Below are 70,226 nucleotides of genomic sequence, written 5' to 3' on the forward strand. Positions count from 1 at the left end.
CAGCAATTGATGACTGGCAGGATGCTCGGCCAATCATCTCATGTGTTTTTCTTTTACCACAATTAAAACAGTTAGTATGCATGTGATGGTTGTATGTACCATAGAAAACATACCTTTAAGAGCCTTTATGGTCTCCATGTCAAGACAACAGCTGGCACTTTGGGTTGTACTTGGTTTGATGTAGCCGTCATCCTCTTCATCCTCTGAATCACTTACCAACTAAAAGAAAAAGAAAAGAAAGCATTAAGTTCTTACCTTTCTCAGTCGACAGACGAGTGCGGGTATCCACTAATGTGCAGAGCCATAGAACTCTGGAAGCATGTTTGGGAAACCCTGGGAAGAAGGCTGCACACTGCATTATATTATGTGCTGTAAAGTTAGTTTATAAATGCAAATTTATAATTTACTGGCAAATAAACTTGTATTTGTATTGAACAGCTTTAATTTATAATTTAAATATATTCTTACCAGGCGTTTCGACATACTCACACGGGCACAGTCACTTTCTTCAGAATCATAACACACCTCTGTGGGAATTACTGACCTTTTTTCCGAATTTCTTTCTTTAGCCTTTCTGCCATTGCAATGGCAGCATCCTTGTTTAGGGTGGGGTTCTTTTCCTATATTCAAATTAAAATGGTCAGCGTTAAAAATGGTAAAAAAAATAATAACATTAATATAATAATAAAATATGGTACTGGTAATTTGATTACACTTCCAGTAAATAACATTGTTTTACAACTACCAGATAATTTGCATTTACCATGCCTTCAATGGTTGGAAACATTTCAGAGATTCACATTTCTGACAAATCTAACAATAGTGATTGTTTGCTTACCTTCTTTTCATTGACATTTTCAACAAGAAATCTGCTATTTACTTTTCTCTGTCTCTTCACATTCACAGTATTCCAAATATCCTCTCCACGAATGAACTTGTCTCTTTTTTCAGCCATGGTTTTCCAGTCATCTGTAAATAACGACATTAAAGAAGGATATGCACACTATTTAGCATATGCACCTTCACTGGACAGTTGTACCGATTGCAATTTTCTTGGCCATTCTGTTGTTTGACCTGCCAATGTGTTTCGATTGTGTTGTTCGTTTTCTAATTTATTAAAATGAAATAAAAAATTCTGCAGTTTAGCACACTCCATGCACCCCGAGAGTAAAAAAATAATTACTTTTATCTCAAAGCAATGAGCTAACGTAGACTCGGTGGCATATTTAGGCATGCACAACAGACATGCTAACTGCATCTACTAGTTACTAAACCAGACTAATGTTAATTAATCTTAATTAACATGTGTGTGTGTGTGTGTGTGTGTGTGTGTGTATATATATATATATATATATATATATATATATATATATATATATACACACACACACACACACACACTACATACAATAAGTTAGGGATATTGTGAGAGACTCAGTGGATAACATGCATACGGCGTTTGCGACACTTCAGACACTTTTGGGATAGGGAGGCAATTGTATTGGGGTGATAGACACACCTCATTTTGTGTTTACCATGTAATGGTCTCATTGTGTACTGGTGTGCCTTATTGGGGCCAATACTACAAGACAACCTTTTTCAATTTGGCATCAATTTCAACAGTCTGTGGGGATAAAAAGCTGGTGTTGTCAGCAAGTCATTCCAAGTTCATCAGTCAAACAGCCATGAACACACGACAACACTTCATGGACGACCAGCGCCACCTGGCCATGGCGCCTTCGGGTCGGTGGCAGGCAGTCAGATGTTGCCCGTGAACTTGGTGTGTCTCAAAGTGTCATCAGCAGACTTGTATCAAGACACAGAACTACTGGCAGAGGTCAGGACAGACCCAGGAGTGGAGCCCCACGAGTGACAGACTGCAACGATGACCAGTACCTAAGGACCACTGCACTCAGACATCGTTATGCAACTGCCTCACAGATGCAGCCCCATTTACAAGATGCGCGGGGTACTACGGTTTCCAGACAAACCATTTGCAACCGACTCCACTGCTTTGGCCATTGCAGGTGACTCGACTGACACCAAGACACCGCCGTCAACGTTTGCAGTGGGCACAAGACCATGTGACCTGGACAATGCAGCAGTGGTCTACTGTCCTGTTCACTGATGAGTGTCGGGTCACCTTTCACAGAAATGATGGCCGTCAGCGTTGCTGGAGACGGTGAGCGATACACTGATGTCAACATGGTCCCCAGGGTTTGCTTTGGTAGAGGAGGTGCAACAGTCTGGGCAGGCATCACCAGTCAACGCAAAACAGATTTGGTTATTGTCCATGGCTCAGTCACTGCACGTTCTTACCTCAGAGACATCATTGAACCCATCATCATCCCCCAATTCCGCCAGCACACCCCCAACTTTCTGTTCATGGATGATAATGCTCCGCCACATCATGGCAGATTTGTCACAGCTCGACTTCAGGAAGTTGGAGTGCCTCATATGTGGCCATCAATGTCCCCTGACCTGAAACCCATAGAGCACGTCTGGGACCAGTTGAAGCAGAGACTGGATGATCGTACCCCACCCCCACGTGACCTGGCAGAACTGCGAATAGGACTTGTGGAAGAGTGGAATGCTTTGCCTCAGGACAACATCATGAGGCTAGTGAGGAGCATGAGACGTCGCTGTCAAACTGTCATTGTGGCAAATGGTGGAAACACCCGCTACTGACATTGTCAGTTTTTGTTATTTGGGGCTGTCCCTGTTATTGTCTAAATTCTTTGGGGTAATAAATATTAAGCTAATGACAATGCTGTTTCTTCTCTACATTATTAGTAATATCAGAGGGAACTTTTACATATTTCATTAATATTCAGAGCAAATTGGAGAACCACTCATGTACATTACAATATCCCTAACTTATTGTGAGTAGTGTATATCTATATATCTTAAATGGATCTTCAGATTAGCTTACCTCCAAGAAGCAATATCTTTGCAGCAATACTGAGTTCTTTCTTCCCGCCTTTTTTTGATGGCCAAAGAACTTCCACCCAACCATCTTCAAACTCTAAATCGGGGCATTTTGTAACCTGGGTTATGTCCTTCTTGTCTGATTTGTCTACAATATCTAAGCGTTCCACCTCTACAGACCTATCCTGAAAATAAAATAATGCTAAATTGTATTTTGCAGACATCCATGCCGCTCTGCGTTGCTAATTAATTAGTAGGGCACAATCTGGTAAATCAAGGAACTATTTGCATTTGTGCTTCATATAAAACACAGTACACACCTTTTTACCGATTATCAGTTTGAAAAATTGCATTGTCGCGCTGTCATTGGTCACACTTGGCGCGCAAGTTCAGCCAATTGAAAAGACGTTTGCTGGTTTAATATTCTATTACCATCGTGACATATAATATGTAAGGAATAATTGACGACGGGCCGTTGAATTATTAGAAAATAATGCACACCCGAGGTGGTAATGCATTATTTTCTAATAATTCAACGGTCCGGAGTCAATTATTCCGCTTATACTACGGTTGCCACACCTCAAGACATCGATCAGATGATATATTTCAAGGGATTCGTCCGGTTTTTCTACTTAAATCACTATTGTGAGTAGGAATATTTCTTCCGCGTCTTATCCAACGACTCTTTTGCTAGTTCCAAAACATCATTTTAAAGCTGGCAATGGAGGCTTGAGCCGTTGATAGCAGACTAATGCAGTTAATAATGAAGTTATTAGAAAGAGAGCGAGAGAGACAGACACAGAGAAAGAGAAACAGAGAGAGAGAGCTTGTATGAATTAGGCTACCTCTGTGTGTCCCTCAACAGTGTTCTGAAGCACCGTCTCTAAACTGTAAGTCTGCTTTAAGATGCAGCGCTGTTATTACCTCGCTAGCGAGAAATGTCATGTGTAGCCTTTAAGTTGGTACACTAGGCTAACTAATACTGCTGCAGCCCAGTTGTTGAAAGTTTCATATTCACCGTAATTATTAAAATTTACTTTCGGAAAATCGTCTGTCATGTTGTTGTTTTTGTTAGTCCTGTGTGCTGTATAGGTACTGTATGCTAATTTCCGTTATTACAGTTAACTATGCGAAGTGATATGGAACTGTAATGCGGTCAAGAGAGCTGCCTGGAACTACGTTCGCCGTGCGGTTATCTGAAAATAATTGCACACCTCAGAACGTTCGTCAGCCAATCAGATTCAAGCATTCAACGGTCCCGTAGTATAATTAGTGTTAATATCAAGTTGCCTGAACCTCAAAATATATGATATGTCATATATGAATAATATTATATAATAAATATATAATATGCAATATATAATATATGAAGTGTTACGATACAGATAATCAAATTTAACTTGCAGATTCTCATTTTTATTGAATTTTTATATTCATAAACATCCATATCTGAGGATAGATGAATGGTGTGAGAATGACAAAAAAAGGAAGATAAGTGTGCGTCTAGAAATGAGTGGAAAAGTGTTACTTAACTGCTAACATACTTACAATGTATTTTGTAATATTTTAAATACTGTGCTATTTTTGTTTGTTTTCACAAATTTTGGTTAGCAACTTTGAAGAATAAAATAAATATAATTGAAGTATATATGACTTTCTGGATTTATTTTATGGGTAACACTTTATAATAACAGTACATGAATTAGCATGTACTAATACGTGAATTAGTAATTTCTTGACTATGAACTAATGATGAGCTAAGACATGTATTAATCAAGAACTAATGAAGAACTAACGTAACTACGACATGAGTCATATGAATTAAGGCATGAATAGCACCGCCTTAATTCATGTTAGTTCCTGCATGTTATTTAATGTATTAATTAACACTTTGCGGTAAACTAAATCAAACATGTTCTAAAAGAAAGATGGCACAATGCAAAATCGTTTAGAAATTTGTCACCTGCAGCTGTCACAGACATCAGTGAATGCATCAATGTATGTTGGATGAGCTGTTGTGAGATGATACAGTGATGCATTCACTGATGTCTGTGACAGCTGCAGGTGACAAATTTCTAAACGAATTTCTAAACGATAGCCTCAGCATGTTTTTGGACTGTGGGGGGAAACCGGAGTACCCAGAGGAAACCCCACGATGACATGGGGAGAACATGCAAACTCCACACACATGTAACCCAGGCGGGTCCCAGAGAACCCGGGTCCCAGAGGTGTGAGGCAACAGTGCTAACCACTGCACCACCATGCCACCCCCACCCCCGAGACCATGTATTTATGTATTTATGTATTTCACATAAAGTCCATCTTTGTCTTTACATGCAGATATAAAATATGCAGCCTCTTGTTTCGGAGAAAGCTTTCTACTTCTCAGCTTCGAAGAAGCCATCTCCTCCTGTGAAAAATCATCGATGTTTATTCATATATTCAGTTTATATTGTTTAGTTTACATTTTAAGCAGATATTTAATGCCTGGCATCCCTTTTATTCTTCTGTCCCCATAGTGTTGGTACATAATCAGGTGAAAGGTCCTGATAAATCATAAAAACCAACGCACATGCATGCACAAAACTATTCAGACCTTAGACAGACTGTTTCTTTGTTGCCATGGTGTTGCCGTTGGTTTGTGTTTTTGTGTGTATTTGGGTTTTGTAATTCAGATGCAGCAGTTGGTGCGATGCTGTCCTTTACTACAGATACAACCGCTGTTCTTTAGATATTTTTTTCGTTTCTTTTTCTTTCTTTTTTCTATTATTAAAAACAAAAAAATAAAGAAAAATGATAAAACAAGAAAATAAAAATAATGAAAGGTCAGCTGAGTGCCTGATTCTGCTGAATGTACATCACACCTCCATCCATCATCAATGGATTTTTTTCTTCCCTGTTGGTGTCACGCCTCAGTGGGCAGGCCGCACAACCAAGCCTCGTTCTAATCGCCTATTTAACTGGCACTACGGCGAAACAACAGTTGTGAAGTATTGTTGCTCTCATGCGCCCTACTAAGCATTCTCTCTCTCTTGTCCTTTGTGCCACATCCTAATCCTTCAGCCTGCCTTGCCTGCCCTGCTTGCCTTGCCTGTCCTGCCTGCCTGGTCTTCCTGATTCCTGCCCTGCTTGCCTTGCCTGTCCTGCCTGTCCACCCCGTCTTCCTGATTCCTGCCCTGCCTCCCTTGCCTGTCCTGCCTGCCCGCCTCGTCTTCCTGATTCCTGCCCTGCCTCCCTTGCCTGTCCTGCCTGCCTGGTCTTCCTGATTCCTGCCCTGCTTGCCTTGCCTGTCCTGCCTGTCCACCCCGTCTTCCCGATTCCTGCCCTGCTTGCCTTGCCTGTCCTGCCTGTCCACCCCGTCTTCCCGATTCCTGCCCTGCTTGTCTTGCCTGTCCTGCCTGTCCACCCCGTCTTCCCGATTCCTGCCCTGCTTGCCTTGCCTGTCCTGCCTGCCCCCCTCGTCTTCCCGATTCCTGCCCTGCCTCCCTTGCCTGTCCTGCCTGCCCGCCTCGTCTTCCCGATTCCTGCCCTGCCTCCCTTGCCTGTCCTGCCTGTCCGCCTCGTCTTCCTGATTCCTGCCCTGCTTGCCTTGCCTGTCCTGCCTGCCCGCCTCGTCTTCCTGATTCCTGCCCTGCTTGCCTTGCCTGTCCTGCCTGTCCACCTCGTCTTCCTGATTCCTGCCCTGCTTGCCTTGCCTGTCCTGCCTGTCCACCTCGTCTTCCTGATTCCTGCCCTGCCTGCCTTGCCTGTCCGCCTCATCTTCCTGATTCCTGCCCTACTTGCCTTGCCTGTCCTGCCTGTCCGCCTCGTCTTCCTGATTCCTGCCCTGCTTGCCTTGCCTGTCCTGCCTGTCCACCTCGTCTTCCTGATTCCTGCCCTGCCTGCCTTGCCTGTCCTGCCTGCCCGCCTCGTCTTCCTGATTCCTGCCCTGCTTGCCTTGCCTGTCCTGCCTGTCCACCTCGTCTTCCTGATTCCTGCCCTGCCTGCCTTGCCTGTCCTGCCTGTCCACCTCATCTTCCTGATTTCTGTCCTGCTTCATCTGTGTGCCCTGGTGTTCCTGTCTTCCCTTCTTCTGCCTCCTCGTAGGATTGATCTCTCTTGCTCCCGACCCTCTGCCTGCCTTATCGACCACTGCTCATTGCCTGCCCCTTTGGATTTGACTGTTCAGTGTCCCAATAAACATCTGGGTCTCTTCCATCTGGGTCCAGCTTACTCTGTTCCTCCTGGGCATGACAGTTGGCCTGGCTATATATAAATGAACTTGAACAGGCAACTTCAAGCATGGAAAAATCCCTTCGCAGCACTCTAGATCTTGTGGCTCCACTTAGGAGTATAAAGCATAGCAATAACAAACCTGCCCCCTGGTACTCTGATAATACACGTGAACTCAAACAGGCATCACGCAAGCTAGAGCGAAAATGGCGCTCAACTAAACTGGAAGTTTTCAAATCTGCCTGGAAAGAGAGCCTCTCTAAATACAGACAAGCACTAGTAACTGCTCGGTCTGTGTATCTCTCCAGATTAATAGACATGAACAAAACCAATCCTAAATTCCTATTTGAATCCGTGGCTAGGATAACACAGAATTCCTCATTAAACTTGCAAATCCCACAAGCTCTTAAGAGTGATGACTTTCTTACATTTTTTAATGGTAAGATAACTACAATTAGACAGACTATACAGTGCACACCTTTACCTACTTACGGCTGCCTGCCTCCTGCTAGTCTTATGCCTACCAATAATGAGACCTTTGAATCATTCATTCCTATTACACACTCAGAACTTTTGAGCTTAATTTTCTCCTGTAAATCCTCTACTAGCCTTGTAGACCCAATTCCTACAAAATTCTTCAAGGAAATTGCACCACAGATTGGCACTACCGTGTTAAATGTGTTAAACTCTTCTCTTAGGCTTGGATATGTTCCAAAACCTTTTAAAATGGCTGTTATCAGACCCGTCCTAAAGAAACCAAATCTTGAACCCAGTGTTTTAGGAAACTATAGACCTATCTCAAATCTTCCTTTCATTTCAAAGATCATGGAAAAGGTTGTAGTTCGTCAGTTGTCCTCTTTCCTACAAAAAACTAATGCCAATGAATTATATCAGTCTGGCTTTAGACCAAACCATAGCACAGAAACTGCTCTAGTCAAAGTAATGAATGATCTACTTGTGGCTTCTGACCGTGGCTGTGTATCTCTGTTGGTATTGCTAGATTTAACTGCAGCGTTCGATACTGTGGACCATAATATCCTCTTGGACCGGTTAGAAGGTGTAGTTGGCATTACAGGGACAGCGCTCTCTTGGTTCCGCTCATATTTGTCTGATCGCTATCAGTATGCCCATGTGAACAATGAATCATCCAAGGCCACTAAAGTTGAATATGGTGTCCCACAGGGATCAGTCCTGGGCCCGCTACTGTTTACCCTATACATGCTACCTCTTGGTAACATTATTAGAAATCATGGTATTGGGTTTCATTGTTATGCAGATGATACACAGTTGTACATATCTGTTAACCCTGATGATATATCACTGCTATCTCGGTTAGAAGACTGTCTATTAGATATCCAGTGCTGGATGGCAAAAAATTTCCTTATGTTAAACACAGAAAAAACAGAAGTTCTGGTAATTGGTCCCAAGGCTGCTAGAAATAAGTTCCACCACCTCAACGTTGGTAACCTTCCTACACAACCTAACATGGTAGTTAGAAATCTTGGCGTTCTTGTCGATTCAGATCTATGCTTTGATGCTCACATAAGAAGTATTACTAGAACTGCATTTTATCATCTACGGAACATAGCCAAGCTTCGTAAGATGCTCTCACTTAATGATGCAGAAAAACTAATACATGCCTTCGTAAGTTCCAGACTGGATTACTGTAATGCCCTCCTATCGGGTTGCCCGTCTGGATCCTTGCATAAACTTCAGATGGTACAGAATGCTGCAGCCAGAGTTCTAACAAACACTAAAAAATTTGATCATATTACACCGGTCTTATCCTCTCTTCATTGGCTGCCAGTTAAGTCTCGAATTGACTATAAAATACTGCTATTAACTTATAAAGCACTAAATGGCCTTGCACCAGAATACCTTAGTGAACTGCTGACCACATACAACCCTCCACGCTTGCTTCGCTCTCAAGCCATGGGATATCTGTTAGTGCCTAGGGTAGAAAGAGCTACGGCAGGCTGCAGAGCTTTCTCCTACAAAGCTCCTCTGCTGTGGAATGGTCTTCCACCGGATGTGCGGGTTTCAGGTTCACTCTCAATATTCAAGTCCAGACTAAAAACACACCTGTTTAGTTTAGCGTATAGGGACACTAGTTCTAGCCCTAGCTAACTCTTCACTCCCAGGCAGACCTGTAGTGTGAGGTGTAGAGCTGGGTGGGGATCGGTGCCATTGGCTTTGGATGAACTGGATTGTCAGTGCTGTCACTCTAGCTTTGCAATCTCTTGTGGAACTGGAGTGCTGACATTTCAGGGACTCCCCATGCTGGCATTCCCACTTGCCTCTCCCTCCTACTGATGCTGCCATAGCCATATCTGCCGGAGCTTGCAGATTGCACTTCATATTGTACTCACCTAGCTTTTAGCACTGCCAATAGCCTCCTCTACTATGCCTAATTGTACATTTTATTTCCCCTACTCCTCCTGGGGGTGATGCCTGGAGACCTCAATCTATCAAGATATCCAGCACACCCGACCACCACCAGTGACGTCCCTGCATCCAGCTCGCCGTTCTGATCTTCCATGTATGACCCGCTGCCTTACCTCTGGTTGCCTGGCAATTGGAAGAAGACTCGGCTTCGGCATTGGCTTATCTTCCTTGCTCTCCTCTCTCTATTTGACTATCCCTGCCGGCCCCTGGAGGATGGGCTTCCCCTTTGAGTCTGGTCCCTCTCAAGGTTTCTTCCTTCTAGGGAGTTTTTCCTTGCCACTGTCGCCTATGGCTTACTCACTGGGGGCTTTGGGTGAGGATACTGTAAAGCGCTTTGAGACAATGTAATGTTGTGATAATGCGCTATATAAAAATAAATTTGTTGTTGTTGTTGTTGCTATATTCCAGGGCAAGAATGCCAAGATGCATTGGGCTCGAATTGCCAAAGTGGTTCAGGGAGCATGAAGAATCATTTTCACGTATGACTTGGTCACCACAGAGTTGTGACCTTAACCTGACTTAAGGTCTTTGGGATGTGCTGAAAGAGGCTTTACGGAGTGGTTCAACTTACTTATCAATACAGGATCTCGGTGTAAAATTAATGCAAATCTGGATGAAAAGAAAGGGTGAGATGTTGCATAAGCTTTTGGAAACAGTGCACCATAATCAAAGCTAAAGGTGGTCCAACGAAAAATTCAACACGTTAAATTAACACTGCATTCAACAATTCGACAGTTCCCGTACCCTCTTCTTCTGGAGCCATGCATTTGTAATACGTGCAGAATGTGGTTTTGCATTGTTCTGTTAAATAATGCATGGATATCCCTGGAAAAGATCTTGTCTAGATGGCAACATACTGTATGTTGTTCTAAAATCTCAATGTATTTTCCTGGTGCCATCACAGAAGTATAAATGACCTTTGCCAGGGGCGCTGACATGACCCCAGACCACGACAGACCCTGGCTTTTGGACTTGCTAATAACAATCTAGATGGTCCTTTTTGTCTTTGGTCCAGAGCTCACAGCGTCCATTTCTTACAAAAAAGATCTGGAATACTGATTTGTCTGATTGCAATACACGTTTCCACTGTGAGATGGCCTATCAGAAATGTCTCCGAGCACAGAGAAGCTGATGCTGCTTCTGGACTTGCCTTACATAGGGCTTATTTTTTGCACAGCAGAGTTTTAACTGGCATTTATGAATGTAACTCCATATTGTAGTGCTTGACAAAGGGATCACCCTCCCAAATTACAGGCATTTATGAATGTAACTCCATATTGTAGTGCTTGACAAAGGGATCACCCTCCCAAATTACAAGCATTTATGAATGTAACTCCATATTGTAGTGCTTGACAAAGGGATCACCCTCCCAAATTACAGGCATTTATGAATGTAACTCCATATTGTAGTGCTTGACAAAGACTTGCCAAAGTAACCCTTACCCACGTGGTTATATCAGCTATTGATGAACAGCCTTTAGTGGATACTGCTATCATACTAAATCATGATTACAATCATCCGTTGACATCATATGTTTGAATTCACAGCATTATTGTAATTTTTTTACGTCAGTTCTAGCGCTAAATTACCCCCATGTCAACTTTTTCTGGAACGTGCTGCAGGCCTGAAATGCAGGAACGGATGTAAATTAACAAATGAAATAAAGTTGACCAGACAAAACATGAAATATCTTTAGTTAAAAGTGTCTGCAATAAATAAAAGTCCAAGCAAATTTAAGACTCCCTGCATTTTTTAATAGCATTTTCCATACTGAAGGTGGTGCACATGTGTCTGCTCTCACTGCGCGGTGTGGGATTGTCATTTATTTCATGTTTATTGCTTTTTCATGTGTGCATTAGCTTTATATTGATTGTTAATGCTTTTTATCATTAGTTATGTAGGTAGATATGCTTAAATAGACAATCATTTGGGGGTCTGGAACGGATTAAAGTCATTTACATTATTTCATATGGGAAAATTGAACTTGGCCCTCGAAAAAATTGCAAATCAACCAGCCTTCTGGAACGAATTAAGTTTGTGTTCCAAGGCACCACTGTATATAGCATGTTTGTTACGCTCGCCGAACCTAGTCATTTATTTTTGTCAAACATTCATCACATTTTGTTGCAAAAAGGTTTATACAGGTTAAAAAGCAGAAGTATATCTTGGACATCCAGCAACATCTTACTGATGAAGTAAAAATGATTCCTCCAACAAAACAGTGAGCTATTACAGCATTCAAAAGGACACTGATGAGTACTGATTAACATAAAAGGCTGGATGCAGGGCCTCCGTGAATGTGGAGGTGAAGCTGTACAGGAGGGTCAGTCCATCAAAGGAGACTCTGTAGAAGGACAGAGTACCAGCCACCCAGTCCAGATACACTCCTACTCTGCGGGAGCCTGAGGGCTCTATGGGTATGAGAGTCCGTTTATTATCGTGCAGGACGGAGTAACTGTGAGTTTCACAGCACAGACTCCATGACTTGTCATTGTTTCCAAGCACACAGTCTGCACTTCCTCCTTTTCTCCTAATTCCTTTATAAGTCACTCCTATCCGGGCTCCATCTCCATCCCACTCAGCCTCCCAGTAACGGCGGCCAGTCAGACTCTCTCTGCACAGAACTTGGGGCCAGCAATCAAATCTCTCTACATGATCAGGATATTGTTGCTCCTTTGCCCAATTTGTCACCTTCCTGTTCCCTTCTGACATAGACAGGTCTCTGTGTGCTGTGTTGGGGTCCAGCGTCAGCTGGCAGGAGTCTGTAGGCAAGAATAAGAGGAGATAATACCATCAGGCAGGGCAGAATCTCAATAATATTATTACGGTAACACCTCACACACTCACTGACACAGAATTCACTCCAATGCACTTATTTTACTCCCAATATACTCTTCCAGTCACCTGACTCTGTGGCGCTCCGGCTGCCCCTGCACTGTATGTGAGATAGACCACACTGAGACACTTGCTTGGGACAGAACTCCACTTAAGCCTGTACAGATGCTCCTCACTTAATGATCTACCTGTTCAATGACGACCCGTAAGGCGGGTCAAACAATTCATAAGCCTGGCCATGAGACACCACCCCTCCAGCTGCCATTCGCTATCCATTGCACAGCTGCCCGACTCAGTTGAGGTTGTGCTAAATTAATACATAAGTAATAACATAGTACTATATTATTTGTGCCCCATCAAGTAAAGTGTTACCTATGTAAGGTTACTTTAAATACCTTGGTTCACTTTTAAACAGTTGGATTCATTTCACCGTAAGTTTCTCTAAGCAATGTGCCATGTCATTGGCAGTGCAGTACACCAGTAAAAGTAAACAAATTAATTCAAAAGCCTTTCATGTTTTTCAGATGTCAGTGCTCATGCCTTTTGGTGTCTCTTGTTCTGCTACGTGCCTATGCTGGGCAAAGGATACATTTGGTGTAAAGTGGACATGACATAAGGTCTGACAGCACTACTTACATTTTTTTTTAAGAGCTCAATATCAGCAGGTGTACAACCAGAGAGCTGGGTCACAGCCTACACTGAGCTAGAAAGCAGTGCACTGTCCAGTGGGTCATGTGCTATGTCCAGCCGTACAGTGCTGTGTTGCCCAGTGGGCTTTCCACTGCGTCCAGCTGCATAGGTGGTGTCACAGCCTACACTCAGCTAGAAAGCAGTGCACTGTCCAGTGGGTCATATGCTATGTCCAGCCAGACAGTGCTGCGTTGCCCAGTGGGCTTTCCACTACATCCAGCTGCATAGGTGGTGTCACAGCCTACACTCAGCTAGAAAGCAGTGCACTGTCCAGTGGGTCATGTGCTATGTCCAGCCGTACAGTGCTGCGTTGCCCAGTGGGCTTTCCACTACGTCCAGCTGCATAGGTGGTGTCGTTTTCAGATAAGCAGCCTCCGATATGTCCAGACTTACGATTCTCTCTCTGACCAATCGATATTGTTCACTGCACAAGAACTTGGGTTCTGGAAACAGAAGTGTCTAGTATTTTTAAATGTTTGTTCTGCTCTCAGTCGGAGAAGGATTGTTTGCAGTAATCAACCTTTATTTTTCTATACCACATCAGTTTACACTGAACATGCAACTGAATTTTATTTTGATATGTTGCCTTTAGTTTCATGCATATGTTTTGTATTGTGTGGCAGGGAACCGAATAGAATAATCTAGTAATAGTGAATTTGCCATAAATATAGTCCCTATAACAACAGAATGTCTGGTCAGGCAACTCGCTGGAAGTCGATTAAGTTACCATAGAAACCGTGCAGAAAAAACAGATGGTGCTTGTGTTTTCAAAACCAAGGAAGATTATGCTGATAAGAATCACTGCTTATTATGAGTAAAACATCACCTTTAAAATGCATTAATGTAGAACTTTTATTAGGCTACTGGAACTACCTGCATGTTTACGTGAAACTAATCAACAGCCACGTGACACTTCTGCTCCAGTAAGAAAACTGCATTCACCAAAACCATAATACTGATGCTCCTCAACTTATAATGAGGTGACATTCTGATGAACCCATCGTAAATTGAAAATACAAGTCAAAAATAAATAACGTGAATATAAATAATATTAAGATGGCAACGTGTCACGGTGCAGTGGCTTCTCCAGCTCTCAGAATTAAGCCCGATTTAACTGGTATTTCTGTTTCTGAGGCGAACAAGCACCTGACTTACAGTTCAGTCAAACTCATGGATATCAGGGCTGGATATACCATGACTGTTCCCCCTGTAGTCATGTCTATGTTAGGCAGATTACCGCTTCTGAGAACATCGGACTGGCGAGGTAGAGCACAGCGGCTAGGAGCCAAGCGGAAGCAGTGCGCTCGGAAACAGAAGAGGGGTAAACAGGGCGGCCTGCTAGCTAAGCTAAAGGCTAGCAGACCACCGATCCCGTCACTCTTCTTAGCCAACGTCCGTTCTCTGGATAACAAGGTGGATCTAATTTGTCTGAGGCTGGGAGCTTCCCGTGAGATGAGGAACTGTGTAGTACTCTGCCTTATGGAAACGTGGCTAAAAGACGAGATGCCGGACTCAGCTTTCCAGATCGACAGACTCCAACTCTTCCGAGCAGATCGCACTCACCGGTCAGGGAAAACTCGCGGGGTGGACTATGTGTTTACATAAATGAAGGTTGGTGCATTAACTGTACTATGGGAGCAAACACTGCTCCGAGTCAATCGAACATCTCACTGTGAAATACCGGCCACATTATTTACCTCGCGAGCTTACTGCAGAATTCGTCACAGCAGTTTACATCCCGCAGGACACTAACGAGGATTTGAGCGAGCTTCATGACATCATACTTTATACTTCGCTCCAAAACAAGCATCTAGAGACATTCTATATGGTAGTGGGCGACCTCGACCATGTCGATTTAACAGTTACTCTGCCGAACTTCTATCAACATGTCACCATACCAACACGGGGTAATAACATCTTGGACCGTGTTTACACAAACAAATGAGGTGGATACAGATCCATCCCCCGCCCCCATCTTGGGCTTTCTGACCATATTTCCATCATGAGGGTTCCAGCCTATTGTCCCCTGGTCAAGCACAGAAAAACCTTACAGAGAACTGTGACTGTGACTATGCCTGCGGCCGTGTGACGCTGACTCCATGATGCAAGACTGGCAGGTCTTCAAACATGCAGCTACAGGTGGAGGAGAGGTAGACCTGGAGGAACATACCCTGACTGTCCTCAGCTACATCTCTAAGTGTGTTCATGATGTCACCACCACAAAGAAGGTCACCATCTATAACAACCAGAAACCCTGGCTGAATGCACAGGTTCGTTCTCTGCTGCAAGCCAGGAATGTGGCATTCAGGTCTGGTGACACAGATGTGCTGAGAGCGGACAGGAGGGACCTGACGGGGGGCATAAAGAGGGCAAAGGCTGCATATGCCCAGAAGGTACGGAGTCAGGTTTCCTCCAGCGACCCATGGAGCATGTGAGGCACAGTGCCCCAGAGATCCTTCCATGCCTGATGCCCTAAACACCTTTTACGCACGTCGAGGACACCAAGACCATCCCTTCCTCCAGTACCAGGCTCCCTCCATCACCTGGAGAAGTGCCCCTCAGCGTGACCACAGCGGAGATCTGTAGGGCCCTGTAGAGGATTAACCCACGCAAGGCTGCAGGCCCAGATAACATCCATGGGCAGGTACTTACAAGCTGTGCACATCAGCCCTCTGAGGTGCTGACGGACATCTTCAATGCCTCACTCACGCAGGCAGCTGCTCTAAGCTGCCTGAAGACAGCCATCATGTGTAACAGCTTCTTTCCAGATGTTGTAAGACTGCTGAACTCTGCCCCCCCCCCCTTAAGCCCCCACACGGATTCTCCCCCCATCTAAATAACCAAAGGACAAATAGACTATAACCCTCCAGTAGTCCAAAGAGACATATAACATATGCAATAAAATCATATACAATCACATGTGCAATGTTCCCCATTACATAGTACTTAAATTATTAAATTAAATTATTATCACCACCTACAGTAGTGATATTTAACATGTGCAAAAAGCCCATATGTGCGATGCTTGTTATAACACAGTAACTAAGTTATTGCTATTAAATCATACATCACTGTCACACAATTATAAAGGTGAAATATTGTAAGTCGAACCACCATGAAGAGACCTGTATATAAACCTGTAACCAATATAAACCTGTATAAAGAGAGTTAAGACTTTGCTGTGGATGTAGGTAGACCAGGTATAAAATTAAAGCTAAAGGACATGAATTCTGCATGTTAGTCACTGAAACATACCATGATGGCTAGCAGACCCAGAACCAAGAGGAAAGCCAGCATATTCTCAACATGTGCTCTTTCGTTACCAGCCCTCAAAAAGACTCTTGTCCAATTGACATGCTACAGCAGAACTCTAAATACACTGAAACACCACAATGAACCCTGAAACCAAACACACAAGGGAAACATGTGATATTCTCATTACAACAGTGGGGGGATTTTCTGTATGTCGCTTAAATCATCCGAGATCAGATGCCTCATCTTGGATGAGTTAATGCCAGTGAGACTCATCCGGATAAGGCGGCTTTTCAAACGCATCTCTGTAGTAGATTAGTCGAGCTGGATCCAATCATCCGAGATGACTGCGGGTGCCCGCGCTGCTTGGAAAGTCCATATATATAGAGTCTAGAAAACATGATCGGCAAGTCTTTGATAAGTTGGCAGAAAATGACAAAAGAACAGGCGCATTTTTTCACACCAGCGGAGCAGGACCTTTTACACGAGGGATACGATGAATTTCAAGATTTAATACGCACAAGGGGTAACACGGCGAAACAGCCCAAACCAGAAAAGACGGCTGGCAAAAAGTGGCCGACTAATTAAACGCGGAAGTCGCGTTCATTGTACTTATTGAATGCAGCCTTTCATTTCCTATGTGTCAGATTAATTATCACACAATACAGTACAATCCAGTTATAAAGGAATTCAAGGGACCTGGCAAAACAGTCCGTTATATCTAGAGTTGCTGTCTGTCCAGAACACAACTACAGGACACCATTTACTCATGCCACACCCCTGCAGACACTTACTTGGTATAGATTATTATATTGTACAAGCAGTAATCCAACTTTACCTGACCAGATGTGTGACAATTAATAATCCCGACTACGTATCTGCGCTGGATATCACTGACACGCCACGCACCTTGTAGGCGGAGCCTGCATGTCCGTTATAGCTGAACAAAACTACAGCTAAAAACGGCCCCAGGGACTAAATTGTCTGTTATAAACGAAATTCCATTATATGCGAGTCCGCTATATCCGATGCTGTTTCTGCATGTTCTTAAAGGCGCACGGCCAGCGGCCCTCATCCGTTATAGACGATATTCCGTTATAAGCGAGTCCATTATAATGAGATTTTACTGTATGTCATAATTCCAGATCAAACATGAGCCCAATGAGAACATGGGAGCAGGTTAAGGTAAAGTACAAGAATATACTTCAAACTGGTAAATATATAACCAGTATATAACTATTTAAACAATTGTTGATATAAAAAATCATTATATATATATATATATATATATATATATATATATATATATATATATATATATATATATATACACACACACACACACACACACACAAACCTCTGAGGTACAATATTCCCCCTCGGCTAAGGCGGTATCTTTCGAAAAGAATTTACTCCGGGATCAATTAGGGATCTTGCCGATCATGCAAACCCTCTCTGTATGAAATTCCCTTCTTATTATTTATGCACCGATTGCAATTGGTTGCTCATCCACGAATGGCGAGGCCATGACTGAACGGATTTCCATGCACGGACACTGATTAAGTCTGTGAGCTAATCCTTGTTTACGCAGAACAAACCTGCTCTGAGCAGGTTTGAGCATTTGGATGTGCCGCTATCACAACACATCCAGCAAGAGTTTCGAAAAACCGGCAGATCCAGGATCATGCCAAACTGTCAACAATTACATCCGGCTAAATGAGTAAATCCATGTATGGAAAACACCCCCAGTATGTCACACACATGCCGAGTAACTACAAAGTGGATAGTGACACGTAAAGATCAGTTATGTATCTGATACTGTATATATTCACAAGGCTCTGACAGCAATGAACAATATTTCAATAAAAACTTAGTTTTAATTAAAATTTTAATGAATTTTAATCCACATACAGTTACAAATAATGGTAACGGACTGATTTGCAGCAGCATTCATTTTAACCCTCTGGGGTCTAGGGGTAGGGAACACACTTTCACTGACTGGGGCATGATCACACATTTCATTCAATATCATAAACTTAGTTCATGGCAAATAAATTATTTCTTATATATTTGATTTGCCATTGCACTCATGTTTATTTTAAAGTACTTTGTAAATATGTCAGATTTAAATGAAGTTTGTAATTTGACATCAAAGTATAGACATTGCAAAATGCAGTTCGGAACACCTGCAGAAACATTATATAAGTACATAGTAAGCAATGGCGGCAGTTTGTTTGATCCCAGATATCTGATCACCAAAGTCTTGGCTACATGAAGATGATTAAATGGTGTAGTTGCAACATTCAGTTGGATAAATAAATAAGAAAAACCTAAGTCATGTCACTATTTCTGGGCTCCTTTCATTGAATATGTAGCAACTATCTTGTGTATGCATGAGCCATTCACACCTGGCCACATCCTCCTCCCCTTTTATAGCAGGATGTATCTGGATCACAATTCAACGTTGTTCATCTAATTACCAATGCGAATGCGATTTGAATACGCGGAAATGTGGCTATTTATAATGCGAATAGCGATCTTCAGGGGGTGGCACTACACGCCCCCGATGCAGGTAAAACAAAGAAAGGTGACATGCTTTACTTTTTTGCTGATTTAACCTAATTTTCAAAACTTTAATATTTCCAACAATTTCCGTTTTGAAAAGAAGAGATATAGATTTAATCAGCATGTTTTCATGTTTCTACAATAAGATTTCAGTGAGTTATGAATTGAATTACACGAGAAATCAGTACATCACCGACGATGCCGTCGACTGCAGATGGTTAAGTGAACAGTTTAATAGAATCTGTTCTGTAACGTGATCTGGAACCAGTTTGAGGAAGGCTACGGGTGCTGTCTTAGGACAATACTAAAATCTCTAAAAAGCAGACTTGCCGGTTTTTTAAAAATTAAAAAACAAATGTGAAGCATTTTTTTGTGTTTGAATTCAAAGATGCAACTACACCAGAATATATATATATAATATATATATATAATCTCAGATAAATTTTATGTGCAGCTATAAAGTATTTGTCTGCCCAGAAGTCCCCAAACTACCATTTTTATGTAAGATCCAGTCATTTGGTTGTTAAAAAAAAGTATTTTTTCTAACTTTGGATGGTGTCTAAAATCACAGATGCAAACTGTAACAAAAACACAGAAATCCATCTACATGCAGGCCAAAACACACACACACACACATGTAGACACACACACACGCATGTACACACACACACACAAACACACGCATGTAGACACACATCACCGTAACTGCATGAATACAATCATAAAATAGTATTAATGGTATTATTAATACAATAATTTGTATAATGTTTAATATTAATAAAAAACATGCAAAGACACTTACATTTCTGTAAGCCTGGTCTGGTCCTGCACTCTCCACCGAGATCCACACTATAGGAGAAGCAGAATGACATAGTACTGCTGTATCCATTTATTTATTGGTGCCTCTTCTTCACATACATGCATAAGTATCTGTAGCGTGTCAGACACACACTCTGTACTCACTTCAGCTTCCCCAGTTTACAGCTGGGATCCTCCAGTACAGCAGAGAGCAGCTTCACTCCTGAGTCTCCTGGGTGATTGTAGCTCAAATTCAGCTTGCTCATGTGTGAGGGGTTTGACCTCAGAGCTGCAGCCAGGGAAGAACAGCCTCTCTCTGTGACTCTACAGCCTGACAGCCTGCAGAGAGATGGGAAATAAATCCAGTAATAAGATCACCTCAGGTATAACTTTTAAGTAAATGTGACTACTTTAATAAAGATTTCAATAATAATAAGTTTACAGTGAGGAGTACCCATAATACGATCTCAGAACCCCCATTTTACAGTGTAGAATAATGGAGGTGATCTATGAATGCTGTTATCAGAGTATAACCACACTTGGGCATTTCACATCAGGTGCATTACTCCACTTTACTGGTGTGTCTAAAAACCATTACTTAAACTTAACCCTGTGAGTAGGCGAACCTCCCCCCCTCTCCCCCCCCCCCCCAGGATCAAGCAGAAATCTCGCCAAACCACAAAAAACACTCCAAAGACGACCCCAGAACTGTCAGTGGTCTATGTTTAAATATATGTAGGAAGAATCTAAATCTGTATTTTAAAGCTTTGTAAGGAGAGTAAAAAGAACAAGAGTCACAAAGCAGTATTGATTGCCCACCCATTTTCAAAGAGCAGTGTTTATGCAATAAAGATACCATGATCTGACATTATTGGGTGAAGAAACGCTAGTGAAAACGGCCTATTTAACTCACATAAACAAGAGCGTGTATGGGGTCTGTTTATATTGACTTAGGAGCTCCAATCAATTTATTTATTCAATTTATTAGCATTGTTTGATATGAGAGAGTTTTCATTGAGGAAATACAATAGAAATGCATCTCTTTAATTCATGCTAACTGTGAATTCTGATAAGCAATAACTCTTTATATTACAAAATATCACTTGTTTTCTAATTTTGATCGCAACTGTAAAAATTTGACTCTATAAATATATACAAAGAGTTGGAAACTAGGTTGTTCTCAAGATTTTGTCAGTACCTTTATGAGACTTTTTTACAAGCATAAGACTACAAAGCAATCATTTTATTTATTACATTTCTCAAAATAAGTGTCATAAAATACCTTAAAATAGTATGGATTGTATTTCCTGAAAATAAGATATTTTACGTAAAATATTAACTTTAGCACTAAAAATACTTCCATAATTCACATAAATAATGCAAAAATGTAAGGAGTGAAGTTGAGTGTCAGGTTCGTGGGGGGACAAGCGAGCAGGAAGCGGGGAAGGACCAGGCAGGAAGCGGGGAAGGACCAGGCAGGAAGCGGGGAAGGACCAGGCAGGAAGCGGGGAAGGACCAGGCAGGAAGCGGGGAAGGACCAGGCAGGAAGCGGGGAAGGACCAGGCAGGCAGGCGAAGGTCGGGGAAAATGGGGATTTATTAAAGCTACGGGTAGTACGGGACATAACAACAGAACTAACATTAATGACGGACAAAAAGCGGGGCAAGGCGTGGACTGAAATAGGCAAGACATGGCAAAACAACAGGGTACAATTAGGGAAGCACACATGGATAATCAGGGGGGCGTGGCACACACGAGGATCGTACGAGCCGGGCATGACATTGTGAAGCAAAATGCAAAAATTGTGCATTATATATGAGCGCTTCATATGGCAATCATAATGCTTGATAAACATCGCTATACTGTGTTATTATTATTATTATTATTATTATTATTATTATTATTATTATTATAATTACACCCATCTACAGCCACCCAGCGACCACTGACTGCAAGCCACCAGCTAGTACATCCTGAAAACTAATTCTCATGTATGATGTTTTTTAATTCTGCGTTGAAACTGATCCAGAATTCAGCTGCCCGACTCCTCTTCAACCTTCCCAAGGTCTCCCACACCACACCATTGTTATGCTCGCTCCACTGGCTTCCTGTAGCCACCCGCATCAGATTCAAAACACTGATGCTTGCCTACAAAGCCAAAAATGGACCAGCACCCTTCTACCTAAAAGAACTTCTCACCCCTCACTGCGCCCTCTCCGATCCCCATGCGCCGCTCGATTAGTCCCACCATCTCTCAAGGTGCAAGGAAGACATGCATCGAGACTCTTATCTGTTTTGACAACTATGCGGTGGAATGAACTTCTCTCAGATGTCCAAACAGTCATTGGGTGCCTTCAAACAACGACTAAAAACCAACCTCTTTCAGAAATACTTGGATTAGCACTTCCAGGACTACTAGGATGCAACAATTTACTGCTGGGGTGTTTCTAAGATGCTGCTATGGTTAACTACATTTACATTTAAGGCATTTGGCAGATGGCCTTAGCCAGATTAACTTACAGCGCTTAGAGGTCTCATCGGTGAATATATCTTAATACTGATTCAGTAGAACCCGGCAATGAATACTTTCACTCAAAAAACCCTGTTGGCAAGTAATACGTTTTTTAATGTAACCGGGTGGGAAAGTAGTTTTTGTTTTGTGTGTTGCCACTGGTTTGAGGGGAGGGAGAGGACAGACTTTGTTTTGGTTTTGTAAAAGGTGTACTCTCTCCCTTTAAGGTGGTAGTCTTGCCCGGGTTGGGAACCGCCCCGGAGGTCGTGTGTTTGTTATTCCCCTGCCCCGCTCTTTTTGGAGAAAGCATGGCCATGGAGCACGTGGGGAACGAGGCCGGAGTGATCCGCGCAGAATAAATGTACATTTCCCTCTATTATCTAAATGTAATGTTAAAAATTATGTTTTATGTGTCTTAGAGGGGATTAGTGATAGTCGGGTTTGCATTTGTGTATTAGTAAAGCGGAATGCAATGCAATGTAAATGTTTTATTAATTTACATTCATGCATAGTTTTTTGTTTCATTGCGTGTATGTCATCCATGAACGGGGTATGAATAGCCTGGGGCTTTCGTGTAAGCCATTCTGAAGGGAGCGGACCGTACGAGGGGAGACGCGCGATACTGAAATGTGAGTTTAAAAGAGCACTATTGTTCATTTTTGTGTTAAATGACTGTATGTCTTAGTATTCACAACCAACGGTTGTATATATTTTTGTATTTCCTTGTGCAGTTACAGTCCACTGCTGTATTTATTTTATTTTGAGTATTTGCTGCTGGGGAAAGCTGATTTGCACCCGTGTGTTGTAGTCATTGTACCGCACGGTAAAACTTATAAAGGAAAGAACGGGAAAACTCCGCTCAGTTGCCTTTCCATTTTCTTTTGGGCATCTAGCAAATAAAGAACCCCAAATTATTTGTGTTTGTCTGTGTGATGTTAATTGCACTGGCTACATTAATAATCAGCGTAATCTGGCAGAAGAGTTGAATCCTCTGTAACCTGGAAAGGAATCTAAATTTTGAGATGTAGAACAATATCAGCTGTATTGTCTTTTATTTGAGCATTTTAAAACACCTTAAAAACTGTAGGTTGTGTGTTTTAACACAGATTGCACTTTTATTTACAATTTGAACTGGATACCCAAAATTAAAATAGAAAAAACACTCCAGCATAATTACGTCTCCGTTCGCAGCGGCTGCTCTCATTCAGCAGCAATCTTCTGTTCCCTGTGCTCTATGATCATTACACCACTATAGCCACTGCACGGATAATCCAGTGATGCTAGAAAACGAAGACACACTGCGATCTCATCTGTTATCGGTATTTAGCTTAAAGCAGAATTCAATTCTTAACAGCTTACAGTTCTTTTATGTTTGCCACAATTTTTCTTTTGACATAATGTGCGCCATTCTTTAAGGAGCAGCCTAATATGAAATAAAGTTACTGCTGGAGTATTTCTCAGAAAAAAAATTGTCAAAATATGGGTCCATATTCACAAAGCAAATTAAGGCTAAAAGCAGCTCCTGACTCCTAAAAAATAATGGGCATGTCAGTTCTAAATGTAGGACTCCTCATTTTTTTGACTAAGAGCAATTCACAAAGCCCCTTAGCGCTAAAAGTAGCACCTAAGTCTGGCAGAAATAAAAAGCAGAGGAGAGGAATCCTAAGTCACTAAGACCAATTCACACACAGTCGCAGAATGGCTGCTGTCAGTCCATGTTGCGATGTCTTAGAAACATTTAACAAACGCTGAATTACTTAAGGGACACCACCTCAGTCGGGAGGGATTAATGATTGTTTTGGAGCCTGTAAGGGATGCAAGAACATCGGCAACAAACTGAAACAACCCAATCATATACAGTGGAAACTACTTATAGTGAACATTATAACCAACTTTATATTCTTTTTCTTTATGTCTCAGGCAGATTATCATTTAATCAACATTTGTATATTCATGACACGAGTATAAGGCAATAAAACGGATAGTATCGCTATGTACTGAATTTTATTGACTCGTTGACAGAACCCCTCCCCCCAAAGGAGCGCTCTCCAGGCGCGCCTCAGGGGAGGCGACGGACGGGACAAGGGATACGGGACCCGGAAAACAAAACATTGACGGGGCACAGGGAACAGAACAGAAAGACAAAACTGGCACAGGGGCAAAAGCCACGACAAGACCTGACATAGAACAGGGAAGGCAGACAGATTAGGAACGGGGACATGGAGGGAACAGGAGGGACGAAAGGGCCAGGGGTGAATGGAGGGAACACTGGGGGACGAGGAGCAGAGACGGGAGGAACAAAGGGACGAGGAACAAAGAGAGGAGGGACGGAGACAGGAGACCAGGGAGAGATGGAGGGGGAATAAAGGGGAGGCCGAGGGAGCCAGAGCAGGCGACGGGGGAGGACTGGAGAGGGGTCAGGAACAGGAGTCACAGGGGTTATAGTCATGGGCAGAGGAAAGGGAGCGCCTCGGGCCGAGCGGCTGCAGCAGGCGGAGGCGAAGGGAGCGCCTCGGGCCGAGCGGCTGCAGCAGGCGGAGGCGAAGGGAGCGCCTCGGGCCGAGCGGCTGCAGCAGGCGGAGGCGAAGGGAGCGCCTCGGGCCGAGCGGCTGCAGCAGGCGGAGGCGAAGGGAGCGCCTCGGGCCGAGCGGCTGCAGCAGGCGGAGGCGAAGGGAGAGCCTCGGGCCGAGCGGCTGCAGCAGGCACAGGCGAAGGGAGCGCCTCGGGCCGAGCGGCTGCAGCAGGCGGAGGCGAAGGGAGAGCCTCGGGCCGAGCGGCTGCAGCAGGCACAGGTGAAGGGAGAGCCTCGGGCCGAGCGGCTGCAGCAGGCGGAGGCGAAGGGAGCGCCTCGGGCCGAGCGGCTGCAGCAGGCACAGGTGAAGGGAGCGCCTCGGGCCGAGCGGCTGCAGCAGGCGGAGGCGAAGGGAGAGCCTCGGGCCGAGCGGCTGCAGCAGGCACAGGTGAAGGGAGAGCCTCGGGCCGAGCGGCTGCAGCAGGCGGAGGCGAAGGGAGAGCCTCGGGCCGAGCGGCTGCAGCAGGCGGAGGCGAAGGGAGAGCCTCGGGCCGAGCGGCTGCAGCAGGCGGAGGCGAAGGGAGAGCCTCGGGCCGAGCGGCTGCAGCAGGCGGAGGTGAAAGGAGCGCCTCGGGCCGAGCGGCTGCAGCAGGTGGAGGTGAAGGGAGAGCCTCGGGCCGAGTGGCTGCAGCAGGTGGAGGCGAAGGGAGCACCTCGGGCCGAGTGGCTGCAGCAGGTGGAGGCGAAGGGAGCGCCTCGGGCCGGGCGGCTGCAGCAGGCACAGGCGAAGGGAGCGCCTCGGGCTGAGCGGCTGCAGCAGGCGGAGGCGAAGGGAGAGCCTCGGGCCGAGTGGCTGCAGCAGGTGGAGGCGAAGGGAGCGCCTCGGGCTGGGCGGCTGCAGCAGGCACAGGCGAAGGGAGCGCCTCGGGCCGAGCGGCTGCAGCAGGCACAGGTGAAGGGAGAGCCTCGGGCCGAGCGGCTGCAGCAGGCGGAGGTGAAGGGAGCGCCTCGGGCCGAGCGGCTGCAGCAGGCGGAGGCGAAGGGAGAGCCTCGGGCCGAGCGGCTGCAGCAGGCACAGGTGAAGGGAGAGCCTCGGGCCGAGCGGCTGCAGCAGGCGGAGGTGAAAGGAGCGCCTCGGGCTGAGCGGCTGCAGCAGGTGGAGGTGAAAGGTGCGCCTCGGGCTGAGTGGCTGCAGCAGGTGGAGGCGAAGGGAGAGCCTCGGGCCGGGCGGCTGCAGCAGGCGGAGGCGAAAGGAGTGCCTCGGGCCGGGCGGCTGCAGCAGGTGGAGGCGAAGGGAGAGCCTCGGGCCGAGCGGCTGCAGCAGGCGGAGGCGAAAGGAGCGCCTCGGGCCGGGCGGCTGCAGCAGGCGGAGGCGAAGGGAGCGCCTCGGGCCGAGCGGCTGCAGCAGGCGGAGGCGAAGGGAGCGCCTCGGGCCGAGCGGCTGCAGCAGGCGGAGGCGAAGGGAGCGCCTCGGGCCGAGCGGCTGCAGCAGGCGGAGGCGAAGGGAGAGCCTCGGGCCGAGCGGCTGCAGCAGGCACAGGTGAAGGGAGAGCCTCGGGCCGAGCGGCTGCAGCAGGCGGAGGTGAAAGGAGCGCCTCGGGCCGAGCGGCTGCAGCAGGTGGAGGCGAAGGGAGAGCCTCGGGCCGAGCGGCTGCAGCAGGCGGAGGCGAAGGGAGCGCCTCGGGCCGAGCGGCTGCAGCAGGCGGAGGCGAAGGGAGCGCCTCGGGCCGGGCGGCTGCAGCAGGCGGAGGCGAAGGGAGCGCCTCGGGCCGAGCGGCTGCAGCAGGCGGAGGCGAAGGGAGAGCCTCGGGCCGAGCGGCTGCAGCAGGCACAGGTGAAGGGAGAGCCTCGGGCCGAGCGGCTGCAGCAGGCGGAGGTGAAGGGAGCGCCTCGGGCCGAGCGGCTGCAGCAGGCGGAGGCGAAGGGAGCGCCTCGGGCCGAGCGGCTGCAGCAGGCACAGGCGAAGGGAGAGCCTCGGGCCGAGCGGCTGCAGCAGGCGGAGGTGAAAGGAGCGCCTCGGGCCGAGCGGCTGCAGCAGGCACAGGTGAAGGGAGAGCCTCGGGCCGAGCGGCTGCAGCAGGCGGAGGCGAAGGGAGCGCCTCGGGCCGAGCGGCTGCAGCAGGCACAGGTGAAGGGAGCGCCTCGGGCCGAGCGGCTGCAGCAGGCGGAGGCGAAGGGAGAGCCTCGGGCCGAGCGGCTGCAGCAGGCACAGGTGAAGGGAGAGCCTCGGGCCGAGCGGCTGCAGCAGGCGGAGGCGAAGGGAGAGCCTCGGGCCGAGCGGCTGCAGCAGGCGGAGGCGAAGGGAGAGCCTCGGGCCGAGCGGCTGCAGCAGGCGGAGGTGAAAGGAGCGCCTCGGGCCGAGCGGCTGCAGCAGGCGGAGGTGAAGGGAGCACCTCGGGCCGAGTGGCTGCAGCAGGTGGAGGCGAAGGGAGCGCCTCGGGCCGGGCGGCTGCAGCAGGCACAGGCGAAGGGAGCGCCTCGGGCCGAGCGGCTGCAGCAGGTGGAGGCGAAGGGAGAGCCTCGGGCCGAGCGGCTGCAGCAGGCACAGGTGAAGGGAGAGCCTCGGGCCGAGTGGCTGCAGCAGGCGGAGGTGAAGGGAGCGCCTCGGGCCGAGCGGCTGCAGCAGGCGGAGGCGAAGGGAGCGCCTCGGGCCGAGCGGCTGCAGCAGGCACAGGTGAAGGGAGAGCCTCGGGCCGAGCGGCTGCAGCAGGCGGAGGTGAAAGGAGCGCCTCGGGCCGAGCGGCTGCAGCAGGTGGAGGCGAAGGGAGAGCCTCGGGCCGAGTGGCTGCAGCAGGCGGAGGCGAAGGGAGCGCCTCGGGCCGAGCGGCTGCAGCAGGCGGAGGCGAAGGGAGCGCCTCGGGCTGGGCGGCTGCAGCAGGCACAGGTGAAGGGAGAGCCTCGGGCCGGGCGGCTGCAGCAGGTGGAGGCGAAGGGAGCGCCTCGGGCCGAGCGGCTGCAGCAGGCGGAGGTGAAAGGAGCGCCTCGGGCCGGGCGGCTGCAGCAGGCGGAGGCGAAGGGAGCGCCTCGGGCCCGGCGGCTGCAGCAGGCGGAGGCGAAGGGAGCGCCTCGGGCCGAGCGGCTGCAGCAGGCGGAGGCGAAGGGAGCGCCTCGGGCCGAGCGGCTGCAGCAGGCGGAGGCGAAGGGAGAGCCTCGGGCCAAGCGGCTGCAGCAGGCGGCAGGACTGGCAGGTCCCGTGCAGGCGAGACGGGCATGGCCTCTTTAAGAGTCCTGGGTACTCTAGGGATGGCGTCCCAAACTGCGCTGGCTCCCTTGTTGGTCAGCCGTGCTCAAGTGGCGGCGGTAGCTCCGCAGCGGTCAGGCGTTTTCCCAGGACTGGGGAAGCTGCCTGTGAAGGCAGCTTAGCAGCGGTGTTGACGTCAGGCTCGGCCGGGGAGCCCTCCAGCTCACCAACAGGGAGGGAAGTGGGGACGAGCGCGCATGCCCCCAGGACGAGCGCGCATGCCCCCAGGACGAGCGCGCATGCCCCCAGGACGAGTGCGCATGCCCCTGCTTTCCCCTCCTTCTCCGCCTTCAGATCACGGTGGTCGCTGGACGCTGCGTTATGTCCGACAGGGCGGACGGTGGGCGGATAGTCCCTGCAACGTGCGGTGCGGCGTGACCCACCGCTCCGTCCTGAGCTCGGCCAGCTGTCGAAAGTTCTTGTGTACCTCCTCCGTGAGATGCGCGTCCTCCTCGAGAGACAGCCGGTCCAAGATATCCCAGCTCTGGCTTACGAGATCCGATGCCAGGGGATCTTCCCGGATGCCGGGCTGGGCAATCCAAATTAGCACCTGATCGACGAGATCGAGGTAATCCTCCCTGGTCATGGAAGATGCTTTCTTTCTTGGGTCCGTCATTCTGTCAGGTTCACTGGTAAGCGGGTTAAGCACACGGGCAGGCAAGTTGGCAGGAAGCAGGCAAGGAGGCAAAATATGGGGTATGAGATTTAATAAGGGAAGGAAGATTACGGGACTGACAACAACTAACATCAATGACGGACAAAAACTAAGGCAAGACATGGACTGAAATAGACGAGACTGGCCGACAATAATTGGACACAGCTGGGCAAGATCAGGGAAGCACATATGGATATTCAGGGGGCGTGGCACACACAAGGATCAGACGAGCCGTGCATGACAGTGAACTGTGTATAATTCAAGTATGCTATGATACAGTACTATACATAAAGTATACTTCATTGTAGTTTTGCTGCTGCATCTATTTGGCTTGGTTTTGGCAATTTATCATATTCTTTTAGGAGTCTATTTATCACTGAGAGAAAATGACTTTATTATTTTTTTTTCCCCACATGTCATGTTAAAAAAGAAATTTAAGAATGAACACTGTAAGCGATCTACTTGATTACTATAAGCAAATTATTTAAACAGTGTTTGTACAGGAATGATTCTGTCCCAAGTATTTTGATTCATATAAGTGGTTCATAACAATAACCAGGAGAAATTTAAGCAGTATCCACTGTATTTCTGTTCATGAGATGTTGTGCATACATTTTCACCAACACATACTAGCCTCTCAAACACCATTCCCCAGGGTTATTGCAGGCAGCTCATGCATGAGATCGGACATCAGCATGGGTTTTACGTGAATAGGTTTTAGGAAAAAAAAAACTCTTAATTAAAACCTTTTAGTGCCATTTAGGCGTATTTTTAGCGGCAAGATAAAATGCTTTGTGAATACGGGCCATGATCTGTCCTGGATTTATGCTTCTGGGAATAATTGCATTATGGGAATGTCCTACAAGGATTAACTGGGACAGTAGTGGTAATAACATAGGACCCAATTCCATTCAGATGCTTTGTCTCGTAAGAAACATTCCTTTGCTTTTTGGGGACATTGTGCCAGAAGGAAACCAAAACTGGCTGCTTTTACTGCATAAAATCAACATCATATTTCATCCATGTCTTACAGTAAGCATGACTGCAGATTTGAAGCATTTAATAATGGAACATCCTGACTTTTTCAAACAGTGCTATCTAAATAAAATTCTGCGCAACCCTGTGAAAGAGAGTTGGGGACACGAATGTAACCCAGTCACTACTTTTTATAGAGCCTTGACCTCACATCTTGCGTGCTTTTATTGGCTGGGGGCTACACACCTGCTGCCCAATGGCTGATAATGAAAATTTTCAAACAGAGCAAAATAAGAAAATACAGGCAGAGTGTCACGGGAAACATCGGACGTGCTGGACGGGAGATCGCTCAGGCAGCGAGGGCGACCAAGAATAGGCAGGCAGACGGATAACGGGGCAAAATGAGGGTTTAATAGGAATCACGGGTCGACAAACACCAGGTAACATCAATGACAGACACAGGACTCAGGTAAGACACGGACTGAAATACACAGGACTGATTGAAAATAATCCGACACAGCTGGGTACGATCGGGAAAGAACATGTGGGTAAGCAGGGGGCGTGGCACACATGAGGAGCCGACGAGCAGGTCATGACACAGAGGCACTACAGACACTGGCAGACACTTCCAGTGGGTTACAAGTGATGATTGCGAATGACTGTATTTGTATACATTGGCTATATCTAATACTGCTCTGTTCTGTAGTCAGTCATTGTGTTATGTTATTGTCTGTTGTTACTCTGCCTATGTTCCAGTTCTTTGCCTGGTTCCCTTAATATTTTAGTGTCCTGACCATTTTATTCTCCTGTTTAGTTCACATCCTTTGCGGTCCCTTTATTTCCTGTTTGAGTTTCTTCTCAGTTATTTAATAAACCTTTGTTATCTTGGAGCTGCATTAAAATAAGAATTTAAGCAAAAATATATCTTTAAAAATGTAAACAATAAAAAGATAATAAACCAGCAATGAAAACTAAGCTAAGACAGATTTTAAATATAGCGCTTTTCTACTCCTACGAGTACTCAAAGCGCTTTACATTTTATGTCTCACATTCACCCATTCACACACTCATTCACACATCGGTGGCAGAGGCTGCCATGCAAGGTGCCAATCTGCTCACCGGGAGCAATTTGGGGTTCAGTGTCTTGCTCAAAGACACTTTCATGGGGTCAGGAGGAACCAGGGCTTGAACCTACAACCCTCCAGTTGCTGAACGATAGCACTACCTCCTGCGCAACCATCTTGAAATAAAGAAAATTTAAAAAATTAAATGCATAACAGCATTCTGTACTCACATCAGCTTCTCCAGTTTGCAGTTGGGATCCTCCAGTACATCAGAGAGCAGATTCACACCAGAATCTCCTGGGTGATTGTAGCTCAGATCCAGCTCTCTCAGGTGTGAAGGGTTTGATCTCAGAGCTGAAGCCAGGGAGAAACAGCCATCTCCTCTGACTCTGCAACTTTCCATCCTGCAGAAAGGAAATCAAAACATTGTTTTCTAGGGACATTTATTTTCTTGAAAACTGGTTGTATAAATCAAAGAGAGACCAGCAGTAATGGTCGACTCTCAGCAATAAGAGTATACTGTTAGATCACTGCATAACATTTGAGTGAGGTTATCCATGACAGTATGATATTAGATCAGTGGGTAACGCTTGAGGGAGGATATCCATGACAGTATGATATTAGATCAGTGGGTAACGCTTGAGGGAGGATATCCATGACTGTATGGTATTAGATCAGTGGGTAACGCTTGAGGGAGGATATCCATGACAGTATGGTGTTAGGTCAGTGGGTAATACTGACCTCAGTATCTCCAGTTTAGTGTGAATTACCTAGTAATACTGACCTCAGTATCTCCAGTTTTCAGTTTGGAATAGCAGTAATACTGACCTCAGTATCTCCAGTTTACAGTTTGGAATAGCAGTAATACTGACCTCAGTATCTCCAGTTTACAGTTTGGAATACCCAGTAATACTGACCTCAGTATCTCCAGTTTAGTGTGAATTACCTAGTAATACTGACCTCAGTATCTCCAGTTTACAGTTTGGAATACCCAGTAATACTGACCTCAGTATCTCCAGTTTAGTGTGAATTACCTAGTAATACTGACCTCAGTATCTCCAGTTTTCAGTTTGGAATAGCAGTAATACTGACCTCCCAATCTGTAGTTTATAGTGTGGAACAGCCAGTAATACTGTAGCCAGTAATACCTCTAGGGCTGTGTGATGTCGCCAAAATCTGTCATCTTATATCCCGATAAGGATAAATATCACTGCTGCACTTCATATTTACGGATTTTATTCTACAGATCAGCTGTGGTAGGACAAAATCCACAGATCAATAGGAGGGAAGTTACAATTGTAACGTGACCCACAAATATGACATGATCCACAAGTGTGCAAAATACGTTTCATGGGTAGAAACTGCTCTCTTTTTTGTGGATATGTTTTTATTTTACATTTCTGGATAGTTAAATATTTGTGGATTATGATACATATTTGTGGACTGTGGGTTACAAATAGAAAAGTCCTATGAAAACTTTCATACAAGTGCCACATCCCATATGGTGGTGTGTAACCTTGCAAACTTGGATGATGAAAAATGTTGCCATAAACAGTGTAGGGCTGAAAAAAAGCAAAAGCATATATATATACAGTACAGGCCAAAAGTTTGGACACACCTTCTCATTCAATGTGTTTTCTTTATTTTCATGACCATTGGTAGATTCTCACTGAAGGCATCAAAACTATGAATGAACATATGTGGAGTTATGTACTTAACAAAAAAAGGTGAAATAACTGAAAACATGTTTTATATTCTAGTTTCTTCAAAATAGTCACCCTTTGCTCTGATTACTGCTTTGCACACTCTTAGCATTCTCTCGTTGAGCTTCAAGAGGTAGACACCTGAAATGGTTTTCCAACAGTCTTGAAGGAGTTCCCAGAGGTGTTTAGCACTTGTTGGCCCCTTTGCCTTCACTCTGCGGTCCAGCTCACCCCAAACCTGAGGCTGGTGACTCGGATGAACTTGTCTTCAGAAGCAGAGGTTACTCTTGGTCTTCCTTTCCTGGGTCGGTCCTCATGTGTGCCAGTTTCGTTGTAGTGCTTGATGGTTTTTGCGACTCCACTTGGGGACATAATTAAAGTTTTTGCAATTTTCCGAACTGACTGACCTTCATTTCTTAAAGGAATGATGGCCACTCGTTTTTCTTTAGTTAGCTGATTGGTCCTTGCCATAATATGAATTTTAACAGTTGTCCAATAGGGCTGTCGGCTGTGTAGTAACCTGACCTCTGCATAACACAACTGATGGTCCCAACTCCATTGATAAAGCAAGAAATTCCACTAATTAACCCTGATAAGGCACACCTGTGAAGTGAAAACCATTTCAGGTGACTACATCTTGAAGCTCAACGAGAGAATGCCAAGAGTGTGCAAAGCAGTAATCAGAGCAAAGGGTGACTATTTTGAAGAAACTAGAATATAAAACATGTTTTCAGTTATTTCACCTTTTTTTGTTAAGTACATAACTCCACATGTGTTCATTCATAGTTTTGATGCCTTCAGTGAGAATCTACCAATGGTCATGAAAATAAAGAAAACACATTGAATGAGAATGTGTGTCCAAACTTTTGGCCTGTACTGTATATATATATATATATATATATATATATATATATATATATATATATATATATATATATATATATTATATAAAAAAATTCCCCACTCGCCCTCCTGTGGGCGGTCTTTGTCCTTCAAGCTCGGGTCCTCTACCAGAGGCCTGGGAGCTTGAGGGTCCTGCGCAGTATCTTAGCTGATCCTAGGATTGCGCTCTTCTGGACAGAGATCTCAGATGTCATTCCTGGAATCTGTTGGAGCCACTCTCCCAGTTTGGGCGTTACTGCCCCGAGTGTTCCAATTACCACTGGGACCACTGTTACCTTCACCTTCCACATCTTTTCTAGCTCTTCTCTCAGCCCTTGGTATTTCTCGAGCTTCTCATGTTCCTTCTTCCTGATGTTACCATCGCTTGGGATTGCTACGTCTATCACTACGGCCTTCTTCCTCTGCTTGTCCACCACTACTATGTCCGGTTGGTTAGCCATTACCAGTTTGTCAGTCTGTATCTGGAAGTCCCACAGGATCTTAGCCTTATCATTCTCAGCCACCTTTGGAGGTGTCTCCCATCTTGACCCTGGGACTTCCAGCCCATACTCCCCGCAGATGTTCCTGTACACTATGCCAGCCACTTGGTTATGGCGTTCCATGTACGCCTTGCCTGCTAGCATCTTGCACCCTGCTGTTATGTGCTGGATCGTCTCGGGGGCATCTTTGCACAGCCTGCACCTGGGGTCCTGCCTGGTGTGGTAGACCCCAGCTTCTATTGATCTTGTACTTAGAGCTTGTTCCTGTGCTGCCATGATTAATGCCTCTGTGCTGTCTTTCAGTCCAGCTTTGTCCAGCCACTGGTAGGATTTTTCAATGTCAGCCACTTCCTCTATCTGCCGGTGGTACATGCCGTGCAGGGGTTTATCTTTCCATGATGGTTCCTGTTCTTGCTCCTCTTCCTTCTTGGGTTTCTGTTGCCTGAGGTATTTACTGAGCACGTCATCAGTCGGGGCCATCTTCCTGATGTAATATATATATATATATATATATAGATATATATAGATATATATATATATATAGATATAGATATAGGTCAGTGGGTAACGCTTGAGGGAGGATATCCATGACGGTATGATATTAGATCAGTGGGTAACGCTTGAGGGAGGATATCCATGACGGTATGGTATTAGATCAGTGGGTAACGCTTGAGGGAGGATATCCATGACGGTATGATATTAGATCAGTGGGTAACGCTTGAGGGAGGATATCCATGACGGTATGGTATTAGATCAGTGGGTAACGCTTGAGGGAGGATATCCATGACGGTATGGTATTAGGTCAGTGGGTAACGCCTGAGGGAGGTTATCCATGACGGTATGTTATTAGGTCAGTGGGTAACGCCTGAGGGAGGATATCCATGACGGTATGGTATTAGGTCAGTGGGTAACGCCTGAGGGAGGATATCCATGACGGTATGGTATTAGGTCAGTGGGTAACGCTTGAGGGAGGATATCCATGACGGTATGGTATTAGGTCAGTGGGTAACGCTTGAGGGAGGATATCCATGACGGTATGGTATTAGATCAGTGGGTAACGCTTGAGGGAGGATATCCATGACGGTATGGTATTAGATCAGTGGGTAACGCTTGAGGGAGGATATCCATGACGGTATGGTATTAGATCAGTGGGTAACGCTTGAGGGAGGATATCCATGACGGTATGGTATTAGATCAGTGGGTAACGCTTGAGGGAGGTTATCCATGACGGTATGGTATTAGATCAGTGGGTAACGCTTGAGGGAGGATATCCATGACGGTATGGTATTAGATCAGTGGGTAACGCTTGAGGGAGGATATCCATGACGGTATGGTATTAGATCAGTGGGTAACGCTTGAGGGAGGTTATCCATGACGGTATGGTATTAGATCAGTGGGTAACGCTTGAGGGAGGATATCCATGACGGTATGGTATTAGATCAGTGGGTAACGCTTGAGGGAGGATATCCATGACGGTATGGTATTAGATCAGTGGGTAACGCTTGAGGGAGGATATCCATGACGGTATGGTATTAGATCAGTGGGTAACGCTTGAGGGAGGATATCCATGACTGTATGGTATTAGATCAGTGGGTAACGCTTGAGGGAGGATATCCATGACGGTATGGTATTAGATCAGTGGGTAACGCTTGAGGGAGGTTATCCATGACGGTATGGTATTAGATCAGTGGGTAACGCTTGAGGGAGGTTATCCATGACTGTATGGTATTAGATCAGTGGGTAACGCTTGAGGGAGGTTATCCATGACGGTATGGTATTAGATCAGTGGGTAACGCTTGAGGGAGGTTATCCATGACGGTATGGTATTAGATCAGTGGGTAACGCTTGTGGGAGGATATCCATGACGGTATGGTATTAGATCAGTGGGTAACGCTTGAGGGAGGATATCCATGACGGTATGGTATTAGATCAGTGGGTAACGCTTGAGGGAGGATATCCATGACGGTATGGTATTAGATCAGTGGGTAACGCTTGAGGGAGGATATCCATGACGGTATGGTATTAGATCAGTGGGTAACGCTTGAGGGAGGATATCCATGACGGTATGATATTAGATCAGTGGGTAACGCTTGAGGGAGGATATCCATGACGGTATGGTATTAGATCAGTGGGTAACGCTTGAGGGAGGATATCCATGACGGTATGGTATTAGATCAGTGGGTAACGCTTGAGGGAGGATATCCATGACGGTATGGTATTAGATCAGTGGGTAACGCTTGAGGGAGGATATCCATGACGGTATGGTATTAGATCAGTGGGTAACGCTTGAGGGAGGATATCCATGACGGTATGGTATTAGATCAGTGGGTAACGCTTGAGGGAGGATATCCATGACGGTATGGTATTAGATCAGTGGGTAACGCCTGAGGGAGGTTATCCATGACGGTATGTTATTAGATCAGTGGGTAACGCCTGAGGGAGGATATCCATGACGGTATGGTATTAGGTCAGTGGGTAACGCCTGAGGGAGGATATCCATGACGGTATGGTATTAGGTCAGTGGGTAACGCCTGAGGGAGGATATCCATGACGGTATGGTATTAGGTCAGTGGGTAACGCCTGAGGGAGGATATCCATGACGGTATGGTATTAGATCAGTGGGTAACGCCTGAGGGAGGATATCCATGACGGTATGGTATTAGATCAGTGGGTAACGCCTGAGGGAGGATATCCATGACGGTATGGTATTAGATCAGTGGGTAACGCCTGAGGGAGGATATCCATGACGGTATGATATTAGATCAGTGGGTAACGCCTGAGGGAGGATATCCATGACGGTATGGTATTAGATCAGTGGGTAACGCTTGAGGGAGGATATCCATGACGGTATGGTATTAGATCAGTGGGTAACGCTTGAGGGAGGTTATCCATGACGGTATGGTATTAGATCAGTGGGTAACGCTTGAGGGAGGTTATCCATGACTGTATGGTATTAGATCAGTGGGTAACGCTTGAGGGAGGTTATCCATGACGGTATGGTATTAGATCAGTGGGTAACGCTTGAGGGAGGATATCCATGACGGTATGGTATTAGATCAGTGGGTAACGCTTGAGGGAGGTTATCCATGACGGTATGGTATTAGATCAGTGGGTAACGCTTGAGGGAGGATATCCATGACGGTATGGTATTAGGTCAGTGGGTAACGCTTGAGGGAGGTTATCCATGACGGTATGTTATTAGGTCAGTGGGTAACGCTTGAGGGAGGATATCCATGACGGTATGGTATTAGGTCAGTGGGTAACGCTTGAGGGAGGATATCCATGACGGTATGGTATTAGGTCAGTGGGTAACGCTTGAGGGAGGTTATCCATGACGGTATGTTATTAGGTCAGTGGGTAACGCTTGAGGGAGGATATCCATGACGGTATGGTATTAGGTCAGTGGGTAACGCTTGAGGGAGGATATCCATGACGGTATGGTATTAGGTCAGTGGGTAACGCTTGAGGGAGGATATCCATGACGGTATGGTATTAGGTCAGTGGGTAACGCTTGAGGGAGGATATCCATGACGGTATGGTATTAGGTCAGTGGGTAACGCTTGAGGGAGGATATCCATGACGGTATGGTATTAGGTCAGTGGGTAACGCTTGAGGGAGGATATCCATGACGGTATGGTATTAGTTCAGTGGGTAACGCTTGAGGGAGGATATCCATGACGGTATGGTATTAGATCAGTGGGTAACGCTTGAGGGAGGATATCCATGACGGTATGGTATTAGATCAGTGGGTAACGCTTGAGGGAGGATATCCATGACGGTATGGTATTAGATCAGTGGGTAACGCTTGAGGGAGGATATCCATGACGGTATGGTATTAGATCAGTGGGTAACGCTTGAGGGAGGTTATCCATGACGGTATGGTATTAGATCAGTGGGTAACGCTTGAGGGAGGTTATCCATGACGGTATGGTATTAGATCAGTGGGTAACGCTTGAGGGAGGATATCCATGAAGGTATGGTATTAGATCAGTGGGTAACGCTTGAGGGAGGATATCCATGACGGTATGATATTAGATCAGTGGGTAACGCTTGAGGGAGGATATCCATGACGGTATGGTATTAGATCAGTGGGTAACGCTTGAGGGAGGATATCCATGACGGTATGGTATTAGATCAGTGGGTAACGCTTGAGGGAGGATATCCATGACGGTATGGTATTAGATCAGTGGGTAACGCTTGAGGGAGGATATCCATGACGGTATGGTATTAGATCAGTGGGTAACGCCTGAGGGAGGTTATCCATGACGGTATGTTATTAGATCAGTGGGTAACGCCTGAGGGAGGATATCCATGACGGTATGGTATTAGGTCAGTGGGTAACGCCTGAGGGAGGATATCCATGACGGTATGGTATTAGGTCAGTGGGTAACGCCTGAGGGAGGATATCCATGACGGTATGGTATTAGATCAGTGGGTAACGCCTGAGGGAGGATATCCATGACGGTATGGTATTAGATCAGTGGGTAACGCCTGAGGGAGGATATCCATGACGGTATGGTATTAGATCAGTGGGTAACGCCTGAGGGAGGATATCCATGACGGTATGATATTAGATCAGTGGGTAACGCCTGAGGGAGGATATCCATGACGGTATGGTATTAGATCAGTGGGTAACGCCTGAGGGAGGATATCCATGACGGTATGGTATTAGATCAGTGGGTAACGCCTGAGGGAGGATATCCATGACGGTATGGTATTAGATCAGTGGGTAACGCCTGAGGGAGGATATCCATGACGGTATGGTATTAGATCAGTGGGTAACGCTTGAGGGAGGATATCCATGACGGTATGGTATTAGATCAGTGGGTAACGCTTGAGGGAGGTTATCCATGACGGTATGGTATTAGATCAGTGGGTAACGCTTGAGGGAGGTTATCCATGACGGTATGGTATTAGATCAGTGGGTAACGCTTGAGGGAGGATATCCATGACGGTATGGTATTAGATCAGTGGGTAACGCTTGAGGGAGGTTATCCATGACGGTATGTTATTAGGTCAGTGGGTAACGCTTGAGGGAGGATATCCATGACGGTATGGTATTAGGTCAGTGGGTAACGCTTGAGGGAGGATATCCATGACGGTATGGTATTAGGTCAGTGGGTAACGCTTGAGGGAGGTTATCCATGACGGTATGTTATTAGGTCAGTGGGTAACGCTTGAGGGAGGATATCCATGACGGTATGGTATTAGGTCAGTGGGTAACGCTTGAGGGAGGATATCCATGACGGTATGGTATTAGGTCAGTGGGTAACGCTTGAGGGAGGATATCCATGACGGTATGGTATTAGTTCAGTGGGTAACGCTTGAGGGAGGATATCCATGACGGTATGGTATTAGATCAGTGGGTAACGCTTGAGGGAGGATATCCATGACGGTATGGTATTAGATCAGTGGGTAACGCTTGAGGGAGGATATCCATGACGGTATGGTATTAGATCAGTGGGTAACGCTTGAGGGAGGATATCCATGACGGTATGGTATTAGATCAGTGGGTAACGCTTGAGGGAGGATATCCATGACTGTATGGTATTAGATCAGTGGGTAACGCTTGAGGGAGGATATCCATGACGGTATGGTATTAGATCAGTGGGTAACGCTTGAGGGAGGTTATCCATGACGGTATGGTATTAGATCAGTGGGTAACGCTTGAGGGAGGTTATCCATGACTGTATGGTATTAGATCAGTGGGTAACGCTTGAGGGAGGTTATCCATGACGGTATGGTATTAGATCAGTGGGTAACGCTTGAGGGAGGTTATCCATGACGGTATGGTATTAGATCAGTGGGTAACGCTTGAGGGAGGATATCCATGACGGTATGGTATTAGATCAGTGGGTAACGCTTGAGGGAGGATATCCATGAAGGTATGGTATTAGATCAGTGGGTAACGCTTGAGGGAGGTTATCCATGACGGTATGTTATTAGATCAGTGGGTAACGCTTGAGGGAGGATATCCATGACGGTATGGTATTAGGTCAGTGGGTAACGCTTGAGGGAGGATATCCATGACGGTATGGTATTAGGTCAGTGGGTAACGCTTGAGGGAGGATATCCATGACGGTATGGTATTAGGTCAGTGGGTAACGCTTGAGGGAGGATATCCATGACGGTATGGTATTAGATCAGTGGGTAACGCTTGAGGGAGGATATCCATGACGGTATGGTATTAGGTCAGTGGGTAACGCTTGAGGGAGGATATCCATGACGGTATGGTATTAGGTCAGTGGGTAACGCTTGAGGGAGGATATCCATGACGGTATGGTATTAGTTCAGTGGGTAACGCTTGAGGGAGGATATCCATGACGGTATGGTATTAGATCAGTGGGTAACGCTTGAGGGAGGATATCCATGACGGTATGGTATTAGATCAGTGGGTAACGCTTGAGGGAGGATATCCATGACGGTATGGTATTAGATCAGTGGGTAACGCTTGAGGGAGGATATCCATGACGGTATGGTATTAGATCAGTGGGTAACGCTTGAGGGAGGATATCCATGACGGTATGGTATTAGATCAGTGGGTAACGCTTGAGGGAGGATATCCATGACGGTATGGTATTAGATCAGTGGGTAACGCTTGAGGGAGGATATCCATGACGGTATGGTATTAGATCAGTGGGTAACGCTTGAGGGAGGATATCCATGACGGTATGGTATTAGATCAGTGGGTAACGCTTGAGGGAGGATATCCATGACGGTATGGTATTAGATCAGTGGGTAACGCTTGAGGGAGGTTATCCATGACGGTATGGTATTAGATCAGTGGGTAACGCTTGAGGGAGGTTATCCATGACTGTATGGTATTAGATCAGTGGGTAACGCTTGAGGGAGGTTATCCATGACGGTATGGTATTAGATCAGTGGGTAACGCTTGAGGGAGGATATCCATGACGGTATGGTATTAGATCAGTGGGTAACGCTTGAGGGAGGATATCCATGACGGTATGGTATTAGATCAGTGGGTAACGCTTGAGGGAGGTTATCCATGACGGTATGGTATTAGATCAGTGGGTAACGCTTGAGGGAGGATATCCATGACGGTATGGTATTAGATCAGTGGGTAACGCTTGAGGGAGGATATCCATGACGGTATGGTATTAGATCAGTGGGTAACGCTTGAGGGAGGATATCCATGACGGTATGGTATTAGATCAGTGGGTAACGCTTGAGGGAGGATATCCATGACGGTATGGTATTAGATCAGTGGGTAACGCTTGAGGGAGGATATCCATGACGGTATGGTATTAGATCAGTGGGTAACGCTTGAGGGAGGATATCCATGACGGTATGGTATTAGATCAGTGGGTAACGCTTGAGGGAGGATATCCATGACTGTATGGTATTAGATCAGTGGGTAACGCTTGAGGGAGGATATCCATGACGGTATGGTATTAGATCAGTGGGTAACGCTTGAGGGAGGTTATCCATGACGGTATGGTATTAGATCAGTGGGTAACGCTTGAGGGAGGTTATCCATGACTGTATGGTATTAGATCAGTGGGTAACGCTTGAGGGAGGTTATCCATGACGGTATGGTATTAGATCAGTGGGTAACGCTTGAGGGAGGTTATCCATGACGGTATGGTATTAGATCAGTGGGTAACGCTTGAGGGAGGATATCCATGACGGTATGGTATTAGATCAGTGGGTAACGCTTGAGGGAGGTTATCCATGACGGTATGGTATTAGATCAGTGGGTAACGCTTGTGGGAGGATATCCATGAAGGTATGGTATTAGATCAGTGGGTAACGCTTGAGGGAGGATATCCATGACGGTATGGTATTAGATCAGTGGGTAACGCTTGAGGGAGGATATCCATGACGGTATGGTATTAGATCAGTGGGTAACGCTTGAGGGAGGATATCCATGACGGTATGGTATTAGATCAGTGGGTAACGCTTGAGGGAGGATATCCATGACGGTATGGTATTAGATCAGTGGGTAACGCTTGAGGGAGGATATCCATGACGGTATGGTATTAGATCAGTGGGTAACGCTTGAGGGAGGATATCCATGACGGTATGGTATTAGATCAGTGGGTAACGCCTGAGGGAGGTTATCCATGACGGTATGTTATTAGATCAGTGGGTAACGCCTGAGGGAGGATATCCATGACGGTATGGTATTAGGTCAGTGGGTAACGCCTGAGGGAGGATATCCATGACGGTATGGTATTAGGTCAGTGGGTAACGCCTGAGGGAGGATATCCATGACGGTATGGTATTAGATCAGTGGGTAACGCCTGAGGGAGGATATCCATGACGGTATGGTATTAGATCAGTGGGTAACGCTTGAGGGAGGATATCCATGACGGTATGGTATTAGATCAGTGGGTAACGCTTGAGGGAGGATATCCATGACGGTATGATATTAGATCAGTGGGTAACGCTTGAGGGAGGATATCCATGACTGTATGGTATTAGATCAGTGGGTAACGCTTGAGGGAGGTTATCCATGACGGTATGGTATTAGATCAGTGGGTAACGCTTGAGGGAGGTTATCCATGACTGTATGGTATTAGATCAGTGGGTAACGCTTGAGGGAGGTTATCCATGACGGTATGGTATTAGATCAGTGGGTAACGCTTGAGGGAGGATATCCATGACGGTATGGTATTAGATCAGTGGGTAACGCTTGAGGGAGGATATCCATGACGGTATGGTATTAGATCAGTGGGTAACGCTTGAGGGAGGTTATCCATGACGGTATGGTATTAGATCAGTGGGTAACGCTTGAGGGAGGATATCCATGACGGTATGTTATTAGATCAGTGGGTAACGCTTGAGGGAGGATATCCATGACGGTATGGTATTAGGTCAGTGGGTAACGCTTGAGGGAGGATATCCATGACGGTATGGTATTAGGTCAGTGGGTAACGCTTGAGGGAGGATATCCATGACGGTATGGTATTAGGTCAGTGGGTAACGCTTGAGGGAGGATATCCATGACGGTATGGTATTAGGTCAGTGGGTAACGCTTGAGGGAGGATATCCATGACGGTATGGTATTAGATCAGTGGGTAACGCTTGAGGGAGGATATCCATGACGGTATGATATTAGATCAGTGGGTAACGCTTGAGGGAGGATATCCATGACGGTATGGTATTAGATCAGTGGGTAACGCTTGAGGGAGGTTATCCATGACTGTATGGTATTAGATCAGTGGGTAACGCTTGAGGAAGGATATCCATGACGGTATGGTATTAGATCAGTGGGTAACGCTTGAGGCAGGTTATCCATGACGGTATGGTATTAGATCAGTGGGTAACGCTTGAGGGAGGTTATCCATGACGGTATGGTATTAGATCAGTGGGTAACGCTTGAGGGAGGATATCCATGACGGTATGGTATTAGATCAGTGGGTAACGCTTGAGGGAGGATATCCATGACGGTATGGTATTAGATCAGTGGGTAACGCTTGAGGGAGGATAACCATGACGGTATGGTATTAGATCAGTGGGTAACGCTTGAGGGAGGCTATCCATGACGGTATGGTATTAGATCAGTGGGTAACGCTTGAGGGAGGATATCCATGACGGTATGATATTAGATCAGTGGGTAACGCTTGAGGGAGGTTATCCATGACTGTATGGTATTAGATCAGTGGGTAACGCTTGAGGAAGGATATCCATGACGGTATGGTATTAGATCAGTGGGTAACGCTTGAGGCAGGTTATCCATGACGGTATGGTATTAGATCAGTGGGTAACGCTTGAGGGAGGTTATCCATGACTGTATGGTATTAGATCAGTGGGTAACGCTTGAGGGAGGTTATCCATGACGGTATGGTATTAGATCAGTGGGTAACGCTTGAGGGAGGATATCCATGACGGTATGGTATTAGATCAGTGGGTAACGCTTGAGGGAGGATATCCATGACGGTATGGTATTAGATCAGTGGGTAACGCTTGAGGGAGGATAACCATGACGGTATGGTATTAGATCAGTGGGTAATGCTTGAGGGAGGTTATCCATGACGGTATGGTATTAGATCAGTGGGTAACGCTTGAGGGAGGATATCCATGACGGTATGGTATTAGATCAGTGGGTAATGCTTGATGGAGGTCAGCCAGGACAGTATGCTGTTATACTGCTTAACCATATATATATATTTTTTTATACATATATATATATATATATATATATATATATATATATATATATATATATATATATATATATATATATATATGCTTCTGCTTTTTTTAGCCCTACTGACCTCATTACTGTATGTCCAGTTTACAGCATTGAATACCCAGTAATACTCACCTCGGTATTGCCAGTTTACAGTGTGGATTACCCATTAACACTGACCTTAGTATCCCTAGTTTACAGTGTAGAATTCCCAGTAATACTGACCTCAGTATCCCTAAGTTTACAGTGTGGAATACCCAGTCAGACTGACCTCAGTATCTCCAGTTTACAGTGTGAATCCCCCAGTCCAGCAGAGAGCCGCTTCACTCCTGAATCCTGCAGGTCATTGTGACTCATGTCCAGCTCTCTCAGGTGTGAGGAGTTTGATCTTAGAGCTGAAGCCAGTGTCCCACAGCATTTCTCTGTGAGTTTACAGCTGTTCAGGCTGAAAAACATAACATGGTGAGATACTGACATATCCACCATTTGTGAAAAATACAAAATATTAAATCAAGTGCTTGTGTTCAGGATGACAAGCAGCCCGGCTCACATATAAAAATTAATTTCAGTATGAAGACTGTACTGTGCATCCTGGTAATTTGCTGCACTCATATGATTTTAGTGCAGAACTTTTCAATTTAAATTCAAACTTCAGTTTCAGCAAAGTTCTCCACTCCATAATCGCAGAGGATCCACCCACATCTCTTGCCCAGACTTGTCCCTGACCACTTGCCCCACCCCTTCCCAGCCTCTCCATCATGATTTACCAGGTAAAGACGCAGTGGAGGAGACTCCATGCGGGGAAGGCAGCCAGCCCTGACGGATTCAGCTCCAGAGTTCTCAAGGTCTGCACAGACCTGCCGCAGAGTGCGGCATCGCATCTACAACCTGAGTCTGCAACTCCAAAGTGTATCAGAACTCTGTAAGACATCCTGCCCAGTGCCTGAGCCAAAGATGGACACCTGAATGCCCATTCAGAACAGCGGCAATGGCATCACATCTACAACCTGAGTCTGCAACTCCAAAGTGTATCAGAACTCTGCAAGACATCCTGCCCAGTGCCTGAGCCCAAGATGGACACCTGAATGCCCATTCAGAACAGCGGCAATGGCATCACACCTGATAAAGACCCTCGAGTGGCATCATCATGGTGGGTACATCACTGGACCTATTGCAGTCATTTATCTGCTGCACAGAGCTTACTCTCACCTGGACAAGATGGGGCGAACTGTGTGGGTCATGATCTTTGTATTTTCTAGTGCTTTTAACACCTCTGAACCCCTACTGTTCTGAGAAGCTGAGGGCAGCATGGGTGGATGACTTCCTGGTGTCACAAGGTAATTAGTGAGTAACACACGTGTCCCATAAGGAACTGTCCTTCCTCCAATCCTGTTTACCATTATTCTCTACACCGCTAAATGCAACTTTGAGCCGTTCAAATTTTTGTTAGTGCTGTTTTAGTTTCTGAGATATGTTTGTTTACATGGTGACGTCATCAGCCTGAAGTCTTATTTAACTGCCATGTGCAACAAGTCAGAGGGTTCATGGAAAGGTAAAGACATCACCACGCACAGTGCAAGCAAAACGCTGTGTTCTGTGATGTGCTTTACCATTTACAAGGGGGGCCAATAATTGTGGAGCCCATTTGCTGCTAGATTAGTATCTGCTACACCACCCACCTCGTCTGAAAATTTAACTAGTTTACTGTATGTATTGGCGTAAATATCATTAATGTAAATTAGGAAAAGTAATGGTCCTAAAATTTAACCCTGCGGTACCCCACTATGAACGCAGGCCCACTATGACATTCTGCCTCTAATAACTACCCATTGCTTCCTGTCTGTTAACCAGTTTTCGATCCAAAGCTGCTACAGTTACTAAAATCCCTGCAGCTTTGAGCTTAAGCAAGAGCCTTTTGTGGGGGATGATGTCAAAGACATTCTGAAAATCTAAGTAGATCACGTCGTACACTATAGGCCTTTTTGTGATCTATTTCTCCGGTAACTTCCTCAAAGAACTAAAGTACATTAGTTAAACAAGATCTACCTCTCCTAACTCCATGTTGGCTATCCCTCAGAATGTTATTTGAATCCAGATAATCTACCATTTTCACTTCGATTATAACTTCTATTACTTTTCCAGTTATGCAAGTTATACTGATTGGCCTATAGTTTGCTGAGCTACGTCCATCCATCCATCCATTTTCCAAACCGCTTATCCTACTGGGTCGCGAGGGTCCGGAGCCTATCTTGGAAGCAATGGGCACGAGGCAGGGAACAACCCAGGATGGGGGGCCAGCCCATCGCAGGGCACACTCACACACCAATCACTCACACATGCACTCCTACAGGCAATTTAGCAACTCCAATTAGTCTCAGCATTTTTTGGACTGTGGGGGGAAACCAGAGTACCTGGAGGAAACCCCACGATGACATGGGGAGAACATGCAAACTCCACACACATGTGACCCAGGCGGAGACTCGAACCCGGGTCCCAGAGGTGTGAGGCAACAGTGCTAACCACTGCACCACCATGCCGCCCCCTCTAGTTATACAGTATAACAATATTAAAACAAAACATGTGTGCAATGTCCTCATTCCTAAAAAGCAAAGTTGATATGTATACCTCCTTAGTAAAAGTGAAAGGGTGCAAGTGTAGCACTTCGTGTGTGTGATTTGCCTTGCAGCCATTGCTTTATATTAAAGTACCATTTTAGTATTTGTTCTGTCAAACAGGACTGGCCTCAGTATCTCCAGCTTACAGTGTGGGATACTCAGTAATATTGACCTCAGTATCTCCAGCTTACAGTGTGGGATACCCAGTAATACTGATCTCAGTATCTCTAGCTTACAGTGTGGGATACCAAGTAATACTGCCCTCAGTATCTTCAGCTTGCAGTGTGGGATACCCAGTAATACTGACCTCAGTATCTCCAGTTTACAGTGTGGGATACCAAGTAATACTGACCTTAGTATCTCCAGTTTATAGTGTGGTATACCCAGTAATACTGATCTCAGTATCTCTAGCTTACAGTGTGGGATACCAAGTAATACTGCCCTCAGTATCTTCAGCTTGCAGTGTGGGATACCCAGTAATACTGACCTCAGTATCTCCAGCTTACAGTGTGGGATACACAGTAATACTGACCTCAGTATCTCCAGCTTACAGTGTGGGATACCCAGTAATACTGACCTCAGTATCTCCAGTTTACAGTGTGGGATACCCAGTAATACTGACCTCAGTATCTCCATCTTACAGTGTGGGATATGCAGTAATACTGACCTTAGTATCTTCAGCTTGCAGTGTGGGATACTCAGTAATACTGACCTTAGTATCTCTAGCTTACAGTGTGGGATACCCAGTAATACTGACCTCAGTATCTCCAGCACACAGTGTGTATTCCTCAGTTCAGCAAAGAGTGGCTTCACTCCTGAATCCTGCAGATAATTGTCACTCAGGTCCAGCTCTATCAGGTGTGAGGAGTTTGATCTGAGAGCTGAAGCTAGCTCTTCACAGCATTTCTCAGTGAGATTACAGCTGTTCAGCCTGGAAAAGAAAATATTTTAAGACACAGACACATACACAGCCTCCACATTGTTAATCATACTGACTCAAAACATACTGAAAACAATAGCTTGGTTTAATAATAAGCAGTAAAGGCCACTGTGTCTCCCCCACTTGCATTCATCTCCCAAATTGCTGCAACACTACTTGAAGTGGTCATCTATAATACACTATAGATACCTTCATAATGCGTTATAATGGCTGGTATAAGAGACCTGGATACAAGGATGAGATCGAACATGGCAGCACCCGGGTCACCATGACAAGTAACTGCTTACTCTAAACCTCTACTTTACCAAATTTGCCTTTTCCTTTACTTAAGTATTTGGATTATTCTTTCTATCACCAGATATGAAAGAAACCATCCTTGATCTGCAGGCACATAACATGCATGACGATCTTATTTTTCAGCACTTCATCGGAAAATAGGCACAGGCCTATTATCGCCAAATTAGAAAATTTTAACCACAAAGAAATTGTTAAAAGTAAAGGATAAACACTGAAAGGAATGAAATATGGATTTAATGATCAGTATCTCCAAGAAAACAGCCGGCGATGGAAGACACTGTACCCTCTCGTTAAAGAAAACATGAAATACAATAAACACGCTGTCTTGATTGTAGATAAATTATACATTGATGGTCATCTTTACTGGGACTCTAAAACAACACCATGGCTTTTCTAATAAACTTCAATCTCCATAATCACCTGCCTTCCACATAATGTTAACATGCCTTCTTTCTGTGTCTTTAGTGTTTTACGTCGTTCTCTCTAACGTCATTCATTCCCATCTTGTGTTTAGACTTTGTATGGATTCCACAAAGAGAAGCAAGATGAGAAACACACTCTTATTTTGTCTTCATATTTTCTCTCCCCAGCTTTCCCACACAGAGACGTTTATCACAGATGTAGAATATTCATATATTCAGATGTAAGTAATAACAATATGGCTACACAGCCTATTAAATTAGTCACATGGCATGTATGTGGTCTTTGCACACAGAGTAAAAGAATCAAAGCTGTTAGTCATTTCACAAAGTTAGACACTGACATGCTTTTTGCAAAAAGATCTACAGCACATACAGCCCCCTCCACAATTATTGCCCCCCCTTGTAAATATTTGTAAAAGGGTTAGAAAAAAATCCACCTTTTGGTGAAGCAGCTTCATCTCACAGTGAAAAAAATTAGAAAAATCCAACCTTTCATTGAAATAAATTAATTCCAAGAAAAACAAAAATCCTTCATCAAGAAATAATTATTTTTAACAATTACCATAATTATTGGCAGCCCTGCAAATTATAGTGAACACAATGCAACTGAAGCATGTTTCCCATGTAAATTATACATTTTTGAGTTGATTGGAGTGAATAGGAACCTTTAAGCTGTAATCCATGACTTCCTGAGTAACTGGGGTACAAACATGAGGAGACACAGAGGCCAAATTCCCTTAGTCATCCATCAACATGGGAAAGATAAGAGACACACAGACCAAATGAGGGAGAAGTGTGCTGACTTCATTAGTCAGGGAATAGGTGTCATGCCCGGCTCGTCCGCTCCTCCTGTGTGCCACGCCCCCTGATTACCCACGTGTTTTCTCCCGATTGTACCCAGCTGTGTCTAGTTAATTTGCTCAGTCCTGTGTATTTCAGTCCGTGTCTTACCTGAGTCCATCGTCTGTCATTGATGTTGTCAATGCCTGTGTCCCGTCCCGCTGTACTCGCTCCGTTTTCCTCCATTAAACCCCCGTTTGCCCCGTATTCTGCCTTCCTGATTCCCCGCTTGCCCGCACGATCGCCGCTCTGCCCACGATCTCCCGTGACAATGGGTATTAAAAAATAGCTACTCGCCTTAAAATGCCCATTTCTACTCTTAGGGCAATAATTAAAAAGTGGACAACAACTGTAACTGTTATAATCCTGGGTGGGTTGTGCACTAAGGTGCCCGGAGCACAGACAGAAGCACAGGATGGCAGAAGTCGGGGAAACACGAGGTTTTAATGAATAGCAAAGCAAACGCAGACGGACAATACAATGACCGAACTGGGGAAACAAACTGAAACATGGACTAAATACATTGGACTAAGGACTGCAACAGGAAACAGCTGGTGAACACCGGGAATCCACACGGGGCTAATGAAAGGGTTATGGAAGAGAAGGTTAATCAAGTTTATTAGAGAGGGTTACGGCACATGGAAGGAGCGGACGATCGGGGCAGGACAGGGTGGAAAAGGACCCAAGTTTATTTTTCCGCCTTGAACAGTGAGGAGGATCATAAGAATACTGGAGGAATACTGTGCACAATTAGTGCTCTGTGTGCTTCTAGCTGTGTTACAGAATAATAAATATGTACGATAAAAGAGCCCATTTCATGTGCTGGCGTTTCTTTCCATTTCGGTTCATGAGTTGATGAGCCCATGAAACATCCTCAGACGGTTGGGTCTGATGTCTTGACCCACTGCTCAGTTCAGCAGCCAGGGCAGTAGCCATACTTGGGTTCGTTCTGCTTTCCCCACTGTTGGCCAAGGGAGACTGTAGGCTATTTTTACAGACATGGAACTTTTTACCCTGGGAGACATCTGAGTCAGTGTGATTTTCATTTTGCTTTAGAACCATGGTTTTTTTTCTCTGCCAAGGCAGGGTAGTCCTGTTAGCCTCTCTCACTATTACCGCATTCAGTCTAGTAGCTCATCAAGGTAGCTAGATCGCAGAGAACTCTAGGCAGTTTCGGGCACCACCATGCCACCCCTCACATATACAGATTTGGACAAATTTGTTGGTACCCTTCCACAAAAAAACACAACTATCTCTGAAATAAATTTGCCGATATTAACTAAGCGACAAAAGTTTACTGGCATCCCTTATTGTTTATTCCACAAATCAGACTTTGCTTTTGATTATTGATTCAGTTTACAATTTTATACAATTATACAAACGAAAGTGGCATAGACGAAAAAAGATCCATCCATCCATCCATTTTCCAAACCGCTTATCCTACTGGGTCGCGGGGGGTCTGGAGCCTATCCCGGAATCAATGGGCACGAGGCAGGGAACAACCCAGGATGGGGGGCCAGCCCATCACAGGAAAAAAACTTAATTTAATATTTTGTGGCACCACCTCTTGCAGTAATTACTGCCTATTTGCGATCTCTGTACTTCACAATGAGGCGTCTGCATTTGCCAACCGGTAGTTTGGCCCCCTCCTCCTGATCAACTGCTCAAGCTGTCTCAGGTTTGAAGAGTGGCGTCTACACTCTTTTAGAGAATTTTCCATAGAAGTTCAATAGGATGAAGATCAGGGTTTATCAAGGGCCATTTAAGAATAGTCCAATGATTTTTTCCAAGTCATTCTTGAGTGCTTTTAGCTGTATGATTTGTGTCATTATCCTGTTTGAGGACCCATGACCTGCGACTGGGGCTGAGCTTTCTGAGACTGGGCAGTGTGTTTCGCTCCAGGATGCCTTGGTTGTCTTGATGCTTCATTGTGTCCTGCACAGATTCAAGGTTCCCCGTCCCAGATGTAGCAAAGCAGCCCCAAAAACAAACCCGAACCCCCTCCATGCTTCACAACAAGTATGATGTTCTTTTCTTTTAAAGCTTCATTCTTCTGTAAACATAGAGCTGATGTGACTGGCCAAAAACCTCAAGTTCTGTCTCATCAGTCCAAAGGACATTCTCCCAGAAACTTGGGGCTTGTCATCATGCTTTTTGGTGAATTCCACTCTGGCTTTTTTATGTTTTCCTGTCAATAATGAAGCCCCCCTGGATCTTCTTCCATGTAATCCATTGCTGATAAAAATGCGACAGATGGCGTGATCAAAAAATGACGTACCTTGACCCTGAAGCTCAGCTTGAGTGTTTTTTATGCATTCCTTCGCTCTTTCTGCCACCTGCACTTTCCTTCTGATCAACCTGGGGTTGCATTTCCTCTTACGTCCACGTCCTGGGAGGTTGGCTACAGTCCCATAAACCTTATACTTTTTAATAATATTGGCAGCTGTGGTCACAGGAACGTGAAGCTGGAGATGGTCTTATAGCCTTCACCTTTAACATGGTATCTATAATCTCCTTTCTGATCTCCTCAGACAGCTCTCTCCTTTGCTTTCTCTGGTCCATGTTCAGTGTGGTGCACAGAATTATACCAAACAACACAGTAGCTTGTTCTTTCCCTTTAAATAGGCTGAATGGCTGATGACAAGCATGAAGGCACCTGTGATACTAATTAAGGTTAAATACTTAGTTTGAAACATGACTATAATGCAAAGATAAATAGTCTCTTTAGGGGTACCAACAAATCTGTACATGTCTGTATATGTAATCCTGTCTCTTTCTTTGCAATTTGTTTCTTTCTTGATATATGTTGATATATTATATATATTTTGAACAAAATATAAGCATTTGATGATCAGTACTGACACACCACAGCACACAATAATGAAATGTGTCCTCTGTATCTACCCCATATGGGGCATCGTGATACAGCAGGAGGCAGCTAATTCAGCGCCCAGGGAGCAGTGTTTGCTCAGGGTACCTCAGTGGGCGGGGATTCGAACCAGCAGTCTTTTAATTATAAGTGCACTTCCCTAACCGTTAGGTCACCACTGCCCACACCTGCCTCTATATACACACGCACACACACACGCACTTTCTTCATTTGAACTGATTCAGACACCCATCCCCCTTCTGCATTCCAGAGGGATCGAGTCATAAATAAGCCAAATGGTGCCTTTTCACATCCTTACATTGAAGGGATTAATTAATGTGCGTGTTGTTAAACACGGCTATCACATTACTGCAATAAGCCAGAGTTAAGCACAAAATTGAAAATCACAAATGTTTAACGTGTTATGAAACTAATGACCACTTGTTATGTATGAACCTTGAATATATGTTGTAAAAGGTTTCTACCAGTAGATGGCACCATGTAAATCTGCGTGTGTTGGTTGGAGCGTTCTGTTGTTCAATAAAGGGAGCGCGCAAATGAAGCGCGTAAAAAGAGTTGTCTCCGACCTTTATCTGTGTAGCTCGGTATGTAATGCAAGTGTGCATATGGATACATAAAGGGAGCAACATAACATAAATTGGCGACGAGTCCTGTAGTCCAGAAGACTTATTATCGATTTTGGACAAAAGGAAAACGAACAACCACGTTGTAAAAGTATAGCTAGCGAACTAGCATTCTGACAAGAGAAGGAGTCTCTTCCTCCAACGGATAGTGCTACAGTGCGTATAACTGAGGGAAGTCGCATCATGGCAGGAGTGATCGGGCATATGGATCCTTTTGAGGAGACTGGTGAGCAATGGGGAACGTATATTGAACGTTTTGAACACTACGTTTCGGCTAATGACATTACGGCCGTAAGGAAAGTGGCTGTGCTGTGTAGTGTGATGGGACCAAAAACGTATGGACTACTCCGCAGTTTGGTGGCTCCTACGAAACCTGGTACTATGATATATGAGGATATTGTTGCTGTGTTGCAAGCCCATTTTGCTCCGAAACCGCTCGTCATAGCTGAGAGATTCCGGTTTCATAAGCGAAATCAAGGGGAAGGAGAAACTGTTGCACAGTATGTCGCGGTGCTTAAGAGACTGTCTGAACATTGTGAGTTTGGTGGCTACTTGGAAGACGCATTAAGAGACAGATTTGTTTGTGGATTAAAATGTGAAATGGTGCAGAAGCGGCTTTTGACGGAGAGAGATCTCACGTTCCAGAAAGCAGTCGATTATGCCGTGTCAGCAGAGACTGCAGCACGTGACGTACAGCAGTTGAGCAGTTCTCTTAAAGTGAACGCAGTGCTCTCACAAAAGGGTGAGAGTTGTCGTCGCTGCGGGAAAACAAACCATACTGATCATGACTGCTGGTTCAGAGACCGGGACTGTCACCAGTGTGGGAGGAAAGGCCACTTGAAGCGAATGTGTCGGAGTAAAACCAAAAATAGACAAGGTAGAGGACATAAACAAGAAGAGGGGAAGCCTGAACAGAAAGGCAATGCAATTAAACACGGTTTGAAAGACAAAAAGAAGAAAATTCATTATGTGGAAGCAAATGAAAATGAAAGTGAACAAACTAAATCAGACACCGATAGTGAGTTGGGATTATATACCTTGTCTCAAAAAGGGAAATATTCACGTATAACAGTAATGCCTTTAATTAATGGAAAGAAAATGGAAATGGAATTGGATACAGGGGCTGCTGTGTCATTGATTCCTTGGGAACAATATAAAAGAAATCTGAGCCAGCTGCCTCTACTACCCACTGATATTATGTTAAAGACATACACGGGTGAGCCTCTGGCACCAGAAGGGGTTGTTAAAGTGCAAGTGGAATTAAACAAGAAATGTGCTGTTTTGCCCTTGTATGTGGTGAAAGTGGATGCCCCACCTTTGTTTGGCAGGGAGTGGCTGAGAGTCATTAAACTGGACTGGAGAGACTTAAAGACTGTGCATGCCATTGAACAAAGACAAACAAACAATTTAGAGGCTGTGTTAAAGAGACACTCAGCGGTTTTCTCTAAAAAGTTAGGCACAATGAAAGGGGTTAAAGCCAGACTGACCCTAAGACCTGATAGTGTCCCTAAATTCTGTCCACCACGTAATGTGCCGTATGCCCTTCGCCCGCGAGTGGAGGCTGAGCTAAAACGCCTAACTGAGCTGGGGGTAATCTCACCAGTGGCACATAGTGACTGGGCTACGCCCGTAGTACCTGTCAGTAAGAAGGACGGCACAGTAAGATTGTGTGGGGATTTTAAAGTCACCCTCAACCCAGCTCTCTGCGTGGATAGGTACCCAATTCCACGCATTGAGGACTTGTTTGCTTCTCTAGCAGGAGGTCAGTGCTTCAGTAAGCTAGATTTATCGAATGCCTATCTACAGATGGAAGTAGAGGAGAGCTCCAAGAAGCTGCTGACAATATCTACACAAAAAGGACTATTTGGGTTCAATCGTTTACCTTTTGGCGTAGCTTCATCACCCGCTCTATTCCAAAAGGCTATGGACCAAATACTTCTCGGACTGCCTCACACTCATTGTTACTTGGACGACATCCTAGTTAGTGGTCCTGATGAACTGACACACCTCAAAACACTGGATGCTGTCCTGGGAAGGCTAGAAGAATACGGTTTACACCTCAAACGGGAGAAGTGTCTGTTTTTCCAGGAGTCTGTGGAATACTTGGGCCATATCATTGATGCAACTGGGCTTCACAAATCACCTGAGAAGGTACGTGCCATTGTGGAAGCACCAGCACCAGGTGATGTCAGCCAGCTACGTTCGTTTCTAGGGATGCTTAACTATTACGGACGGTTCATTCCCGATCTAGCCACTGTTCTAAAACCATTGAATGAACTGCTCAATAAAGAGAAGAAATGGCAGTGGACATCAGCCTGCGAGTCAGCGTTCCAGGAAGCTAAAACACGACTAGTATCTCAGGAAGTCCTCACTCACTACAATCCAGAACTGCCTCTCCGCCTCGCTTGTGATGCTTCACCCTATGGGGTCGGAGCTGTGCTCTCACACATCATGCCTGATGGTGAAGAAAGACCTATAGCCTACGCATCACGAACTCTCAACAAAGCGGAACAAAACTACGCTCAGATCGAGAGGGAGGCTTTAGCAATAGTCTTTGGAGTACGCAAGTTCTATCAGTACCTTTATGGTAATAAGTTCACTTTACTCACTGACCATCGCCTGTTGACAACTATTCTGAGTCCAGTGAAAAGTATACCTTCAATGGCTGCAGCTCGAATGCAGCGTTGGGCGCTCCTCCTGGCAGCACACAATTACACCATTCAATACAGGAAAGGTGCATCGCATGCCAATGCCGATGGATTGTCGAGGTTACCGCTTCCCCACACCCCTATGGAAAAACCAGGGGCGGTGGAGGTATTCTACACATCTCAGTTGGACACGTTACCAGTTAGCGACACAGAGATCAGACGTAATACCATGTCTGACTCCACCTTGGCTCGTGTTATGGAAATGGTCACCACTGGTCGATTCCCAGCTGCAAAGGACGTGGGTGAAGAGCTGTCGCCCTATCTTCTTCGCCGCCACGATCTCACAATACAACAGGGATGCCTCATGTGGGGTGTTAGAGTGATTGTGCCACCTAAACTACGCCCCCGTGTTTTGAAAGAGCTTCACACAGCACATCCAGGTGTAGTGAGAATGAAGAGCTTGGCTCGCAGTTATGTTTGGTGGCCTGGCATCGACTCTCAAATCGAGCTTCAAGCTAAAGCCTGCCACGCATGTCAGCATGTGCAAAAAGATCCTGGTTTAGCACCGTTACACCCTTGGAGTTGGCCATCCAGTCCTTGGGAAAGGATACACGTAGACTTTGCAGGTCCATTTGAAGGACATATGTATCTGGTCATTGTGGACGCACATTCCAAGTGGCCTGAGGTGCACATCATGGACAGCACCACAGCCAGTGAGACCATACTGGTGCTTAGGGGCCTTTTTAGTCGCTATGGCATTCCACACATTTTGGTCAGCGACAATGGACCTCAGTTCTGTTCTGAGGAATTCAGCACATTCCTGAAGTTCAATGGTGTCAAACACATCCGCTCAGCACCGTACCATCCTGCCACCAATGGCTTGGCGGAGCGTTTTGTGCAGACATTCAAACATGCCTTAAAATCATCCAGAGGAACAACACCGGTGCCGCAACGCCTTGATACATTTCTGTTGACATACCGCAACACCCCCCACGCGACAACAAAAGAGACGCCAGCTATGTTGTTCGTTGGACGCAAGCTGCGCTCTCGACTGGATTTTCTGAAACCCAGTGTGGCTGGAGCGGTGCACCAGTCACAGGGCGCTCAACAGCAACGCCGTCTCCAACGCTCTAAAGAGAGACAGTTTGGGGCTGGGGTGCCAGTTCTCGTGCGTGATTATAGGAAGGGGAAGGATAAGTGGACTCAAGGTGTGGTGATGGAGAAAACTGGACCAGTGTCGTACAAGGTAAATGTAGGAACACAAGGGGTATGGAAACGCCATGTGGACCAGATGCTGGCTCGTTCTGAGTCAGTGCCTCAACAGTCTGTAGTGCAGATGCCTGTGAGTCCTCCGTTGTTACTACCGCAGAGTGATAGTAACAACACACTTAACCCTAGTACACCTCACATAGGAGTTCCTGAGACCATCACTAAAACCCCACAACCCATTGAAACGCCACATATGGAACACACACAGGTAACAGAGACTGTAAGACGCTATCCTGTGAGGATTACTAAACCACCAGTACGGTATCGTGATGAGTGAGTTTATATATATAAAAAAAGTGTTATTCACAAATGTTTGGTTCTGAAACTTAATAATAATAATAAAAATGTATCTCTTATGTTGGGCAAAGAGGAATTACTCCTAAGTAAATGTTCTGTGTTTATTAACAACAAATCTTAGTGGGGAGGGATGTTATGTATGAACCTTGAATATATGTTGTAAAAGGTTTCTACCAGTAGATGGCACCATGTAAATCTGCGTGTGTTGGTTGGAGCGTTCTGTTGTTCAATAAAGGGAGCGCGCAAATGAAGCGCGTAAAAAGAGTTGTCTCCGACCTTTATCTGTGTAGCTCGATATGTAATGCAAGTGTGCATATGGATACATAAAGGGAGCAACATAACACTACGCATGCTATCTGGGTATGTATAAGTCATTGTTTACAAACTAGCCAACTAATGACGAGACATAAAAATAAATACCATACGTTCTCGTTCGGGGCTCATCGTCTAACGGTTTATCAGTTTTATATGGGTTAAATACAGCCTTCAAGTGACACAGTTATAAATGTGCAAACGCAATTTAATATGTCTGTTGCACATTTAGATTGACGGAACTATACGGCTTCGAATCGAAGAAAAGCGCGGTGCGCGCTCCCGATAGGGGGCGCATTTCACGTCAGGGGTACAGAATTCAGCACAACACCTGTTCCTCCGGAGAGGTTGGAATCCAGCCGTTGGATGACTGCAGATACACTTGCCTATGATCATCTAGCTCACAAACGTGTAGTCCACATACTGTTCCACACGCCTGCTAATGACGTCATTACCTGGAGACTATGGTATTTTATAATCCAAAATCTTATAATCTAAAGTCCCTAAAATCGACTTTTGCGTCTATCAAACGGCAATTATGTCAACCGGAGGTCTTGTTTTGTCAGGCAGAACACAAATAACTGGACGTGATCACAGTTAACAAGTTTTAATAAAGTCGGCGCATAACAGTGACAGACATCTATCGCGATATCCACCTCTGCCCCGTATCCTAGCAACGCTACGTTCTAGAATCTAGAACCATTCCCATATATATACAGGCCGGGTAGAAAGTTTTTATCATTTGAGAAACAGACACCTTGGAAGACAGCACCTCTTTAAATTCAAAATGAGCCTCCTTAAATACATTAAGCAAAGGAAACAGTTCCAATACAGTGTCTTGCACGAGGACGATTCAGACACTAAAAGTGGAACTAAAATGAAAATGAGCTTCCTACAAAACTTGAAGAAGCTTTTCAAGGAACGAACACAGTTCCGCAACAGTGTCTTGACTGAGGACAACATAGACACTAAAAGCACAAATAAATGGAAAAGGAGCTTCCTGAAGAACTTTAGGAAGTATATTGAGCAAAGAAAGCAGTTCCAGTATAGTGTCTTGTCTGAGGACGACACAGACGTGGAACATGATGACATGACTGGAGCTGGAGAAGAGATGGTAAGAAAACAACCTAAACAGTCCTTATAATGTAATGAGGCATCTGTACTCAGAGTACATCTCATTTTTAATATTAGAATCCCCTGCTGCTTTATGTTTTTGCATAGTGCCCTAATCTAACCTGTGTCTATGTCGGTCTCGACCTGAGAAGTGAAATATCAATACTTCTATTGGAGTAGCATGAAGCACTTATGTTAATCTTGTTTAATAATCATGAATTTTAATATTCAGACACATAGATTTGATTTTGAAAATTATTTTGCTAATGTAGGACACATGGAAAGACCTTCGTGACATGGAGGCAGAGAGACAGAGGGTCCAGAAAGAGGAGAAGGGACCCCTGATCACAAAGAATTAAAAGCCCCAGCAAGACAAGGCAGAGAAAGGCGCTGCCACTTATTTATTTGTGAGGATACAATGGAGATGAGACAGATCGATGGAGGCTTTATTGAGGACTAAAGTACAGGGTAACAGAAACAAAAAGGACGGGGGGGGTCACAATGAATGTTTCACTACTGACCTAATCCTCAAATGACAAAGAGGACGTGTATATAAGAAAAGATAATGTCTTTGTTAAGTAAATGTCTTTTTCATATTAAATAAATGGCATTTTCATATTAAATAAATGTCAGTGTCACTACTTATTGTCAACCAGGTTTTTTAAATATTTACCCATCCATCTTCCATAACTACATATAGACATGCAGTATAGCATTGTGTAATTATTCCTTGTTCAGTATTACAGGGGTGGGCAAAATAGTGGATATAACATGTGAGAAACAGCCTTATTTTTGAAGTATTAGCTATATTGGTCAATTGGGTTTAGCCTCAGGTTAACCAAGTTCTATCAACACCAATCTCTGGTGGATCGAGCCAGTTTAGAGGGCAGGGTATGTGTGACTCATGGGGTTTGGACACTGTGCCTGGTACCAGAAGGTTGTCGGGTCTGCTAAGTGTCTGCTAAATGAATATTAGTAACTACATTACAATCACTGATGCAGCTACAGTGGTGGACAGTGCCACAGTGGAGCCAGTTTTCAGCTCGGGAGTTTCATGCCCATTACCAGCCCACTTTTTTCAGGAAGGTGAGAACTGGATAAATGAAGCAATACCTCAATTCTTATTATTCAGTAGTTTTATTTGCTTTTTCAAATATGAATGAAACACTAGTCAAATGAATAAATAAAATATCAAAATTAATATATACAAATTTCTAACTGTAAATGGCTTAACAATAGTCAGTGAGTGATTGAAAGTGTCAAAATATCTTTTCAAATAAAACAATGTCAAAATGAATCTCGCAGTTCTTCACGTGAGGCATGTTGCACTACTATACAGATGTTTAACTGTAAATGGCTTAAACAACAATAACATAACATTTATAACAGTAACAGCCGCCTGAGTAGTGTAATGGTCTTCAGGGGCGCTGTAAAGGGGGGGTAAACGATGACGATTCTCGGGGCCCATGACTGAGAGGGGGCCCAGAGAAGCCCCCAATAAACTGTGTTGGGGGCCCTGTCAAGATTCTTTTCATGGGGCCCAAAATCCTTAGCAGCGCCCCTGATGGTCTCTGCAACTTTCTTTATTACTGTCTCATTATCTATCAGCATAAGGATTTCCTTCTCTGTGCACATCAGCACAAAGGCCTCCAAGTGCTCCGGAGTCAGTGAGTGATTGAAAGTGTAAAAATATCTTTTCATATACAACACAATGTGTTTGTGCCTGAAATATGCTGTACAAAAACATTTGACTTATCAGTCTTTTAATTTCACTAATACACCGCTGTGTAGTTTACCTCTGAATCTAAACTGTAAATCTCATCGACTTCTGAATATTTGAATTTCATTTGGAATCCATCTATCACTGGTGTGTGTATATGAGTATATTAAGTAACTTTAATTCATATTTAATAGCAGACCTCTCAGCCAGCCTGGCGTCCTCACTGCTAATCAGTCCCTCATTCTTGGCAGAACACTGACTGACAGGGTTCTGCTGGTCAGAAACTACAAAATGATTAAATGGTCATTTTACTGCATCCATAGATTGTGCTTTAGATTTTTATATGTATATTTTTTCTTAAAATTACATTTGTGAACACATTGATCTGTCATGATAAGCCATAGAAATGCACTAATATTTGAATTGGTTTAATATTTTGCTGCAGGTTTACCTGCAACATTTACCTGTTCCCAGTTCTTTTCATTCTTTTGAAAAAATCTCTGTGATTTTGGCACATTTCGCTGCATCCTCCTCCAACGCTCTTTTTTTTCTTAGCCTGACCTTTTCAGCCCATCCTGATCTCTTCTTTTCCATATTGTTACACTAATTGCAATTTTACTAAATCAAAGAAAGTTTTAAATCAATAAATAATTTACGAATCGTAAGTAGGGGGTGGCATGGTGGTGCAGTGGTTAGCACTGTTGCCTCACACCTCTGGGACTCGGGTTCAAGTCTCCACCTGGGTTATATGTGTGCGGAGTTTGCATGTTCTCCCCATGTCGTCGTGGGGTTTCCTCCGGGTACTCTGGTTTTCCCTCACAGTCCAAAAACATGCTGAGGCTAATTGGAGTTGCTAAATTGCCCGTAGGAGTGCATGTGTGAGTGAATGGTGAGTGAGTGTGCCCTGCGATGGGCTGGCCCCCCATCCTGGGTTGTTCCCTGCCTCGTGCTCATTGCTTCCGGGATAGGCTCCAGACCCCCCGCGACCCAGTAGGATAAGCGGTTTGGAAAATGGATGGATGGATGGATGGATGTCTATATCAATATACAAGTGAAGGGAACATATGCAGGAAAAATGTATTGAACACCCTTAAAATTATATTTATCCCAGATAAATCCCAGTTGTTTTTGCTTTAACGTCCAGAGTTAGTATCTTATTGAATCTATTTATTTTTCCCCAAGTACTATGATGCATTTAGATTTAATCAGTATTATTTTACTTTGGATTCGGAAGTTACAAAATCACCAGGTAAGTTGATTTTAGATGTTTAACTCATGAACAGATAGAAATGATACGGCTTAAGATTAATTAGAATTAATTTATTGTCTGTTTTTGTTAAGCACAGGATCCCTCGTAGACGAAGACTTCAAGGGCATTTTGTACACTTCATCTGTACAACTTTAACTGCTTCTGCAGTCTTTTTCTCCCCACAGCCTCTGTTTCTTCCCTTATTCTCTTTCTGTCTTCACTCCAGAACAAATCCTCAGGCATCTCCATCCTGCAGTTCCTGGGAAAAGCCTCCTGCCACTCATCCTTGGAGCAGCGGCCCAATCTCAGGATCTCATACGTCAACATTCATTCTCATACGTCACAGCAGCTGTGGACATCTGGAGAAAAGGAGAGACCCTGATGTGCAGCCTACATTTTGTAAACTCGCACAATAAATTATCTTATTACCAGTTTATTGTTTGAAGTTTCATTATTTACAATTACATTTAGTATGGATTAAGGCAATTCCAGAATCAATAATAATTTTTCCCCAGTAATGGGTGGAGACCTCAACACCTCCAATGTTCCAGCCAAAGTTATGCCCTAATCCTACGTTATTTTATCTTTACAGTTTTGCTTGACTGGTTACACACAATTCTCGGAAAACTGCACAATTTAGCAGAACTATAAACAAAACCCAAAATCAAAAATGAACACTGAAAAAACTTACACACAGATATAAAAAATGTATATTCTCATCAAAATACACATGCAATAATGCAATAATGTGGGCAGTAATTATATACTGGTTTGCAAAAAAAAGAACCTTTTGGTTAAACAAAAAAAAATAGAGAAGGAATTCAGGATTTTCTCATCGTGCTTACAAGCGAGCCTTGGCAGGGACAGCTGCACCCCTTGGCTGGGCCAAACTGGGGTCACCAGCCATGCCCGCGTATCACCCCTTACGGCCCACAAAGAGGAAAGCATGGTTAATATTAGCATGCATGGTCTGATTGCCCCCTGGTGGTTGATGGCGAGTTTGCAGCCGGCTATCGCATCACGCAATAGACAAAGTGGGAAGAAGTAGACACACTTCAAACCGAAAAAGACAGAAGGAGCTGCCAGGAGGTTATGCTGCTTGTGAGGATGGACCTGCTTGCCAGAACTGCAGGTAACATCCAGGCCTCCCTCAGACAGCTAAGGGAGTAAAGGTGCTGATGGGCCTTATTCATAGCAGCTGCAGCATTCTGTGCCCACTTAACACTGATCTCAGTGATGAGCTGGAGAGTGTGCTGAAGGCAGACACTTATATACACGGCAAAGACCCAGACCGTATGAAGGCTCAGGTTAGGCTCAGCTGATGTGCGGCAGTGTGCAGTAGCTCTTTGTTTTACGATACTGCAGGCCCAAGTACACTTTTTACACTAAAAATTTGTACCTTTGCTTCTCACTGAGGCCAAACCCTCAAGGGTCTTCCAATTGTACTTCTAGTTGTAGTTAATTGGACTCTGAGGAACATTTCCGTGCCATTGATGGTATATTAATGCTGTTTGTCTCTTCGGGATGTTCCTCAAAGTCCATTTCTGTACCTTCAAAGTACACTTACTATACTGATATCACTTCCCCGAAGCTCTTGACTGGTAAAGCAACCTTTTTTTTCCTTAAGCTTTAACTTTTAATCTTATATATCTGTCATTTGTTGTATACATTCTTATTGTGGTGGACGTATGGTGTACGTTTTAGTAAAGAAATTCTGTAAAATCACTACAACAAACTTAAAATATAATACATAGTAATGTTTTGAAGTCAAACTAAGCTGCTCCTTTTGGATTTAATGGTTTTCCGTTTGATGAATTTGCATAAAACTGTAGTGCATTATGGGTAGGATCTAAAGGCTCCCTAACGTCCTCATCCGTCTGACGACATACATCAAGACTAAGAAGGTGCATAATGTTCATGCCTGGTTGCGTTTGTTGGTCCAGAAAGTAATTCAATTTCGCCATGTAGGCTAGGTTTTTAAAAACTGCTTTTTGTTGGATATACCCCGATTATATGTTTTTTGCAATTTCGCCAGGTAAGCTACTTTCTTTAAACGGCGTTTTGTTAGACTACACATTTCTGCTAGGTGAAGTTGGAGTTGTTCCTAACCGTGCGTAGTGGAGTTGAACAATCACAACTTCCCAGAATATTACAGTAACAGGAGGACAGTAAACAACTCTTATTCATTCTATGTTATGTGGGCGACGTATTAGTCCGCGAGTTCGTCTTAATACACAGGACATTCAAGCCATTACAGAATAGAAACCCACAAATGCAGCTCCCTCCACCAGCAACGCCGACCATCTTAAGCGCTTCTGTGCTCAGTTTGATATGGACAATAAAGAAACTGCCACAAAATCCATGCCCCCTGATGACCAGCCCCTTATAATTCCACCACCGTTGTGGGAACTGTACTAAAAAGAGTCAACGCAAGGTAAGCTGCAAAGTGCAGACGAATTTTCAACCCACCCTACATAGTGCACTACGTTTACTTTGTTTGTACTACGAGTTCTGTCTTTGCACCTTATCTGTTTGGCACTATATGTCGGTCATTCCTGTTATTGCGTTTTTCTCAAACATGAGTCACATATCTACAGCAAATAGCTTATATATTTAGGTCTTTATCACGTAAACAGATATAATACGTATTGAAGTACCATTTTGTATATACACACCATTTTCTTGATATATGCATTAAGGCTTCCGTGACGTAGTCCATGACATGTCTTTCTTCAATATCACTATGTAATTATTGGAGTAGTTATTCTCTATAGCCCTGCAGTGACATACAGCGTGTTGTTGTCAAAATTAAACTTAAATTACACGCTCAATGTGATTTTCTGCAGGAAAATTAATTGCTTAGATTGATCGACCAATCATTAAAATAATTGATAGATTAATCAGTAGAAAAATAAAGGGCTCTAGCTACTTATTTGTGCATGAATCTCCTTGCGTCAGAGGAAGCTGGAAGGGGGATGTGACCTTTATGGAGTAGAATGAGACAGAAGAGCTGTAAAATAAATGGTTATGCTAACTGCAGTGAGGCCTCTTTCACGCAGCCCTGCTCAGTCTGTCTAGTCATACCATGAGAGTCAGTTAATCAAGGAGGTTTGGATTGTCTGCTGGGAACCTGTACAGCCGGTGCTTTGTACTGCTGATGGCCTCTTCTTCACACGTGCTTTGCTGCCACCTGCTGGTCAAAGATTAAAATTGGTTTATTCATTAGTGAAAGTAAAAATCTTATTGCATTGCTTATTAATTCTTAAAAATTCTATATTTCTCATTATTTTGATTTATTGAAATATTCTGATTGAATTTATATTTTACAAATATTTCAAAATTAAATGTAAATGGTTGTGGTTTTCAGATCACAGCTCCCCCTCAAAGCCCACCAATCAGTGACCATCTTGATGAAAGACATGAAATCAGGACAGCCCACTTTTTTCTCAGCCTGTAACGTCTCTCCTTTATGCCCTGTTGCTGTACCACAGTTCCTCCTGTCATCGGAAGCAGCACCAGCACCTGCCTGCCATCACCTGCCCACTTTGAGACTCAAATCTTAAAATATAGACAGTGTGAATTGGGACCTTGCCATTTTGCTCATATCACTTCCTGTTCCGGCACTTGGAGGATGGGCTTCCCCTGTGAGTCTGGTTCCTCCCAAGGTTTCTTCCTTCTAGGGAGTTTTTCCTTGCCACTGGCTTGCTCTCTGGGGGCTTTGGGCAGGGATGAGGTAAAGTGCTTTGAAACAATATAATGTGAAAATGCGCGACAGAAGTAATATTGAATTGAATTGAAATGAATCACACCAGATTGTCTCAGCTGACAGCAGCTCTTACTTATCTGATAAGGGGTAAGGGGAGAAAGATATCACATACCTTCTGGTCAACATCAAAAGAGATTTACATATAAAATAATGTACTGGAAACTGGTATAACACTCACTAAATGTGACCTATTATGCTTTTCCATTTCTATTAGTGTGTTATATGGCTGCAGGTGCATGTAAACAGTCTGCAAAGTCTTAAGACACAAAGTACATAGCAAAGGGAGTAACTCTCACCACAGAAACCACTCTTCTCTCATCTGCCTAAAACATCCATCCATCCATCCATTTTCCAAACCGCTTATCCTATTGGGTCGCGGGGGGTCCGGAGCCTATCCCGGAATCAATGGGCATGAGGCAGGGAACAACCCAGGATGGGGGGCCAGCCCATCGCAGGGCACACCCACACACCATTCACTCACACATGCACACCTACGGGCAATTCAGCAACTTCAATTAGCCTCAGCATGTTTCTGGACTGTGGGGGGAAACCGGAGTACCCGGAGGAAACCCCACGACGACACGGGGAGAACATGCAAACTCCGCACACATGTGACCCAGGCGGAGACTCGAACCCGGGTCCCAGAGGTGTGAGGCAGCAGTGCTAACCACTGCACCACCATGCCGCCCCTTACTTCAAACATGTACAATTCAATCAAAAAAGTACAAATCTTTGAATTAAAATACCTAAAGTATACTAAATTCATATTTCGAATATACTAAGCATTGTCGTCCCTTTTCTTCTTGTTTCAATGTCAACCTGCTAAATTTTCACGTTCTTAGGATGCTCATTCTGACTTAATGCAAATGTGGGGGGCACGTACTGCGGCAGTCATACAGACGAGATGGTCCAAAAGTTGACCTACCTACTATTGGCTGAGGTTTTGTAGATTTGTGGCTGAACCACAAAAAAATATATCATTAATTTTATTCTGCCCAATTAATGATAATAATGTTATGTTGGAATATTGTTAAAGAGGCAAAAACTGCTTCAACACAGTTTGTTTTGCAGATTCTGTATAGCAGCTTTAATATAGAGAGAACACAACTTCCAGATTGTATGAGTAAAATTAGGATCTTTTTCTGTCAGTTTAACAGTTTCTGTTTTGCCTGTCACTGACTATTCCCTGTTTGTTTTCTTACCTGGTTCTTCCTGACCTTGTACTTTCTCCTCACTGTCTACTCTTTCCTCTCTCCCTCTTTGAACTGACAATCATACACAAATAGATTGTATTCAATTAGATAAAGAAATTACATTAATATAAAAAAATACTATTAACATCACTAATAAAAAAACTCTTCTCTCAGTGTACTTTCAATCAAAAGGCAAATAACCAAACCACGTGTACATTTAATAAAATATATAACTATTTAAACACTGATCCAACATTATTCTTGATTGACAGATCATGATCTTCTACTTTTACCTGAATGCCCGTCCTTTTTTTGAAAAAACTTCCTTATATCCATTATGAACCTGGCTGTCTTTCTGTGCAAAATACACACACACACACCAGAAGTTATAAAGTTAATGGGCATCCAGTCAGTTAGCTACCTTAGGTTTAATATTCGGAACATGAAAAAATAACCAGTTTCTCTCGTTCCATTTCAAAGAGGACTCGTAAAATGGTTGGCAATTTAAGTTTTTAGATTTAGGCTATATAAATTTCAATGGGAGCAACAGGACGGTCAAAATGTTGCTGATTTTCCTACAGAGTAGGGCGGATTGTAGAGTAGCAAACATCGTCAGAAAACGTGTTTTCAACACTGCAGTTTACCTGTGAAGGTAATGTTTTTCAGCTAATAAGAGACATGGTCAGACTCCTACTACCTAACTATATAAAGAAAGAGTTACTGAAGGTTAAATGCAGCTAACATGTCCTGTTTTAAGCCAAGTACTCACACCACCGCTGCAATGCGTCTCAGCCACCATTGCTCTGGCAGGAGCGCTGGAGCCAGTCAGAGTAGCGGAGAGTGAAGCTGGAACGAACCATTTTTAGGGGCTGGGGGGGGGTATCTATACTAGTTATTAAAATATTACATCTGAATGCTTTTTCATATTTTAATACTGTCTCACATAAACAGCATGAACTGTCAAAAAAAGTTAGAAATCTTTAGAAATCCTTGGGGGGGGGGCTTTTATTCATTTTGGGGGTGCTGAAGCAGCCCCCAAAAATGGGCTAAAATCGCCCCTGGGCAGGACCCTGTTAACCCTAATCCTGGCAAAGTTACAGGGTCCTCTCTGTTTCTCTTCATAGGGGTCTTTGCAGACATCCAGACATGAGCTTGTTTTGCTCAGTGAGTAACACCATGGCCCCACAATTACAGAGCTGTGAGTTCAGTTCTGACCCTGACAAAAAATCAGTATAATGTTGCAAGTTTTCTGTGTTCACTAGTTTCCATCAACAGACTGTGTGAACTATGACTGTGTGTATACTACTCTGGGTACCTTGGGTCCTGTTGTAAGCTCCCAGCACGGCAGTTCCCTGTACTGGAGAAGCAGTAATGGAATATGAATGGGAATCTACAGTAGATGTACTGTTTACAGTGAAATGTAGTTCAGAAAAAGAGAGAATGTCAACCTTGAGAGGATCACTTACCTCAGCAGTGACATTCATGTCTCTCGTGCCTCTTCCTATCATGTCAGTAGATGGATTGGGAGAGCATGGGGGTCATGTAGTCGCTGGAATGGGGTCTGTGGCACTCCTGATATTTTTGTAAGACGGTGAAGGTCTGTAGACTCCTGGTGCTCCTTATTTTGCTGTGTGGCTGCTAGACATGGACGTTATCCAGTGACCAGAGATGAAGACTGGACTCCTTTGGTACTGTGTCTCTTCGGAGAATCCTTGGGTACCACTGGTTTGACTTCGTGTCAAATGAGTGGTTGCTCAGGGAGTCCCGCGTGAGTCAGGTTACCTGCATTGTAAGTGTCAGGTACAGCACTATGACCATGTGGCATGATTCCCTGAGGGTGATCCAGCTCGCAAGGTCCCTACTACCCTATTCCAGTGCAATCTCCCCAACCTGACCTGACCTGATTTGAAATTAAGGTAGTGGTCCAAGCTGTAGGTTTACTGACAGACCACTGTAGGTCCTTATCAATGAAGTGTACCATTCTATCAAGACTGAGGATAATAAGTAATATAATTCAAGTGCTATAATAGTACCCTCAAACAGTGATCCTCCTTTATTGGTCTGTAACATACAATATTGCCTGCCCAAGAGCCCACTGGAGCAGGCTCGCAGGAAATATGAAAGACCTTTGTGGGTGGAGATGTGATCTTTCCACATGATTTCAAGTGAAAACATGAAAAGGCATCTTTAAAACGAAGGCTTTTGCTATTGCAAATGTCACACTATTTAAGGTCTCAGGAAGTCTAGGGGAAACACAAATATATAGTGCATATAGTTGTGTCTCACATAAAAAGGTTGCGCATACTCTGCTCATATTGTTCAAAATGGAGTAACACTTTGCCATGAATTTTTAATTTTAGTATGAGCCCATATAGTTAAGTCTTGACTGTTTACACGTAAACACTTAAAAAAGATATAGCTGAGGTCCTGGATTCAGTCTCCTGCATTTTCTGTCTAACCCCCTCAAAGAATTTCTTGCAGGGATATAAAAAGACCAGATGAGTTAGGAGCAACACTTTACTTGAGGGGGCACAAATAATGTAGTAGTACATCCATCCATCTATTTTCCAAACCGCTTATCCTACTGGGTCGCGGGGGGTCCGGAGCCTATCCCGGAAGCAATGTGCACAAGGTAGGGAACAACCCAGGATGAGGGGCCAACCCGTCGCAGGGCACACTCACACACCATTCACTCTCACACACACACCTACGGGCATTTTAGCAACTCCAGTTAGCCTCAGCATGTTTTTGGACTGTGGGGGGAAACCCCACGACGACATGGGGAGAACATGCAAACTCCACACACATGTGACCCAGGCGGAGACTCGAACCTGGGTCCCAGAGGTGTGAGGCAACAGAGCTAACCAGTGCACCTGTCAGAGTTCGCTGGTTAAAGCGGGTAGTGCGCACAGGCTGACAAGCGGGCAGGAAGCAGGCAAGCAGGCGGAGTACGGGGAAAACGAGGATTTATTCGGGATCGGGACGGAGCAGACAGCACTAAGACTAACTAACATCAATGACGGACCAGAAACTAAGGCAAGTCATGGACTGAAATAGACGAGACTATTTCAAGATCAGGGAAGCACACGTGGGTAATCAGGGGGCGTGGCACACACGAGGATCGTACGAGCCGGGCATGACAGCACCACCATGCTGCCCCTGAAGTAGTACACTCTTACTTAATTTATTAATTAACCATAAAGTATTAGTTATATACTGATCCCACGTTCGTTCATTCTTAATCATAAGTTAGTGTATTTGTTCATCATTTGTACTTGAGTAGTTACTAAGTTATTACTGAGTAATGTGTATTTGAACAATATAAAATATAATAATACATGTGCTATAAATCAACAAACCATTGTCCTTTAGTTTTATCCACTGCAGGACTGCAGGAAGCAGCATACAATGGAAATGCCTTGGGTGGGATGGTAGCCCGGATCAGGGCTCACATACTGGCTCACATGTGGGCAATGAAGAAGTAGCATGTATGGGAGAAAAACAGCAGCCAGAGGAATCCTATGCAATCTCAGTGAGAATAAACTCCCCAGACCCAGGACTGGGGCAGGAATTGCAGGATTCTCCTCTAGCATTTATTTTGGCATACTGTATTTATTGCTATTATCTTTGGTACATGTTTATATTTGCCAATAATTGAAATTGAAATAAACATGATTATTATTCATCCATCCTCGTACCGCATATCCTGGAGACGAGGGCCTGGAGCTTATCCCAGGTAGCATAGGACACAATGGTATACTTTTGGATGGGATGCCAGTCCATTGCAGGGAATGCACTCACTCACACACTGTGGGCAATTTAGAGATGACAGTCTATTATTATTAGGATACCTATAGTTTTTAGTAGTTTTCACTATTATTATGCTTTTTGCCATGGGAGTCTATGGCAGCCCATAGAGCTGATTGGCAACTTTTTTGGAATTTGGCACATCGATAGAGATCATACCATACGTTTGTTGGTATTCATACCAAATTTGGGTTCAATCCATCCATCACTCTAGCGCCACCCTAAGGCCAAATTTCAAGAAATGTTTTTGCCTTATTCTCTTTCTTATCATTGTATGATTATGCTATTTACTTTTAAGTA

At 44.8% G+C, this 70,226-nt stretch overlaps 2 protein-coding genes across 2 annotated transcripts; one reads left to right on the forward strand and one right to left on the reverse strand.

Moving 5' to 3' along the window:
- Positions 1-11,778: 11,778 nt before the first annotated feature.
- Positions 11,779-44,456, reverse strand: LOC125721992 (ribonuclease inhibitor-like). Its single transcript, XM_048998238.1, has 5 exons — positions 44,197-44,456; positions 30,915-31,088; positions 19,891-20,064; positions 19,730-19,776; positions 11,779-12,347 (listed from the first exon to the last, which is right to left on the reverse strand). The coding sequence occupies exons 1-5, from the start codon at positions 44,409-44,411 to the stop codon at positions 11,824-11,826; spliced, it is 1,134 nt and encodes a 377-aa protein (XP_048854195.1). The 5' UTR covers positions 44,412-44,456; the 3' UTR covers positions 11,779-11,823.
- Positions 44,457-52,614: 8,158 nt separating this feature from the next.
- On the forward strand, positions 52,615-56,748 carry LOC125722025 (uncharacterized protein K02A2.6-like). Its single transcript, XM_048998274.1, has one exon. It carries the CDS (start codon positions 52,736-52,738, stop codon positions 56,744-56,746), a length of 4,011 nt encoding a protein of 1,336 aa, XP_048854231.1. The 5' UTR covers positions 52,615-52,735; the 3' UTR covers positions 56,747-56,748.
- Positions 56,749-70,226: the final 13,478 nt, after the last annotated feature.

This window comes from Brienomyrus brachyistius, unplaced genomic scaffold (genome assembly GCF_023856365.1).
Source record: "Brienomyrus brachyistius isolate T26 unplaced genomic scaffold, BBRACH_0.4 scaffold36, whole genome shotgun sequence".
NCBI classification, from domain to species: domain Eukaryota; kingdom Metazoa; phylum Chordata; class Actinopteri; order Osteoglossiformes; family Mormyridae; genus Brienomyrus; species Brienomyrus brachyistius.

What these genes read in the sequence shown, in the direction of transcription:
- LOC125722025 (XM_048998274.1), top strand. Translation starts at nt 52,736, where the DNA reads ATGGCAGGAGTGATCGGGCATATGGATCCTTTTGAGGAGACTGGTGAG.
- LOC125721992 (XM_048998238.1), bottom strand. Translation starts at nt 44,411, where the DNA reads ATGGTGGATATGTCAGTATCTCACCATGTTATGTTTTTCAGCCTGAAC. An exon ending in TGCAAACTGGAGAAGCTGAT is followed by an intron (nt 20,065 to 30,914) that starts GTGAGTACAGAA and finishes ATCTCTCTGCAG; the next exon opens with GCTGTCAGGCTGTAGAGTCA. An exon ending in TGTAAACTGGGGAAGCTGAA is followed by an intron (nt 19,777 to 19,890) that starts GTGAGTACAGAG and finishes CTTCTCCTATAG; the next exon opens with TGTGGATCTCGGTGGAGAGT.